General features: G+C 32.5%; 8 protein-coding genes across 16 annotated transcripts in view; 4 read left to right on the top strand and 4 right to left on the bottom strand.

Moving 5' to 3' along the window:
• Window positions 1–5876, bottom strand: part of LOC123899897 — a 19870-nt gene extending 13994 nt beyond the window's left edge. Inside the window, exons 1-11 of one of the 3 annotated variants that reach the window (XM_045951159.1) lie at window positions 5532–5876; window positions 4700–5084; window positions 4096–4212; window positions 3928–4007; window positions 3397–3543; window positions 3149–3297; window positions 2912–3042; window positions 2666–2788; window positions 2486–2559; window positions 319–921; window positions 88–199 (exon numbers count right to left, since the gene is read on the bottom strand). In XM_045951159.1, the coding sequence (XP_045807115.1) occupies window positions 88–199; window positions 319–921; window positions 2486–2559; window positions 2666–2788; window positions 2912–3042; window positions 3149–3297; window positions 3397–3543; window positions 3928–4007; window positions 4096–4212; window positions 4700–5084; window positions 5532–5680 (2070 nt within the window). In that variant the 5' untranslated portion in view covers window positions 5681–5876. The remainder of the gene's footprint in view (window positions 1–87; window positions 200–318; window positions 922–2485; window positions 2560–2665; window positions 2789–2911; window positions 3043–3148; window positions 3298–3396; window positions 3544–3927; window positions 4008–4095; window positions 4213–4699; window positions 5085–5531) is intronic. The other 2 variants (XM_045951160.1, XM_045951161.1) reach the window with 2 other exon arrangements.
• Window positions 5877–10740: 4864 nt separating this feature from the next.
• LOC123899896 lies at window positions 10741–20830 on the top strand. 3 transcript variants are annotated; one of them, XM_045951156.1, is made up of 14 exons: window positions 10741–11297; window positions 11834–12121; window positions 12445–12624; window positions 13192–13327; window positions 16205–16539; window positions 16749–16878; window positions 17209–17337; window positions 17457–17501; window positions 17909–17988; window positions 19232–19328; window positions 19443–19532; window positions 20071–20124; window positions 20281–20346; window positions 20428–20830. In XM_045951156.1, exons 1-14 carry the CDS (start codon window positions 10903–10905, stop codon window positions 20578–20580), a joined length of 2178 nt encoding a protein of 725 aa, XP_045807112.1. In that variant the 5' UTR covers window positions 10741–10902; the 3' UTR covers window positions 20581–20830. The 3 variants fall into 3 exon arrangements, with proteins under 3 accessions (XP_045807112.1, XP_045807113.1, XP_045807114.1); XM_045951158.1 differs by having other exon boundaries at window positions 11172–11303; XM_045951157.1 differs by lacking the exon at window positions 19443–19532 and having other exon boundaries at window positions 10742–11297.
• A 1847-nt stretch (window positions 20831–22677) lies between these two features.
• Window positions 22678–25069, top strand: LOC123899895 (50S ribosomal protein L22, chloroplastic-like). The gene is made up of 2 exons (XM_045951155.1): window positions 22678–22995; window positions 24461–25069. Exons 1-2 carry the CDS (start codon window positions 22770–22772, stop codon window positions 24847–24849), a joined length of 615 nt encoding a protein of 204 aa, XP_045807111.1. The 5' UTR covers window positions 22678–22769; the 3' UTR covers window positions 24850–25069.
• Window positions 25070–32139: 7070 nt separating this feature from the next.
• LOC123899894 (ABC transporter C family member 3-like) lies at window positions 32140–38152 on the bottom strand. Of its 2 annotated transcripts, XM_045951152.1 has the most exons (11): window positions 35671–38094; window positions 35444–35530; window positions 34724–35362; window positions 34447–34611; window positions 34224–34314; window positions 34020–34094; window positions 33692–33909; window positions 33156–33461; window positions 32983–33043; window positions 32635–32874; window positions 32140–32548 (listed from the first exon to the last, which is right to left on the bottom strand). In XM_045951152.1, the coding sequence occupies exons 1-11, from the start codon at window positions 38017–38019 to the stop codon at window positions 32430–32432; spliced, it is 4350 nt and encodes a 1449-aa protein (XP_045807108.1). In that variant the 5' UTR covers window positions 38020–38094; the 3' UTR covers window positions 32140–32429. The 2 variants fall into 2 exon arrangements, with proteins under 2 accessions (XP_045807108.1, XP_045807109.1); XM_045951153.1 differs by having other exon boundaries at window positions 34020–34314; window positions 35671–38152.
• Window positions 38153–42104: 3952 nt separating this feature from the next.
• LOC123896719 (sugar transport protein 13-like) lies at window positions 42105–51413 on the top strand. The gene is made up of 5 exons (XM_045947074.1): window positions 42105–42140; window positions 49121–49474; window positions 49606–49730; window positions 50197–50488; window positions 50620–51413. Exons 1-5 carry the CDS (start codon window positions 42105–42107, stop codon window positions 51343–51345), a joined length of 1533 nt encoding a protein of 510 aa, XP_045803030.1. The 3' UTR covers window positions 51346–51413.
• Window positions 51414–52033: 620 nt separating this feature from the next.
• Window positions 52034–54032, bottom strand: LOC123899893 (serpin-ZX-like). The gene is made up of 2 exons (XM_045951151.1): window positions 53185–54032; window positions 52034–52973 (listed from the first exon to the last, which is right to left on the bottom strand). Exons 1-2 carry the CDS (start codon window positions 53608–53610, stop codon window positions 52182–52184), a joined length of 1218 nt encoding a protein of 405 aa, XP_045807107.1. The 5' UTR covers window positions 53611–54032; the 3' UTR covers window positions 52034–52181.
• A 6233-nt stretch (window positions 54033–60265) lies between these two features.
• Window positions 60266–64865, top strand: LOC123899888 (protein STRUBBELIG-RECEPTOR FAMILY 2-like). The gene is made up of 11 exons (XM_045951142.1): window positions 60266–60344; window positions 60577–60673; window positions 60973–61044; window positions 61149–61223; window positions 61324–61395; window positions 61537–61608; window positions 61710–61784; window positions 61888–61959; window positions 62540–62605; window positions 62699–63036; window positions 63291–64865. Exons 1-11 carry the CDS (start codon window positions 60275–60277, stop codon window positions 64115–64117), a joined length of 1836 nt encoding a protein of 611 aa, XP_045807098.1. The 5' UTR covers window positions 60266–60274; the 3' UTR covers window positions 64118–64865.
• Window positions 64866–66216: 1351 nt separating this feature from the next.
• The window catches only part of LOC123899891 (DExH-box ATP-dependent RNA helicase DExH9-like), a 4754-nt gene continuing 676 nt past the window's right edge, over window positions 66217–70294 (bottom strand). The window contains exons 1-7 of one of the 4 annotated variants that reach the window (XR_006805759.1): window positions 69755–69876; window positions 69481–69681; window positions 68979–69197; window positions 68525–68863; window positions 68349–68453; window positions 67140–67297; window positions 66217–66627 (exon numbers count right to left, since the gene is read on the bottom strand). Coding sequence is in view for 3 of the 4 variants with exons in the window: in XM_045951148.1 (XP_045807104.1) it covers window positions 67298–67372; window positions 68349–68453; window positions 68525–68863; window positions 68979–69197; window positions 69481–69681; window positions 69755–69757 (942 nt within the window). In the remaining variant the exon portion in view is untranslated. Of the gene's footprint in view, window positions 66628–67136; window positions 67373–68348; window positions 68454–68524; window positions 68864–68978; window positions 69198–69480; window positions 69682–69754; window positions 69931–70294 lie in introns of those variants that run through there. The other 3 variants (XM_045951149.1, XM_045951148.1, XM_045951150.1) reach the window with 3 other exon arrangements.

The following is a 70294-nucleotide window of genomic DNA, read 5'->3' as shown; positions in this document are numbered from 1 at the left end:
AGAAAAAGAATAAGAACAAAATTCATCACATTTCAATGAGGGCAATAACATGGGATCTGTAAGTTCTATATAAATTGGGCATATTACATCATTTGGATCCAATAGCGAAAGGATCAAGCTTTGACTCATCACTGGTTCCCAAATCCATTGACTTCGAAGTTCTCCTTGTCTCATCTGAACTAGAAAATGTGTAGTGAACCTGAGGTGCAAATCCAAATTATTGAGTCAATATTAAAAACCTACTTCTAACTTAAAAGCACAAGGCCCTCGAACTTCAATATAGCATACAATCAATATGGAATCGAGCTGGTGTTCAACCTGTTAAATGTTCTTATTAAAGGAAAAGACATGGTCAACACTTCAACTGAGTTCTTTGATTTGTTTCCATCTCCACCATCATCAGATCCAGTTGGAACTTTCCACCCAAATGCAGATGATATTTCTGCAGCAAAAGATGAATGACAGGATCTGACTGGAAGCATCATTTCAGCACTGCTCTCAAGTTCTAACATCGGAAAACGGGATCGTGCCCAAAAAACGGCTTTGGAAAATGAAAGTGGAAGAATTGAGGGACTGGTATCAACTAAAACATCAACCCATAACATTGGAATGCACATCCACTCTCGGCACTCTTGAGAGGCTATTTCACTCTGCATAATGAATTCACTCCAAGAACTTCTACAATCCTGCTCATCACCATTTGGAATAGAAGGCAACCAAATATCATCATTTTCATCATCCAACTTAAGGATATCACATGACATGCTGCTATCAATGCTACTAGTTGTGCAGCAATTCAGTACTGAATATATTAAAGCAGTAGCATCTGATACTATGATTGTCTGTATAAGGTCAAAAGCAGGTTGCCTCAAAGAACTGTGAAGCGAGGAGTCTTTCAGAGATGAAACGAGTGAAGGTCCCCTGTCCAACATAAATGTTGAGAAATAATCAAGTAATGAACAGAAGAGTAATCCAAGAATATCATAAACATGTCACCATCCGATTAAGCTCATTCATATTATATATGAAGAAGCTGTTCTGTATAAGTTCTCAGACAGTTCGGTAGGTACACTAACATTATACAATTCACAATGAAGACAGTATCCTAGCTCATGCCTTCCTGCTGTGGAAATGGAAATGAAGCACCAAACAAGGCCTGTGCTTGTGCCTCAACTCATTAAAATTTAAAATCACTATTTGAGTTTTTCCTGACTTTTTGAGCAATAAGTAGAATGCAGTAACATGATTAGAGTGTACGACGTGTGTATCTCAGTCTCTGTTCTGTGAAGGTGTTTCTGCATGTGCAATAATTGTTACAGAGCTGATGCAGTCAGCTGTTAGAGTTATTTAGAGTCTGTTATAGAATGAGATGGTCGATTACAATTCTGTTAGATTAGATTAGAGCTAAGGTAACAGATATGATTACTCTGCTGATATTTTTTATCCATTTCCAAGTTTCGCTTAATTTTTCCCCATTTTCTCTGGAAAAGATTTCCTGCTATGGTATGGAGCTGTTTCTTGGGCCTGAACCATTGCTTTCTTTTTAGTATTTTTTTACCTTGCACAGGAAACAACTCTCTTGGTACCTATACTACATCAGCACCATTTACCTTCTCTCACTGTTTAGCTAAGATGAAAAAAATCCTTGTCTGGAAGCAACAGATTGAATCAGTAACTAAAGGATGCAAAGATTTGTTGTTAATCCAAAGTTTCCATTGTGCTTAGAATCAGAAGAAGATCGTGATTAGTGAACTAGACAGTTAGTGCAGAGTACCTTTGATGGGAAAAGCAGGATCAATAATGCTGGGAACTAGATTCAAAGGATAAGGCGGGCCTATAGGGATATTTACTATAGAGATTAAGAAACTCAAACAACTTTTTGCCTTCTCATTAAGTTTTAACGTACCTACAAAAGGATTATCTGTATATATGACAACTTACATTTTCAGTAACAAGTATCATTAAAAGGGTTGCATTGTGTCCTGGAAAATAGAATTTTCCTATCCAAAGCATGACTGCTTTCTAAGTTATTTGCCAGAACAATATGTAGCCACTATTTCTTATATTTGTCTTGCTTTCATACTTAGAAATGACAATGAGCAGGTGGGTAGCTCAACTGGTTTGAGCTAAGGGTGAAAGGAGTTAATGAGAAAAGGTCCAGGGTTCAACTCCTGTCGAAGGTGAAAAATACTGACACTAACAATTAATTATTAACTTTGGCCGTTTGAAACAAAAAGAGAGAGATGACAATGAGTAATAGATCCAACGGAAAATTGCAAAAGTTATCCACACAAACTCTATAGAGCCATTTACTTTCCTTTCCTCTAAAGTTCTATCCCTATAAAGTCAATTTCTTAGTCCCGAATTTCTATATTGTTAAACTGAAGATAGGTAAACTAACTTCTTTTTCAGTTAACAACAACTTCTTAGTTCCAGATTTTAAATTTAAACCCAGAGAGACAAGAGGGAGAATAGAACTACATACCACATATGTGCACACTCAAAAGGAGGGCACGGCGGGTTCATCTTGTAACCTCGGTGTACAATAAGAAGTGCTATCTGAAAATATAGCAACTAAGATAAGCCAAAACAACTTGCATTCATCAATCACTAAATCTACACAAGCTACGCAAAAGCCTCCACACAAAAATCTAAATGTAATAACCTGGCATGCCAATTTCCTTGTTAGAATGCTGAAGTTACTGCTCACTGGCACTTGATGGAGGAGAAAATAGAGAAAATGCCTACGTTGCTTTTCATGCTCCCCATCATGCAAAGCTTCAAGAGACTGGAACATTTGATCAGACATCCAAATAATGTCAACAACAGAACAAAAAAGGGTTGGAATAGAGAAGGGTTGGAATAGACCAGAGCAAGCAAACAAACAAACACCAGATCAATATGCACATGCCTGTAGAAAGGGTTGGAATAGACCAAAAATATCTTTGTGGATTTTCTCATTGCGAATATGGAAGCATTGACCAAGTAGAGTGTTGCGCATTACACTTGGAGACAGTGTAGAACTTAACCAAAGCTTACAGCCTTAAGCCAAGGCAAAAGAACAAAATAAAAAGTCAGCCAAACGAATGTATAATAAATTAAAGGGAAAAAAAACTAACTTTAGGAATTGGAAAAGGAAAATGTGTACCGAGCATTTCAAAAAGTATTCTCAAGCAAGTAACAGCATGTGAAAATTCAAGTGAATCGCCACTAATATGATTGAGTACAATATCAAGAAAAAAGGGATAATTTTCTAATATCCCTTCTTCAAAAGCTGGAGGATCCAAGAAGCCAAGTCTTCACAAAACATACGTCAGAATGTACCATATTAAATATTAGAAAAGAGGTGACTAGGCTGAATCTTGATACTATAAAAGAAAAAAACACACTTCTTACAGTGATTTGATACCAATCCATATGGACATGCGATCCAGTGGAGTTCTTGGTGCCGAAGTCTCCATAACCAATGGTAAAGCATCTGCCTCTAAACAGCCAATGAACTTCTTAAGCAGTGGTTGCAGAGGTTCCAAGTCTGCTGCTCTCCTAAGTGCGTGCACATACAATTATTAACAGTTACCAAAAAGATAGAAATGCTTAAAGTGTCTCGTAGGAGAAAAATATATCTGAATACAGTAACAAATAAAAGATAAGCAACAAGGTATATTTCCATGAATCTATCAATGGTAAATGGCAATAACGATATCCTAAGATGCATTGAAAAACTCTGGGTTAACCATTCACATCTTCGTAGCTATTTTGAGTCAAAAAACTTTGTTTTGAGATAAGATATTATTAAATACCTTTTATGGGATTTATACACAGAGAAAAAGCATTCATAAAACATAACTTCCACAGCGCATTATCAACTACTACATGAAATCGCAACTATTGTAGCTGAAGCTTTTACATGCAAAAAACAATGAGTACCTTACTCTTCCCATTGATCCTGCTAGACGGTATCCAACAGAACGAACGCTTCTCTTGCAAAAAAGTAATGCATACACTCCCTGGAAGAAAATAAGTTCAATGTGTAAAGAGAAATATAAAATAATGGATCTGCAGAAATACACAGCAAGGAAAAGAAACAAAAATTACCGGAAATTGTTGATGTCCAGACAAAGCCAGTTCGTGCTTATTATCAATAGCTTCAACAAACAACTCAAACTCAGTGAATAGAGGCTGATAATCTAAGAGAATTGGGAACATCAATACCTATTTCAAATTATGGAGGGAGAAAAATTAGTTTATAAACTCTGAACTTCAGATTAGAAAATTCATACACAAGAAAAATAAAATGAAATTAAGATATACATAAGAGCAGTTATTATAATAACATGAACAGAATAACTGTTTAACCACTGAATAAAAGCTTTAGATTCCTCACACAACCTTAGTGGCTTCATTCAATTTATAGTTCTCCTTGAACATCTCATTCCAGCCAGTTACAAAAACTTTAGTACAAAATAAGATTTGTAATAGTATATTAAGAAAAACAGAAAACGAATTTGGACGTATTAATAATAATAATAATAATAATAATAATACAATCAACATATTTCTAGTACTTATTCAGGAGCAACAAAAAAACTCTACTTATAAAGAGAAGCACTATCAGATTATGCAATTCCAATAATAAATAGATATAAATTAGTATATCAACAATACTAGTCTGACGGAAAGCATCAGAAAAACAACCTACCTCATACAAGACAATAACAACTTCGGCATTATCACGAGCAGAATCATATTTTTGCCCTGTTATTCTTGCATTGATATCACTCAGGTGTGATGTCACCCTCTCATGATCAAGCTTTTGCAAGATATCAAGAAGAGGACCGATAGAGCTAGACTCATACTCCGTATTATATGTGTCTTGGGCTTGATGATGCTGAGAAATGCACTGCAGGCAGTGCTTCATTTCATCAGAGATTCTCTTCCATAGCCGCCTAAGAGGTGAATCTTTGCGGTCGTCTTTGTAGTAATTGTAAAAAGTCTCTAAAAGAGGCCCCATTAATTCCCACATACCACACCAAATATGATTTTCACTAGGCAAGCAGATTAGAAAATTATATGCATCTGCAAACCTGACAATAATTAAAGGTGTTATGGAAACTGCCAAGGGTCAGGAGATACGAATCAGCAAGGAAACAACGTCAAGATAAAGACATAACTTGTTTATTTTTACAGAGAAGAAGAGAATAATACAATCCCAAGTCACAGCAATCACATATCCATGAAGCGTTACAATTCACATATTATTTGATTGATTGTTATTTAAATTCACCAGGTTTAATCTAGAGGGAGGGCCGATATGTATAGCTTAAGCTTAAACATGCTCACACTAAATTTATTTTTATTACAGCAACTAGACAAAAAATTACTACAATTCAAAAGAAATATATAATAATGTTGTAACATTGCAGCTCAATGATTATTATTAAAACAAATACTAGCGATTAGTTGGTTTTAAATTCGATTCGATTGTTCCCCGTGCTTATAAAAAGGATAAATAAATAAATAAATTAGATAACCATTGCTCTTTGTGGAGCTGGAGGCGACGGTGTATGGAGGGATCAACAACGTCATCATCGTCGGCGTTCCCTTCTTCTTCTTCTTCCTCGATGCCTCTCCAACGTTCCAGTAGTTCCCGTCTAGTAACAAGTTTGTTCGCCGTTGACATTGGTAGGGTTTTACACTTCAGATTATTATTATGAATGAATTGCTCCAATACTGTTGTGACTTTTGATTATTCACTCCAAGGCGAATGCGGAAATTAGGTTAGGCTTTTGATTATTCGCGCGCTTCATTTTTCCCTTTTCTTTGTTTGTCAAAAAAAAAAAAACTACTATTTTCTTTGTTTTTCTGAAAGGAAAATTACTACTATTTCGAGTCAAATAAATAAATAAATAAAAAATGGTGAGTTTATGTACCCAAAAAAATATAATAATAAATGGTGAATAAAAAATATCCAATAAAATTAGAACCGAAGAGTCTCAAACTCAGTTGGCAGATTTTATTTTATTTTGGCCAAGTTTTTTTTTTATAAGCAAAAATTGAATCATAAGGAGTATAAGGGGTACTCGACCCTTACAATTCTTATAGCGATTATTACATGCTAATAATGCATTTTAATGGATCCTTACACCAATCTGAAAAAACACAAGAAGACTTACTAGCTATTTTGCCCAAGTAATTTTGTGGATTGAATTTTTAGTCACTAGTTTATTTGGCTAAAATAAACTTAGATTTACTTTTGTCATCTACTTTATTTTTTGCGCGCCCTACAAAATTATCAAAATACACCCATGCGCTACTTAAATAGTGGATTACACATTTAAAATCTTAAAAATTTCATGGTAGGATGGTATTTTTTTCTCAAAAATCTATAATGTCCGCTGCTTAAAAGTAGCGGACGTTATAAAAATGTGGATTTTTCTTGTTAGGGGGTGTTTTTTCCTCAAATTTCACATTTTTATAACGTCAACTATTTAAGTCGAGGACTGTTAAAATCTTTAATTTTTATGTAGGGTGTTTTTTCATAAATTTCTCATTTTTATAACATTCGCTCCTTAAGTAACGAAAGGATAAAACTGGAAATTCGTAGGGCACGCAAGAAACCGGTAAGATGACAAAAATAAATCTCAAATAAAATATGAGCAAGAGATCAGCATGACTCATGCAAAGATAACATGCACAAATCGAGAAATAATCTAAATTTGTTAATCCATTTAACCTAGTTTAGGGCCCTGAGCATAGCATGTAGTATGTAGGAGTACAAAAAGAATTATATTCCTTATTATTGTATTATAAAAAAATATACTAACTTCAGTTTAACAAATTAAATAATAAAAGTTTTACGATTTTCTTTTTCTTCCATTTTTATTTTGTCAATGATCAATTTATGTTTAAAAAAACGATGTTGAGATCCTCTCATTTTTTATCATTTCCATTTCTTCCAATATCAAAATTTTTAAATGTTTTTGGGTGTACAAAATATATTTGGACCTACTTAATATCACATTTTTAAATTTATATTCCTAAAACTATATAATAATAAAGGAAATTAAAAGAATGAGAAATAGAGAACCTAACTCCTGTACAAAAAAAAAAAGAGATCCTAACTGCAATTTTGAGGTGATATTGTTCTGTATTTTTTGTAATTTATTTTTTTTCTTCCATTCTGGGAAGTTTAATATTATTATTTTTGCTAGATTTATATTTTTGAGCTATATGATGCTAATAGCGATCAATTTTTATTTGTGTATTATTATTTTTGTTATTCAATCGTATTATGTTAAACCATAAATAAATAATCATTGTTTTGTTTAATTTAAAAACTCTATTTTCTTACGTTTTATTCATGGTTTAAACAAATTACGGAAGGTACTACTACTAACAAATATTAATTTCAGACTTACTCCTGGAGTCAACGGATCCCTGCTCTTATTATTAAGCTATTAGGTTTGGTCTAGTGGTGAGGGATTTGTGTAGTATGTTATAAGTCATGGGTAGGGATGGCAGAAAAACTCAAACCCGATAGACCCACCCGAACTCAAACCCAAGTCAACGGGCGAAACCCGAGTTGACTGGGTTTGGGTTTGGGTGGCACCCGAATATATGGGTGTGGGTTTGGGTAGTATCAAACCCACACCCGAAACTCATTCACCCACCCGTTTATATATTAAATTAACTATTTACCCCTATGTATTTTGCTCCCTTTTGAGTTTTTGAATGTTGTACCGGTGCATGTTGTAGTGATGATAACATTTGATGAATTATTTAGTTAAAAAATAAAACTATTTTGAAATTTACAAACTATATTACCAAATTATGCTACATTTTGCGTTTTATCAAATATATTTCCGGTCGAGTTTGACCAGATAATCAATTATGCGTGTTCTTGTTATGGGTTTTGGGTTTGGGTGAAAAAACCCGAACCCAGCGGGTGCGGGTGTGGGTTTCATTTTCTCACCCCGAATAACATTTGGGTTTGGGTGGCACCCGAATATATGGGTGTGGGTTTGGGTAGTATCAAACCCGCACCCATGGGCACCCATTGCCATCCCTAGTCATGGGTTCGATTCCCAGCTCATTATAAACCAAAAAATAAATAAATTTTTTTTGATAAGCAATGTTAGTTGTTAGTATTACAATGTTAGTTTTTTTCTTCTTTGCCAGGACTTGAACTCTGGTCCTCCTGCTCTTTAACCCTTAGCTCAACTAGTTTAACCAGCTGAGCTACCCATCACACCCAAAAATTATTAATTATATATTATGTGTAATATTTTAATTTTACATGTTGGCTTATTATAACATTTTAATAGTGCGAACTGTGAAACTGTGAATATTGTTTAATTAATTTATTTATTGTTGATTTATATATAATTAAAAATAGTCCGACCTGGTTGAATTCGGATCCAACTAATTGAATCTTCAACTAATAAGCAAGGTAATTAATTTATTTATTATCTTGCATACAATCATTCATGAAACTATTCACAATCAGTTAACAATCATTTTAAAAAATGACAATCAGTTAACAATCATTTTAAAAAATGACCCTCTCAAAACCATTTGATATGGCTAGAAGAAAAACATGCTTCAAAGTGCTAGCTTCGCATTCAGAGTCTGTGACTTTGAAAGAAAAAATAATTTGTATGAGCTTGTACAAAGGAGCCCAAAGCTTATCACAAAAGCGAACTCTGATGCCAAACTTCTTCTCATTCGCAAATAAAACTCCGTCAATGTTGCTCTTCAACCAATCAACAATTGATTTCTCCTAAGTCATTGCGTGAGAAAACATATATGTTGAAACAAGAGAATTATGACACTAGTTGTAGTTGTGTAATAGTTCTGAAGCGATCGAGCACGTTGAAACCGGATTAACTAACTTATTCTCCAAAAAACAAGCGTTATGAGCGCGCCATATACTCCAAAGGATAGCAGCAAACAACAATTGTTATGCATATGCCATGGCAGGGGAAATAGAGAAAAATACTAGATGAAAAACTACCGCTTTGATGAAATTGATGCTCTAAATTATTCCAAAGATTAACCTTCATCCAACACGAAAATAGCATGTGCACAAATTGTAAATAAATGTAATTCATCTTTCGCTGCAACATTACAATGAGGACAAATAGTCTGACATTCAACACCACGCCTATGAAGGTTCACATGAGCTAGGAGCCAACGAAAATGCTTCAATATTGGAGGAAGAGACATATCCCAAATTTTACGCTAGTCACCATTTATCCAAAGAGAAATATCATGCTGCACAAGATTCAAACAAAAGTGATAAGCAGTTTTAACAGAATATTTACCGATTGGTGAAGTGGGATTTTGCATATATCCTCATCATCTTATGCGTTAAACATCATGTTTAGCAACTCATTGTTCCAAGAGTTTAGAGTAGGATAAAAAATTTGAGAGACACACAAGTTTGCATAGGTTGCAATAAGGGCGATGGATGGTCGCATATTAGCACGAGAATGAATCCATGGGTTAAACCATGCGTTTATATTACTTTGGTCGCCAATTTCTCTTTTATGGGCAAGAGAGAGCAAAGAGCTGGTGCTCTACATATTGAGGTGGGAACGGGCCAGGCCAGCCTATTTCTTTAAATAGAGCAGACCAAAATTTTTTTATAAGCATACTTAGCTAAAAAGGTCAGGCCGCAGCCCATTAAAAAAGCCTTTGAGGCCTATTAGGCCGGCCTATTTAACTTAATATGAATAATCACATTAATCTATTAACTTTCTAAGTAGTTTAAATTTATTAATCTACATTCGTTTTTAACATATATAAATGTATTATTATAAACTATAATTGAAATATGATGACATATATAGTCAAATTCTCTAAAATATCATGTTAAATATCAAAAGGAACATTGGTTTATTCGTTCATAAGTATATTTAAAAATAAATATAATTATTTATTTAAATATGATCATATGAAATAGGCTTTTAAACAGGCCAACAGGCCACATCAGGCTTTTAAATGACCAGGCTCAGGCCTAAAAATTAGGCCTATGATAGGCCACAAGCCAGGCTCAGGCCTTCGATTTTTTAATAGGCCAGACTCAGGCTTGGCAAAGCCTAGCTCGGCCTAACCTATTCCCACCTCTATCTACATACTCCTCCATGTATAGCTTGGATTATGCCAAATGTTGGCATCCAAAAAACCACTTATTGAAAAATATTTAACTTTGAGCACGCAGGTAACGAGAGAGGAAGAATTAGTGACGGGCTTCCATCTTTGTTTGCGTAACATGACTAAGTTGAAGCTTTCAACATCACGTAAATTTAGACTACCATTATCATTATAAATGCCATTCTATCTCACCTCAACCAATTAATACTTCGACCATCGACCATAATTTTTTTTTCTCACCAATTTAAGAAGATCTAGCTATCGGGGGTTTTGGTAACCCTTCGATAGTTCCATGGAAGCTTCATATCAGATGGAATACGTGTTTGAATTTTTGCATCACCTTCTTACACTCTCATATTTATGGAGAAAGAAATATTTGTGCCGAAAGTGGAGTTGTTTGGTGGGACACATTGTCTCTTTTTATTAGGGAGGATTTATTTTTCATGATAAATTTAGTAAAATAAAATAAGAAATATTTCTATGACTAAAAACTCTATTATTATTATTATTATTATTATTATTATTATTATTATTTTTTATAATAGACTAAAAACTCTATTTAAACCATAAATAAAGAATCATGGTTTTGTTTGATTTGGATAATTTTAGAAACACAAGAAATGAAGATACGGTTAGCATTTAGTGTTGTGGTTCTGATATGGTGGTGATGGCTGTTGTTCCTTCATCATCTTCGACTCCCAACCACATTTATTTATTTAATCATTCTAAATCTCATCGCATCGAGAGATGTCATCATATTCGTATTATTGTCCATTCTCAATTTGGCAGCCACAACAACATCACTCCCTCTCTTCCTCTTTCCCATACCACCAACGACAGCAGCAGCAGCAGCAGTTACTCTCTTGTTGTTCACTTTTCAGACAGAGGCTAATTCCTTGTTCAAGGCTTGAGGAAATATCTGTTGCTGAAGAAGAACATCATGAAAACACCAACAACCCATCCTCAAAGAAGAAGAAGAAGAAGAAGAAGAAGAAGAATGATGATGGAGAAGTGGGAATTTCTAAAATACAAGTCCCCAGGCAGAAACACATCCCTGTTTCCAAGTCCCAACTTCTAGATGCCATCCTCTCTAATATCATGCTTGATCAAGATGCTGCTCATCACTTTCGCCTTCTCACCTCGTAATCGTAACTATTACTATTACTTTCAATTTCAAATTCACACTTTTTTTTTTTATATTCATTTCAATTAAGATGCTGCCTCATCACTTTCTTATTCCAAAACATTATGGCTCTATTTCACAAAACATAGCGGCTCATAAACTAACTAGCCTATAGTGGATGCCGTTATAGCTTATAGCTTATGAGCTTGCTTATAGAAGAAGATGAGCTAGCTGATTGAATTTGTAGTGTTTCACTTATAATTTGAAGAAAAAAAAAAAGATAAGCTATAAGTTAGTACAAATAAACTACAAGCTAGTGAGTAAATAATGGTACCAAATAGGTATTTTTTCCCAATACGATCTTATAAGCTATAAGCCATAAGTTCAAAATTTGGCACTGCTAAACAGAGCCTGTATTTCACTTTGACTAATAGTTAATAAGGTTAGTTTTGTAAAAGTGTCGTATCTTTTGACAACATCATTGCATTTCTTAATCCGTGTGCAAAAACTTTAAACACTCATTTTGAAACGGAGGTATTATATTATAATGTACAGATGTTTGGATTCTATACTTCATGCTGAGCACAAAACCATCTTAGAGGAAATGCGTTCCGATTATCATCTCACCAATGAACTCCAAACTCACTATGAGGATGAGGACCCTCTTGTACCAGAGACACAAGTTGTGGCCAATGGCATTATTCAATCTGGGAACGGGAAGGTCTATCAGGATATCCCGCTTCAACCGGAAAAGTCTATGCTTTCCGACTATGCTCTCAACCTCGGGACTCTTTTGCGCTCTCTCGACAGAACTCCCAGCAACGATTATGATATGGTTTCCAGGTTTGTTTGTTCCAACAGAGACCATTCCGCTCCTTTCTAATTAATGTGCTTGTTTGAATTCAATTGTTGCTCTCTACTCTATAGATTAAAAAGAAAAACTGCGATTGTAGTTCTAGTCGATATAAGTCGTAAACGAATCAAAATTAGTATATCACAAAGTTGCAGGGGAGGGAAGTACAATTTGTTTAACAAATAAAGGCAGCGAGTGTTAGTTTGAAAAGTATAGAAGAACCAGTCTATTCAAGCATGTTCTTTTCTAATTTTGTATGCATGTATTTCCAAAATAATGCTTTGATTAACTCATTTTCCAATCTTATTGGCAGAGTTACCATTGCTACTCGTTTCCAACATGCTTTCATGCAACTTCTTTCCGATGCACAATTTGAAGAACTATCAGCTCGGGATCTAATGTTAACATCTGCATTGAATACAGACTACCTCCTTACCTTGCCAGTATATGTTGATTGGGAGAGAGCATATGAGTCTAATGCCATAATATTTAGGTAAGGTAATATACGTTTTTTCTGCATATTTGTTATTTATTCCTAAATTTTAAATTAAATTTCAAAAATTAATCTTAAGCTTTGAGAAGGCTTAAATGAAATATTATATGGCACACTAGGAATTTTTGAATGCTATAGTTTCAGTAAACAACTAGCTTATATTGTATTTCCCTTATTTCAGAAACAATGCTCATATTTCCTTCCCCTTGTTGGGTGTTTTGGATATTGTCAGTTAGCATTTATTTTTGCACTTTTTTTGTGGTTGTTGCATAGTTTCCCCCCTTTATCAATTCACCTATTTTTACCGTTAATTATAATGGGAATTCCTATGTTTGTTTGAAACTTTCTAGTGCTGTTTTATACTTTTATTTTGTTCTATTATATTTTTGTATTGTTATTTCTTAGTAGATTATTGACCCAATATACATATTTGTTCTAACTGGCGAGTTAAACTTCTGGTTTAGGTAACCTTCTAGATGAAAACATGGACATAAGTAATGCAGAATATATAACTTGGCATTTTCTTATGTTTATCTGAGAGTAGTGTATTATCCTTTTCTATTGTAGGCGGGGTTATGCAACTGAGAAGCAGAATGGCCTATTAATTGTTGAAAAACTGGATTACTTACAGTCCAAGCTTCTACAAACAATCTTCTTTGTTATATCAAAACCACTAGCAAAACTTGGCACCAGGATAAGCAAGGTTATTATTATTTTTTTTTTTTGTGGTAGTTTCGTCATTTATCTTTCTTGGTATCTGAGTAGAGACATAGAATCATCCCATTATTCTGGCATGTTAAAGAATATTATTTACATACATTGTTGTGTGTGAATATATTGTCAATCTAATATAGATATTTCATAAGATGCATCAATATTTCTTGAATGCTTCCACCGTCTTTGATCTTCTATAGATATTCAAATGATTAGATAAAGGTAAAGGTTATAACCGTTTTCAAGGTTAAGAAGATTATAACATGGACTATGGATTATATTATGAAGATCCCATGCTGACATTGTCTGTATATTTATTCATTCAATGGAATCAATTAATTTAGGTAGATAATCTTTCACCTTCTAATATTAGAATATGATACAGGCAGGGTTTGACATGTAGGATATGTAGGATCTTATAACAAGTGAGATCACCTATGCTTTGTCAAGTAGACTTACGTCACTGGAAATACTTCTATCCTTGTATCATATCTAGTGACTAGCAGTGTTATAAAATGAAAATTTGCATAAGATTGAATAATTGGGACTGATGAAGTTGTGTAATTTCAGATAACAGGAGGAGAGATAATAATAAGAACTTTGAGTATTATTGATAATAGCTTGATACTGACTTGTTATAAAAGGCTAAATACTAATCCCTATTCATAAGGATACATAAGACTCTGATAGAACTCCCACAATTATAAAAGTGGAATTGAGTATTTATTGATTTTCAAGAGAAAAGAGCATAAGCTCTACAATGGATAGAAGGTGAAAACCAGAGTCTGGGACTCCTAAACCAGAGAGATATTTTCTCCTAAACTGTAAGAACTAAGAACAATATTCTGGAATGAGCCTTCCCTAGACTCCCTCTCTCTCATATAATCACCTACAAGAATTTAGGATCTCCCTGTAACTAACTTCCAGATCATCTATATCCACCTCCAGCCCTTCAGGCAATTCAACTTCAACTGAGTAATCGCCAACAGCCTTCTTCAACTGTGAAATGTGGAACACGGGATGGATTCTTGCTGTTTCTGGCAGCTTCAGTTTGTATGATACAACACCCACTTTTTCCAGGATAGGAAAGGTCCAAAGAATCCAGGAGCCAATTTTTGGTTAATTTTCCTAACCGCCGTCTGTTGTCTAGTCTAGGTGGTTTCAACTTGATGGACACCCATTCACCTACTTTGAATGACAAGTCTGTGCACTTCAGATCAGTAAATTTCTTCATTTGTTCCTGAGCATCCAGCAAGTGTTGCTTCAGTTGTTTCAACGTCTCATCCCTGTCTAGCAACTCATTTGCTATTGCCTCTACTTTTATCTCCCCCTGTGAGAATCTCACCACCGAAGGTGGTTTCCTTCCGTAAGCTACTTCAAATGGTGTAAGTTCCCGTCATTCCATGGAATGTAGTGTTGTACCACAACTCTGCTCATGGTACCAATATGACCAATTCTTTGGTTGATCTGAAGCGAAAAACCGGTTAACCACCTCGGTCTGACCATCGGTCTCCAGGTGGTAAGACGAGCTTTTTTTTAAAGAGAAGTAAGACGAGCTTATTTTCAACTTAGTACCGTGTAAGCATACAATCTCGTTACCAAAGACTTCATCTATCTTTTTGGTGGTGTAAGGGTGCTTTAGAGGAATAAAATGACTGTATTTTGATAGGCTATCTACCACTACAAATAAAGCTTCATACCCCTTGGATTTAGGTAATCTAGTGATAAAATCCAAAGAGAGATCTCCCAAATCTGCTGCGGAACTGGTAAAGGCTGAAGCAGCCGCGCCATTGAAGCCGCTGTGTACTTCTGCCCAATACAAGTTCCCTGCTATTCTTCGGTAATTCCTGAGAAACTCCGAGTGGCCTCTTGCTGCTGATAAGTGGAATTCAGTCAAGAGTTCCGGTATGTGAAGTGATTGAGCAGACTAGGATCTCCCCATAACTATTTTCCACTATTTCCTCCTGACCCCACTTTGCCCCTCCTCGCGTACACCTTCCAAGTACTAGGCCTAGTCACATTATTGGGTCTGCACTCTCATAAGGCTCAAGGTTCCTATCAGACTCAATCATAAATCAAGAACAAATAATAATAACAATAAGTAATATAAAATCTAATCCTAAGAGATATTCTACAAGATACTTTAAAACCAAACCAGTTCCACGATTATGGAAAAATATGCTGTGAGAAGAAACTGATTTTCTTTTTACTATATTCTTTTATACAAGCTTCTCACATATAATATTCGACTATTTTGATGTTCGAAATTTATAACAGATTTTATAGGCATAGAATTTCGGAAATCTGGAAATATATTTGTAATTAAGCAACATCACTAGACAAATTTCAGAAATATTAGTAGATTTATCTGAATGATAATTAATCATCAATCACTTTTAAATTTGAAAATATGTGCACCGGGATTTCTTTAATCATAATTCTTTCTGATTATGCGCATAATCTATATATTATAGTCTACAGATTCCTCCATTAGTACTTTCATTCTTCATATATGATCCTGCAACTCTATGTTTTCTTGATAAAAGTTATTACATTGCCAAGGATGACTGGTCACTGGTACCTATTTTCTTTATGAGAACCATAAACAATTGTCACTTGTCTAGCATCTTGTTTTCTCGCTTGCACACAGAAAATAAGTCTTTTGATATGGTTTATCTCTAAATTGTGTTCAATTAATTTATCGGAGCTCTCAATCTTTCTATAAGACATTAATCTATCTATAAGGGCATAGAATACTCTAGTTTGGCACGATTTATGCATGATGTCATGACTGTCTATTTGTAAAAATAATCTTACAAATTTGAACTTATGTATCGGGTATAATATGTCATGTTCACTTCTGCAGCTTTATGAAAATTTCAGTCAGCTACATGAAGTGCACAATTGGACAGAAAGATTGAAGCTTTGGATAAAGGAACTGTCAGTATTTCAAAAGTCACAGGTCTATAATGACAATGATTTGGATGAGAAAATAGGTGTAAAGCAAGTACCAAATGCAGAACTCCCTATTTGGCTGGCAGCTCAGAGGGCAGTAGCCCGATATGAAGGGATTTTGTCACCTGTTGGTCCCCGTGAAAGGCTCTTGAGGAGATTGCTTTCTTGGGTTGGACTTATTCCCCCTACACCAGAAACACATTTTCAGGTCGAAAATGATGGTGAACCCCCTGAACCTTATCTAAGGTTCGCTCCACAAACAGCTCTTTTATTAATGTCTGTTATCTTAGCTCTACTAGAAGCTCCTTGAAATTGAAATAGATTGGATGCACCTGGAGTGATCATATATCTCCAAATTAAAAATGTGTTGATTTCATGTTTACGTTATTAGTATAGTGTAATTTGGTTGAAGCATCATCGTTTGTCATGACCAATTATTGAAATTCTCCATCCAGGCCTACTTTCTTATCAAGGATATCACTTAGTGATACATGGAGACCTGCAACAAGGAAATACTGTGGAAATAATCCTTGGAAAATGTTAAAAACTTCCATTTCCATACTTTTCTCACAATCAGTCCTGCAGGTATTAGTATTACCCATAATCTACAATTTCTGGTAGGGCTACAGAAATCTGTATTTAGGAGCATGCCTACATGGGATTCCCTTCCTTTTTCAGCATTTTGGCTAAAAGGTGGAAGATAGATACACATATATTATTCTTTATAAAAATATGATACTCTCCTAATTTTCTAATAATAATAATAATTTATAGAGGTTTTCAATTTTTTCAGACAAGGATTGAGTAAGTTCATACTTGCGTTAGCTGTAGGAGTTCTTTACTGGTATTGTTATTTCGAGGATTAATATAATTGTGCTGGAAAATTGATCCAAATCTTATTCGTTTGCAAAATAGGAACCAGCCTTTGAAGAATTAATTCTACTATATACGAAGGAAGTTGGTGAAACAAATGGTAAAGATAAAGCTGAGGTTCCATCATTGCAATTAAAGATATACGAGAGAATTCCTTTTCCCGATTTACCGGTAATTATTTTGCCTCTACATGGACTGTCAGATGTGAAAACTCTTGGTGTCTTTCCTGTTGTATCTTTATATTTTTTATATGTTTAAAATTCTTCAGTTGATATTCAATTTATTTGCAGGTAGTTTTTCCTCACAAAAAACTATCATTCCGCATCATAGACACTGTAAGAGACCTTCTAGATCTCTCGCTTCTTGTTTGTGGTTTTTTTATACTCTTTTGAAAGTTGTATGCTATGTCTATAAGTGTTTCTATATGTTTTATTCTGTATTTATGATAAATCATGATATAACTTAGCTTTTTCTCCTCTCTACTACTAAATATTTCCAGAGCAAAGCAATCATTTTTTAAAATCAGAACCTGGCCCAGTTTACAAGCCAATACATGTCTGGGTAATCCAGATATATAAGGATTTTATGAGCCTCCAGATATATATAATATAAGTATAGCATGCTTTCCTGTACTAATTTAATAAGAATGCAATGAGGAAATAATTTTAGAATATTGTTTGTAAAGGTACCTTTATTAATCCCTATTTGTTTAATGTTGTAACTTTTAACTGCAAACTTACAGGTGCGCTTGGATGTTGCCTCAATTTTGGGGCTCCTGGCATATTTTATAAACTACAAATTTGAGAATGTCTTATCTTCCCCGTATGTACATCTTAATTCCATATGATATTGATGATATTCCTAAACCGATGTTTCTGCATTTAAATGATATTTAATTAATACTGGAGCAATTTTAATTATGGTTCTAATTTCATCTTTGTTAGGCTCAATTATCTTTGATGCTAGAAAGGTATAGGTATTGCCTCTTCTTTTTTTTCACAATGTGGGTAGCTACCTTAATAATGGACCTTTTCCCTTTTCAAACAATTTTTCAGAATAATACTGTCAACTATCAAGTATGGTCCTATCAAAAAATAAAATAAAATCAAGCATGGTTTCTATAGGAAATGTATTGAGCAGAGCATAACCCGATGTTTGAATATCTACAAGGGGAGAGAAAGACACATAACGATATATTAGGAATATATTTTTTTAATATATGTTACCTTAGTAATAGGGTTTTATTTTGTTTCAAACCTTCTCTTATTCTTAGGGATTTTTATTTTGCTTTGTAATAGTTTATTTGTTCACTTATTTAATTAGAATTAGGACAACGGGGGTTAATATTATGTCTTTTGTAACACATCATTTACATTACATCGTAGGTCCATATTTCAATATAGACTAAGACTCTGTTTGGCAAAAATAGCTTTTGGCTGAGAAGCTACTGACTTCTGGCTTCTAGTTCCTGACTTCTGGCTCAGAAGCTACTTGAAATAGCTTCTGAAAAAGAAGCTATAAGTCAGCAAAATAAGCTAAAAGCTCTTTCTAAAAAGACCGTTACCAAACAGGTCTTTTAGCTTATAAGACAGAAGCTAAAAGCTAAAAGCTAGCTTCTATGCCTTGCCAAACAGACCCTAATTTTTTTCCCTTCAGAAATAGTTATTCTCTTCTTTCCTCCCTCTCTGCCTTAAAAACCCCTCTATTTTCAACATATAGCGTTAACTATCATCATTCTCCTATACTGTTTTATTTGCTATTTTAAATTAATTGTTCATTTATTGGATCTTCTTGCAATTTTATTTTAGCCCTAAAAACTACTGAAGAAATTGTTTGTATATTGATTATATGGCTTTAGATATTTGGATACTATGACATATATACATATACCAAATTAGATTATGGTACATATGAGCACATGTGCGTGCACCCACACACACATTTTTTCGATGGACTTAAAAGAAACACCTCATTTCTACCTTCCACCAATAACTTTCCTACTTACATCATTTGTGAAACTGTTGGAGCACTTGTTTACAATACTTTACTTTCATTTTTATGTCAGATCAGCTGTATTACTTGATGTAGTTGCTGTAAGCGCTCTAATAATATATGGGAGCCGCGTGGTTCTAGGTTACAAACAGACATGGGACCGGTATCAGGTAGATTAAGATGATATTTTCCTGTACTATTATTTATCCCAAAACAATATAGTTCTACCTTTTGCATTTTATGGAAATGAAACTATCTGAATTGTCAAAAATGTTATATTGTAGCTGTTAGTGAACAAGACACTTTATGAAAAGACCTTAGCAAGTGGCTTTGGCTCAGTGCATTTTCTTTTAGATGCTTCTGAACAGCAGCAAGTGAGAAACTTCCTCTCCTTATGTTTGCCATGCATCTATTTTTGTTTATCAATTTTAAGGTATAATGTTAGATCAGTGCGCGAAGGCCCAAGTCTTGGGTAGTCTGTGTTAGAAAGAAGAAAAATGTTTCTGATGACACTAATCTTCTGAATATGATGCAATATACGTATCTTGGCCATATCATATCTTGAATTTTAAAAATTTCACTTATACTCGTATTTGTGTCATATTGTATTTTTTTTATTGTTGACTAAAGTCATATTGTATTATGTATCCGTTCTTCTTATACAACATACTGCCCTTGTAAAAGTCTTCAATTTTACTAAATATCAACAACTATGAACTAGTTTATTGTGGTTTACGTTAAGAAATCAAATGTACAGAAGTCCCAGCCACAATAGTGGATAAGGTCATGCACAATATTTAAGTCGTAAAATTAATCTGGGCCTGATCTTGAAACATAGGTTCCAACCTCATTCTTATTACTATGCATTTTGACCTTTGTTAATTTCTTTCGCCCAAAATTTTACATGTGCAGTACAAGGAAGCTATTTTGGCTTATGCAGTCCTGCTCAACGCAGATAAGGGTCAGGTTTGTTGAATCTTCTCCCAACCGTGTTATGCTATTTTGAGTTCTGCTATGCATTTTCATGTAGTTTCTTTGTTAGGAATAATTGTTTGCAAATCCATCATATGTTATTTGATTCTCAATGATACATAAATCATGTGTAACATTCCTTACTTTCAGGTCACTTCTTGCCGAAGTGTAGGAGAGAAATGTGAGAGATTCATGTATGAAGTGTTTAAAGTGAAGGTGATGTATTGAGGGGATTCTGCTCTCTGAAGTTAATAATCTTTGCTTAATTTGCACTCTTATATGTTTTGAAATTTCCAGGTTGAAATGCCAATTGACAAGGCACTCAATACATTATTAAGGCTAAACCTAGCAACTGAAACTTGTATTGATGGAAGGCACGGGTTGCTGGCTATACCTTGTCGTCAGGCCTATGAGGCCCTTAAAGAACGATGGAATAGTTTGCTTTGTTAAACTGTAAAAAAAAAAAACTGTGTTCCGAAGTTTTTATTCAAGGGTAAAAATGGAATTTAGGGGGGAGGGGAGAAAAGATATGCAGGGGCGGGGGGATGAGAATTTTTCAATGTAAAATATGCACGTTTTACCAAATATAGGCACTATCCGGTAATTGTTCTGTATATATATGAGTCTGGGCACTATTCATATTTGATACTACACCTTGTGTTGATATATAAAACGAATAAATAGGGAATCCTGGTCAGAACTCCGACTATATTGCAATGTCACTACTAAATATTATCTTAGTTTTTTTTTTAACATTTTGGTCTTTATCTTTATTTTATAATAATTTGGTCATTTATCTTTATTTTTGTAATACTTTGGTCCTTATTTTATTTATTTATAAAAAATAAATGACCAAAGTGTTACAAATAAAAAAATATAAAAGACCAAACTATTACAAAAAAAAAAAAGACTAAAATGTTACAAATATAAAAAATAAAAGACCATAGTGTTAAAAAAAAGATAAAGACCAAAGTGTTAAAAAAAAAAAAGATAAAGTACATGTAGTAGTGTAATTTTGTCTAAATTATATGTTCATGGGACATTAATTACCCCTAAGAAAACAAACAAGTTCACTTCTCTAGTGTGAGATATGATTTGATGAGATTAAAATTCTTTCTAATTGGTGGGAACAATTTTTAGTGAGATATGATTTTGTATTAAGGCGTGAACTATTATTACAAAGTTCTTTCTTACGTCGCATTAGAACTTTGCCTATAGCTTAACATGCACTTAATAATAAACGAGCAAACAATTATTTCATTTTTTTAATTGGAGGTTGTCAGCAAATGACATTATTACATAATTGTTTTGCTTAAAAAGAAAAATAAAAAGTACATAAATGAAAAATGCAAAAAATAAAAGATAAAGATGGAAGGGAACGGCGAGAATATCTCAATCTACTGCCCGACCCTGATGAAGATCCACCAGCAGAAAAGAAACGAGACGGGGTCTCCTGCATGAGACTATCATAATATCAGTCTCTCCCTGGGAATGCCAATGTCTGGAGCATCTCAACATACTCCTGATCGGTGTGCGGTGAGTGTCGGCGCTGATAGGTCTCACAGAATCCTACCTCTCTGAATCCAAAAACTCGATCATCACAAATTTAATACAAGAAATAATTCGTTCTAACCACTTATTATTCACATCCAAGTGTTTTTGACATTGCATGATACCTTAAAAGTTTGAAATTTTTTTTTTTTTAACAAGCCAAAATAACAGTCTCATAAGTACAATGTGTACCGAGATAGACTATCAAAGTTTACAACAAGTCAAAAAGAAGAAACAGAAAGAAAATCATACAAGGCCCGAATAGAGTAAATGATTAGACCACCAGCTATGTAAGTTTGAAGCTAAAGTAACACTCGTCGACTTCAACCACATGTAAGAAAAAAAATTGATCTTATCCAACGTTTGAAATATGTTTTTAAGTAAATTTTTTTTTTTTTTTTTGACGATACAAAACAGACCTTGTTGAAATGTAATAGAAACAACCAATAGTTAGTTGGTTCAGTGGTGATTGGAGCTGAACTTGGTAGGGAGGACCGCGGTTCGATCCCCCGCAACTGCGATCTGGAGGGAGCTGGAACCACTTGATGCCAGAACTGACCCCAAACCAGATTCAACCGATGGTGAAAAAAATATTAATTAACTTAATAAATATAAATCAATCAATAATTAGCAGCGAGGAATTACAAAAAAAAGTAATTAGGACTAGTATGTTTCTAAATAAATAATTAATTGTTTTTTATAATATAAATAATTAATTAATTATTCAATTAAAAATTCAAAGAGAATAAAGGTGTATTTAAAAATAGTAGTAATATTATTATATCATCGACGAGAATTAATTTTCAAAACAGAAATGAATATTATTTTTTTGGTACATTAGCAAAGAAAAAGAAAATGAATATGGAGAATATAAAATGTTTTTAAATGAAAAAACATTTATTTATTTTTTTGACACAATTTCATTTATTTATTTATTTATTTATTTATTTATTTATTTATTTATTTATTTATTTATTTATCCACCCAATCTATCTATCTATCTATCTATCTTATCGCAAGTAGTTGAAGTGTGCCTGTTGCTGCTGCTGTGTTCATTGTTTCATTCATTCATTCATTCGAAATTCTGAATGGCTCTTTCTTTAGCCATTAATCTTCTTCCTCCTGTTCGCGATAACCTGCGACCCCAACAACCTCTTTCTCCTCAATTCCAATTCCGCCCCAACCCAGTCAAATTCCCGATACCCTCCACCCGAATTCGATGTTCCTCCTCCTCTTTCAATGACGTTACCCTCAAAACTACTACCGACAACAACAACACTTTCGCTTGTCGCTTTCACACTGCCCAGTTCGGAGGTGCTCTTTAACTCTCTTTCTTCTTCTTCTTCTTCTTCTTCTTATTATTATTATTAGTCTAGTCTAGTCCAGTCTATTGAATATTTGAATCAAACTTAGATTAAGAAATCTACATTAGATTAATTAATTCCCCTCACTGGATGATTGATGGGTATTTAGGCTCAACAAAATATTAAGTTGTGAACATAGTTAATAGTTATTATACCCAGAATTGTACTGTGAACGTGAAAACTCGATTCCCTTCTATAGCAAATTTTTTGAGGGGGGTGATACTTGAGCTTTTTCAAGGGTTATATAGGGAGAGATCAAATTACACCAGTGTAACATTTCAGTGATGCTACACAGCTCAATAAATACAAATTTCATCCACCATTGGATTGAAAGTTTATATAATACAGATCGATCATTCATGTTCAGTTTTAAAAAAGTCTTAAATCAACCACCAAGATTAATGATTTATGCATTTTTATTGAACGCCATTAATCTTAACAGATCTCCAAAACATATCACTCAAATTAAAACACGCGGTTCCTTATGTGAGAGTGAGAGCAAGATTAAAACAATTATCAAATGATTCAAGTGGTCCTTCTCTACTCTAGCTTTTGTTTTAATTTTTTAATTTTTTTTTTTAATGAAACCTTCTATCTAACATTGAATTTCCTTCATGGAAAATTATGCTCTTTTCACACGATCATAAATGCCTTCCACCACTAAGAGACAAACCTCACAACATACAAATTTGGATAGGAGCAACCAAATGAAATAAAAACAGAAGGTTCAAAGCAAGAACACGGGGCTTTGTGGAGATCTACGGGACTGACACAGAGATGCTCAAAGGAGGTGGTCGGTCAGTCTCGAACAAGAAGAGTACCTTGGATTTGGTTTCTTATTTGATTTTGGATGGGATCTGTAATTTTAGTTCTTAAAATTTTCAAGGTAATGATTGATTTGGTGGGTGAAATTTTGTGGGTTACTAGGGATTTGCAAGTTGCGAGCCACTACTGTGTGGAGTTTGCAGAATTTATGTATCAATTCGGCGAAAATTTCGTACAAGGGATTCAATTTTGGTGAAAAGAGGTAGAAGAAGAGAGAAGGTTTCGTTAAAAGAAATTAAAATAAAGCTAGATTAGAGAAGGACCATGGGAATCATTTGATAATTGTTTTAATCTTAGCCGCTTGTTTTAATCTAACGGTGGAAATTAGCTGCTCTCACTCTCACATAAGGACCCCCTTTCTCGCCAGATATGCTCCCTATATATATATATATATATATATATATATATATATATATATGTATGTATGTATGTCTCACACAAGGCATGCATGACATAATTCAATTACTCACATTTTTTTGCTTTTCAGTTTTCAGTATATAATATAAATATATCATCATGTATTTGGTGTTGATGTTAGAAGGATATGACAAAACAACTAACATACATTTGAATTTAATGCTGCACTGCAGTACAGGAAAGCAACAAATCATATGCAGAAGCGTATGCTGTAGGGAGACACATTCGTATGTCTGCTGACAAAGCTCGAAGAGTAATCGATCAGATTCGTGGACGTCCATACGAGGAAACACTTATGATATTGGAACTCATGCCTTATCGAGCCTGTGAACCCATTATAAAGATAGTGTTTTCTGCTGGAGCAAATGCAAGCAATAACTTAGGTCTAAGCAAATCAAGTTTAGTTATTAGTAAAGCAGAGGTCAACGAAGGGAAAACTTTGAAAAGAATAAGAGCACGAGCTCAAGGGCGGGCTAACCAAATTCTAAAGCGCACTTGTCATATTACTATCACAGTAAAAGGTTTACCTAGTGAGTCTGTTGTGGAAGTAAATCCCTCTTGATCCTATTTGAAAATCAAAAATATTTATCCCTATTGCGAATCTCCTCCAATCATTACATTTGATGGAAATTTCTGCATTTTGATATTATGTAGCTCAATTAATACTGTGACTTCTGCATGAGTGTTGAGAATCTTTTAAGTGTACCACTATGTAGAGCTATTTGAATATTCATGAAATGTTTTAGCATTGATATTTGAAATTAATTTACTTTAGTTAAAAATCTTGTTATGTGTGGAGGCTTTATGTTACGCAAGGTTTTGTTAGTGAATCCTGATATATCTTGTGCACATTTGTCTTTTCCCTTTTCTTTTTGTAAGTTTATTAAGACTAAGGAGGTTGCACATTTTGCTACACACAAAAACACACCCCATCGAAGCTTTGACATATTTAAAATATTGTTTTTGTCAGAAGTTGAGAAAACTGTTCCCAAAACCAATTTCCAGTCCTTACTGAATACTTCTATTCTTTTTTATTTTTTTTTGAAACAGAATACTTCAATTATTAAAAGCCTTCTCTTGTGAATGACATTTTCAAAAACCTTAGACTTGAATATTTACTTCTGCATCAGAAAACTCAAGTTTCAGATACAACCCAATTTCTTTTGAACTTTTTTGGCTTAATTATATTTTTGGTCCCTTATCTTTATTTTAGGTTTTAAGTTGGTCTCTTATCTTTTAAAAGTTTTAAATTGGTCCCTATGTTATTGAACTCAACATAAATCGGTTCTTTTCGTTAAATTTTGAGTTAATTTTTTTTAACTTTTTGTTAAATTTTGAGTTAATTTCTTCTAAAACTTTCACATAGTACCCTCCTAAATGGTCAGCGTACGCAAACTCATTAGCCATGTAGACGATTTAAATAAAAATTTGACTAAAAGGACCAAATTAAAACTTTTAAAAGATAAGAGACCAACTTAAAATCTAAAATAAAGATAATGGATCAAATATGCAATTAAGCTAACTTTTTTTAGACCCTTCTTTAAAACAATAAAACTCTTTGGAACGTGTGTGTTTTCTCTCATTATCATAATATATAACCCCCTTCCTTTTCTCACACCGAAACATTTGACAATCAATCAAATAATTCAACAAACACTTTTCTCTCAAAAACTCTAAATCTATGTTTACATGATTTCATAATTGTACCGGATTCTATTCTAAATCTTGCAATCCCTACTTTGTGACTTGGATTTTACCGATTTCGACCTTAAAATCCATTTACCCGTTACAATTGGTATCTAGAGCCTGAGAAACTCTTACATGAACACAAGTCTAAATTAATTATTTTTAGACACACAAACATAACTTAAAAAAATTAAAAGATAAAAGAATTGATTAATATAAAATGATGTGACTAAATTATTAATCTTTAATTTTTTTTTTTAAAGATGTATGTGTGCCCAAAATGTCATGTGTTGGGTATGTGCCCAAGAAAGAAAGACTTTCTCCTTTAGCCTTCCATTCAATGGCCGTTAAGCACAAATTAGTGAAAATTTTGAGTGTTAAGAAGCTGAAGAAAAGATGGAAAAGGGTATATGTTTCATATGTGATAAACCTTTTAGTTTGGAACATCAATTGCTTCATCATACAAATATTCAAATAACAATGATGGATACTGATGAAGATGAAGATTCGAAGGTTGAAAGGATTTTCCCAGATGCTACAACCACAACCCCAGTTCCAACATCGGTAGAACAACATGAGGAAGTTCATGGGATTGCTGAAGATTTACCTTGTGTTTCTATTTGTAACTCCCAAACCTCAAAATCAACCTCAACCTCCACAAACATCAACACGGAGATAGTGAAACCCACATCAAATCAAATCAAATCAAATATCTTTACAATTTGGATGTCCAAATTTGCTACTGTTGAATGAATACATGGTGCCACGTCGGCCGGGTGGGTTGGAATTAAATTTGGATGGAATTACATTTATTAGTTAGGCATGCATTAATAAATTAAAGGGTCACGTTAACATGTGTTTTAAGGGCATATGATAAAAAAGGAAATATAACATTTAATGATACAAAAGCTACCTACAAAAGTATTGTAATAAATTTTTACCATATTGATCTTTTTAACATGTGCTCTTAAGGACACAAGTTAACATTCCCCTAAATTAAAAACATTTCTAATAAATACAATGTCAGTATGCTTGTGGACATGTTTTGTTAATGATTGTATTTATTACTACATTTATCCTTAATTATAAGATTTTGTTTGACTACTGAATGTACGTCAATGCAAAAAAAAATTCACTAATATATTTATTTGTTTATTAGTAAAAAATTAAAAATTATAAAAACATATTCATCAAGACAAATCAAACAAAGTCTTACTTTACAGACTGTACACAAATTCTACACCCAAATTTTAAAATCCTTTGTCTACAAAAACCAAAGGATTGATTATGATTTTTACACATCAAAATTACAACATCCATATGTAATACTAGAATCAACTTTCTTAATATCCATAATTTTTTTGAATAAATTTTATATTTATGGATGGAACCTTCAACATCGTTATTATCTACTCCCTCCGTTCATTTTTATTTGTCATTTTATAAATAAAAAAATTGTTTCAAATTATTTTTCGTTTTTGATAATTTAAGGTTATATTTTGTTTATTATACTCTCCTTCCTAACTTTTTTTATTGACTATATTTTATATAATTTTTTTATTGTATCTATTTTTTTTACTAAACTTTTTCATATGATTTTTTTATTGTTTTTGTTTTGTTCCTATTTTTTTTGTTTCTTAGGGTATAATATATTCCAAAAAAAAAATTAGGCTATAATAGAAAGATCGATAAGGTGCAAAAATACATTTTCTTAATTTGGTGTTACTATTCTTATTACAGATGATAATATACAAATGTTGTATATCCTGAAGTATTTCAAAATTATTGAATAAAATAATAAATTATTTATTCTCTATAATTTTTTTTAAGAAATAAATTAGTCCATCCAAATTGGCACCAAATTTATAGAAACTCGGGGGTTAACATGGGGAGCTTTTATTTTAATGGTATTGTTAGTGGACTATTATACTCATATATGTAACAACACTCTGTGATGTACGCTTTTTATATGGACAATATCATTTTGCATTTCTCTAAATTCCCGTTTTGTTTTATACTACACTTAACTCTTGCAAATGTTAATAATTTATATAAGTTATATTAGTTTATTTAATATAAATTAAAAAAAAAAAGTATGATACTAACCGTGCTATAGCACGGTAAAAAAACTAGTTATTGGACAAACCAAAGCCAGCTAAAGAATCCTCACCATCAGTTGTGCAGCATGTGAATGAGGAAAGACTTATGTCACAAACACTTCCAGCAAAGGTGGATTTTCTAACTATGGAAACTTCACCTGGACTAAATTCAAAAGCGTGTGAATATGAATATGAATTGCAAAGGCTGTCCTGGTTTTGGGTAAGGCAATTGAGATTGGAAGATCCAAAATTGGATTGGGAAAAGCTTAAACGTGCCATATTTGAAAGGTTGTTCTTCAACACACTACCGAACAACAATTCTATTACCATGGAGACTCTGACATTACCGCCGCCAATGCCACCAGAACCACCCGATAGGGTGTCATTCCGGCGTCTTCACTCAATTTGTTTCTATTGGTTACCACCGCAAAGCAATTTTCGATGTTACAAACTTCACTCCAACTGTTTGATAATATGTCATTGTGCCACATAGATGCTTGGAGTGCCATCATCAACAGGTGCCTGAATAATGAGCAGGTTGTTGCTTTTGATTTGTTCAAAGACATGCATAGGATGCCTACTATCCCTGGTGATTTTGAAGACAAGCACATGCTTTGTGCCACTCGGTTACTGGAGATGCTTAATCTATATGCAAGTAATCATGAAAATTGTGCTGAAAGTGATCCTATAAAGAATTTTATAATTGAAGGAATTAAGGTTTTGAAAGAGGTTAAGTGGATTGGTCTTCCAAATTTTATGCCACAAGCTGCATTTCTCTCTTTACTCCAGAGAAAGCTTCAAGTGTCCAGTCAAAGATCATGTGAGAAACTGATTGCTAAACAGAAGAATTCAATCCAACATGCGATGGAGGCTGTTGAGTGTGGAAAAGCAAAGGTAACTCGACCATTACTAGATGGATTATGCACCAAGGTTCCAAAAGTGTTGGCACCTGAACCACAACTTGCTGACACTTGCAGTTATTGTAGTGATATTTTTTATGGTGGTTCTAGTTCTGTTTTCGCAAATATTCACTGTTATTTTGATGATAGTGCAGGGGTCAGAATATTTGATTTTGTTTCTAAAGCTGGTGGTAATGAATTTGCTTCATTGCTATCTTTCATGAAGCTCTATACATATCCAATTGACAATAGCTATGGGTTAGATATGATTTCTCATGCTATTAGAAATTTCGCCTTTGAATGTTCTGGTATGACAATTGATGATGCATTTAGGAGATTGTCACTTTTGGTGACTATGCATTTTGCTGCTGAAATTGAAGTTTTTGTTATAGTTCATGTCATAGGAATTAATCATTTTGTCCATAGGAGAATGAGAAAGTCAATTGGAAATGTCTGGTCATTTATTGTTAAAGAAACTTTCATTAAATTTGCTAAAAAAGAATGGATACTTTTTGCAAATTCAATTATCCTTACCTTGAAGCTATCAAAATTGTTGGCCATGTTCAGAACATATGGTACATATAGAGCAATTATTGTTATTACCCAAATATATAACATGATTAAGGAAGTTTCTATCACATTGGATGATTGGTTTAAAGCCTATGATGAAGATATCATCATTTTGCCATACCTCTTTATGAAGAATAAACACTCTCACTGCTACAGTTTGAAGGATATTGTATTTGCAAATATGTTAGGAGAGTCATGGTTAAAAGTACTTATTCTATACAATGAAGCTTTTGTTGAAAGAAGCACATTGGTTTTGCAGCATATTGTTACTATCAGAGAAGTAGTGATGCCATTTTCTGTTGAGATTATTTTGATCAACAAGTGCTTTACTCAAGTTTCTCAACAAGGAGCTCAATTGTGCTTTGTTTTTAAAGCTAAGCTCAACCAAACTTTGGAGGCTGCTACCTGCAATTTTCATATGGCAATTGAACTTCCAACATGTCCACATTTGGAGCTACTTGAATGCTCCTTTTTATGATAATTACCGTTATTCCTTGGAAGACCGTCATTGTTATTTTGATTAGGGTAAATAGTGTTATACCCCCTGCAAAATAGGCGAGTTTTGCGTTACCCCCTGCAAAATATTTTTTTGAGATTACCCCCTGCAATGTCAAGATTCTTTGCGTTACCCCCCTAGCTTAACAAGTGGGCATATGACATGGAAGAATCTTGACGTGGCATGACACGTGGAAATTAATTTATTTTTTATTTATTTTTAATTGCCAACTCATTAATTAATGTGGGTTTTTAATTAAAAAAATGAAAAAAAAAAACTTAAAAGTTGTTATATTTTTATGAACTTACTTAAAAGAAAGTTTTTTTTTTTTTGACTAAAAGTTGTTATTATATATAAAAAAAATTCTTATATATATATATATATATATATATATATATATATATATATATATATATATATATATATATATATATATATATATATATAATAACTAATAATAGTGTAACAAAAAAAAAACGAAGATGAAAAAAAACTAATAATAATAATAGTAACCAAAAAACTAATAATAATAATAATAATAACTAATAATAATAGAGTAACAAAAAAAAAATGCAATCACATAGTCAGCGATTGCAGTTTTTTTTTATTACTCTATTATTATTAGTTATTATTATTATTAGTTTTTTGGTTACTATTATTATTATTAGTTTTTTTTTCATCTTCGTTTTTTTTTTTGTTGGTTACTCTATTATTAGTTATTATATATATATATATAAGAATGTTTTTTTTTTATATATAATAACAACTTTTAGTCAAAAAAAAAAAACAAAACCTTCTTTTAAGTAAGTTCATAAAAATATAACAATTTTTAAGTTTTTTTTTCTTCATTTTTTTAATTAAAAACCCACATTAATTAATGAGTTGGCAATTAAAAATAAATTAAAAATAAATTAATTTCCACGTGTCATGCCACGTCAAGATTCTTCCGTGTCATATGCCCACTTGTTAAGCCAGGGGGGTAACGCAAAGAATCTTGACATTGCAGGGGGTAATCTCAAAAAAATATTTTGCAGGGGGTAACGCAAAACTCGTCTATTTTACAGGGGGTATAACACTATTTACCCTTTTGATTACTGTGCAGGTTTAATTGATGTTGTTATATGTACTTATAATATGAAGGTGAGAACTTATGGATATGTGCTGATGCTGGTTATCAATTATGCAAACATTTGGGTAGAAGCTAACTTGGATATTGTAAAAAGTTGGTTGATTCATGTCTATAATTCTCTTTCCTGGAAGCTTGGAAGAACACCTCCTTATGCTATTATCAGCTCCTTCACTAAGGGATCTAAGCTACTCCTCCAATGCAATGAAAGTATGACTATTTGGCATAGGAAGATGATCTACAGAGGACATGTTCTTGTTACTAAAATTATGCTCAAATGAAGGGATTTACCTCCTAAACATGGTACATAGAAATTTTCATCCTTGAGGACAAGGATGTTTGAAGGGGAGGGTATTGTTATAGGAATTATTAGTTTATTTTAAATAATAGTTTATTTTATGTCATTTTACTATTTTAGCCTTTATGGTGTTGTATTTAAGAAGCATTTGTGCTTCATTTGACAATCAATCAAATAATTCAATAAACACTTCTCTCTCAAAAACTCTAAATATATGTTTACATGATTTCATAATTGTACCGGATTCTATTCTAAATCTTGGAATCCCTACTCTTGTGACTTGGATTTTACCGGTTTCGACCCTAAAATCCATTTACCCGTTACATAATTGGACCGGTTTAGATAAATTATACATTTCTCAAAGTTTTTATAATTTTTACTAATAGAAAATTAAAGATATTAGTGATCAAAATTGTGCATTAGCATACATGTACATACAAATATAGTAAACAACTATGAGAAAACTAAGGAATGAATATACAAATATGGTTGACAAAAACCTTTCTAAATTTTGAAGATCTTTACCAATAAACTAAGTTGAAGTGTAGGAGTTTATTTCTACTTAAAGAGTTAAAATATATAGCAGTTAAATAATCATATTCAACTTTTTTTCCTTTATGAGTATGTGTGAAAAATTTAACTAAACGGGTTCTAAATATATAATCACTGCAAAGTCAATTTCTAAATACATAGGTTGAGCTTTATTCTTGAGGAAATTGAAGGTCTGTTACACCTATTGTGAAGCTAATTATTGCATTGATGCCTTAGCAACTATCATAACCATACCATCAATTAATGCATTTAAAGTAATTGGATTTAGTTTCATTCTGTAATTCTTCCCTATTGGATTTTTCTATCAAACATGCTTAATGGAAGAAGAATTACAAACCCTACTAATAAGATACTTCCCCCTTCTTCCCCCAAAATTTTCATCTTCAACAAGAAACTTTTATTTCGGACGGTACTGATCAACAAATTTCTCTAAATTTTGAGTTGGATCTCATGGTATACTCTGCAACAAGCTTAGCAAAAGATGATGACTTATCCTCGAGCAATGTGGTTGGGGAGTCATACTCCTCAATAAGTCCTTTAAACCAATACACAAGAAAAATCAGAAAGAAAAACAAAACAAGGAACTTATTTTAATAAAGAATAACGGTGTTTGTTCCTAACCTTGACTAAGAAGTAGAACCATATCACTGTCAAGAACAGAAGTTATTCGGTGTGCAATGGTAATGACAGTAGAGTCTGTGAAATGTTCCCTAAGAGTTTGTTGAATCAAATTATCTGTAGCTGTATCAACTGATGCAGTGGCTTCATCAAGCACCAAAATCTTGCTCTTCTTTAATAGAACCCTACCTAGGCAAACCAACTGCCTCTGACCCATGCTCCAATTCTCACCATTTTCACTAACTATAAAACCATCAACTTCCACATTAGCTAGCAATAGGTTTAAGAATCAAGAGTATAGAAATAAACACTATATACTCTATTTATGTTCAGCAAAACTAGAAGACAAACCTGAAGAGTCAAGCTTTCCTTTCTTTCTAACTTCATCTCCGAGTTGACACTTATCCAATGCCTATTTTAAATAATGAAAATCAATATTTAAAGAACAATTGCAAGTCTAAAATTTTGGTTAAAACAAGTGTCACTGTCATTGCATTTATTTCGACGAATAAAAAACAACAGACCTCCCATATTTGTTCATCAGTGTACTCTTCAAGGGGGTCCAAATTACTTCTCACCGTCCCCTCAAACATTGTTGGATCTTGCGGAATAATGCTTAGTCGAGACCTCAAATCATGCAGTCCGATTGAAGAGATGTTGATGCTGTCAATGATAACTTCCCCAGCAGTAGGTTCAATGAGTCGGAAAAGTGTTTGTATAAGAGTTGATTTGCCGCTACCTGTTCTACCAACAATGCCAGTTTTCAATCCTCCATGAAATGTGCATGTCAGGCCACGCAACACAAGCGGAAGATGAGCAGCATATCGTACCTTCATCACGGAACAAATAATTACAAATGTTGAATGGAGCATAAACATCTTATAAAAAAAAATTACACTATGGACCATGTTGTATCCAGAGCACAATTCATAAGCCAATTTTTAACCATTTAGGAAAAAGAACCTTAGCATGAATTTCAACAATCAATTGATTTCAAAATGAAAGAAAATAGAGAACCTTAACATATTAGGCATCAAAATGGTGAAAAAATTCCTGCTACCTGCAAGTTCCGTAGATCAACTTTGCCGTATGCAGGCCAAGAAGGATCTGGTCTATTTTCTTCTTCTAAAACAAGGGGAGGCTCACTAAGAATGGTTGTATATTGAAGGATCCTTTCTACCGATATAATATTGCTCTCCAAGTTACCAAGATTCCATATCGCCACAGATTGTACCATGTTTAAAGTTAGACCATAAGTAACAGCTAGACCAGCAATGCCTTAAAAAATCAGACAAATGACACAAAAGAGAAACAATTATGCACAACTACTCATGACACAAGCAGGGTAAATTTTGATTGATATATGATACCAAACTTGAATTACGTACTTGGATTTATGATTCCAGGTGGAATCGATATCAAGAATATCAAGGAAAAGGCAAATATGATGGAAGATAAAATATCTATGCGGAAAGATAACCACTCCATAGCAGCAGCGATGTTGAACATTGGTCGAAAAAACTCGTCAGACAATTTCATATTTGTTTCATGAAATCTTGACTGTTGATCAAAGCTTCTAATGGTTGAAGTACCTGAAATTGTTTCCTCAAAGTATTGAATCATCGGGGCTCTGCATATTCCAATTAAACGTGACAGTTCACGGGCTGATGGTAAATAATATTGCTGCAGATTACAAGTTCCAAAGTTCTTAAGCATCACCTTATAATGTTATAGAATGGAGTCAAATTTGCAACGGAAAAAAAATGGTATTTAATTTGTGATGTTAAAGCTTTGATGTTCCAAATAAAATAATACCTGATACCAAATGCTGACTGCCATCACGGGTACAAAGACAATGAAAACTTGCCATGCAACCTCAGATATCACTGCTATAGTTCCCAGAAGCGAGATCACAATAAAGGAAAATGAGCCAATTCGATAAGGAATGGTTGTATCCACTGAACTTTGGTCAGTAGAAGCCTGCAAGACAATAACGAGGAAGAAAACGATAAAAGACAAAGTAATCCATAGTTATAGTTATAGTTATTAAAAACAACTGACAAGATACAGAAAGAATCGCGGTATGACATACTCTATTAAGGATTCTTCCACTTGGAGTAGAATCGAAAAATGACATGGGGGCGCGAAAGATGCACAAGTGCATTTTATTGAAGAGTATAGTAGCTGTCTTATAACCAACTATAACAAGTAACAATTCTATAACAAGAGCGCATAAAGAACTTCCTATGGCCAAACCAACATAGACTTCAATAAGAGTCGTTTCTTCAACAGGTGGCTTCACATCTGCTGATATGGGAGTTTTCAACATAATCCAATAGTCGCTTCCAATTAGAAGAGTTTTGTAAAGAATCTGAGCTAATAATATGAATGGTACGAAAACTCCTCCATATGCAGTTGTGATATACTTCCAATAGACTGAAAACCCAACTTTACCTTTCTCCCTTTCTTCTTCTTTAACAAGTTGGCCTTTCGGTTCACCTTTATCATCTGCTTTACCATTTTTCACTTCTTTGTTTGCCTCTTCACGAATATCAGAGATATTTACTTCTTGTTCTAATGTACTTTTTTCATTAGATGTTTTTCCTCCATCAAATGATTCAAGTGTAGACAAAGCTTCTCTGTGTGCCCCAATAAGTTCCATAAAATCGGTTGCAATGTTAACAAGCTCGACATACTTTCCACTTTGAGTAATTTTTCCATCTTTCATGACCTACAAGGGCCGAAAAAAAAGTTAAGAGAAAATCCATCAATTTAAATTTATGACGATAGAATAACAATAAAAAATACTCACCAATATAAGGTCAGCAGCAGGTAAGAACTCCACTTGATGAGTAACATAAACAACTGTTTTTGAACTTAAAGCACCCAGCAAGCATTCCTGCCACATACTTAAGCAAATAATTTCACCGACTAATATAATTACACAAGTTTCATGCTGTTGAAAGTATCTGAATCGTGAATCGAGGAAATAGGCAGTTTATGTTGCACATAATTAACAAAACACATAAAATGAGTTACCTTAAAAAGGTGAGATCCTGTATGAGCATCCACAGCACTAAAAGGATCATCAAATAGATATATATCAGCATCTTGATAAAGAGCACGAGCAATTTGTATTCTTTGTTTCTGTCCACCACTCAAATTAATTCCTCGCTCGCCTATAACCGTCTGATCACCAAATGACAGGATTTCGAGATCTTTCTTCAGGGAACATGCGTCAAGTACCTTCTCATACCTTTCCCTAACCATGTGTTCACCAAACAATATATTATCCTCTATCTTGCCACTTTGAATCCATGGTGATTGAGCAACATAGGCCTTTTTCCCACAAACTTTAAGGATACCTGATATCTTTGGTACTTCTCCCAATACACATGAAAGTAAAGTAGACTTGCCCGATCCAACAGTACCGCAAACAGCAACCTTCATGCCATGAAAAACTTTGAGGTTTATGTTCTGCAAAGTTGGAGTAGGTGAAGATAAATCCCAAGAAAAATTCCCATCAACCATTTCAATTGAAGTATCAGAACTTCCTACAGGAAGCTTTTCGACAACATCAAACTGCAAGTCATCAAGACGAAGGAAGGACGTGATCCTATCAAGGGAAACTTTAGTTTGTGCTATCGCTGAAATTACATCCGGAAGATTATAAATAGGCCCAGTAAGAATCCCGAGTGTTGCAAGTGCTGACAGAATCTTCCCTGATTCAAGTGGGATCCCTATGAGCATACAAGTACCAAATGTAACCACACATACAAGCGTATCTGAACTCTCAAAGAAAAATGTAGCGATGGCTTTGGTAAAAAGAATTTTTTTTAACCAGCCTTGTTCGGCATTCCTGAGCTCAATTATTTTCGATAGAAACTTCATTTCCCATCCTTGTAGTTTGAGGATCCTCATGTTCCTTAAAGTTTCAGATGTGCTCTTCATTCTAGTATCCTTTGACTCCATCAACTTATTTTGAAACTTCTCTTGTAATGATCCAAATGGAATATTTGCCAACATAACAATGATGGTTGTAAAAAAAGCAGCGACTGAAGCAAGCCCAAGGTTTTTATACAAAATCAACAATGCCAATGTAACTTTCAAAGCTAATATCCACAACTCATGCATGTACCAACTGAAATTACTAACTCTTTCGACATCAACGGTAATGAAATTGATTATTTCTCCAGAAGTGTGACACTGCCTTGATTGACATGAAAGTGTTAAGGCTTTATCATATATCATAGTTACAAGCAGTGCTCGGATTCGAATTCCGAGTAGCTTCAACCTAAAGAACCAATGTCTTTTTGCGAAGCATTCTACGAGCTTTGAAAATATAAAAGCAGAAACCATAACATAGCCTTGATTCTCATATAGCCTTTTTCCATCAAGGTATTGAACAAAAGACTCAATAAGATAAGGACCAACATAAGAAGCACAAGTGTCTGCCAATGCAAGAAAAGCAGTGATAAGAATCTCTTTCCACCCTGAGATTATCAATGACTTAACCAACTTCATTGTTGTTAATCTATTGATTGCACCACAATCAGCTTCAACTTTGTCTCTGAAAGTTGGAAAAGCTCCAACCACACTATAACCACTATCTAGCTGAGGAACATCTTCAAGGTCAATGGTCTTCTTATTGCCAAATGCAATGAGTGGACCGACCCAAGTGAAGGTGAGAAGGCTTAGAATTGTAGCATTTGAAAAGGGAGTAACAGTGTCACTCCCTTTAGTCTCATTACCATTCAAAAGAGGTTCTTGAAGAGTTGTATCACCTTCTTCTTCAGTCTCATTTTTCACACAATATCCCACATAACAGAAGAACAAACCAACACAAAAGGATACCACAACAGAAACCATGCATTGAATCCTTAACTCAATATGATTTTCATACAAAACAACAATGTCGATCACAAAGCAATAACAAGAAACAAAGAGATAAAAAACACACCAAGCTCTAAAGAAGAATGAAAACGTTGTTCTTTTTCTTTGACCTGAACTGAAGAAAAAGGAGAATCCTTTATGTAAACATACAAAAACAACACACCAAGTAACTGTTTTGAGAGCTAAATCAAAAAGGGTAACAACATTTTCTTCTGACCAATAAAAGTAATTAAAGATAAACAAAAGAAAATTGAAAGAAGAAAAACCAATACAAGAAAACTTTGTCACTTTAAACCAAGTGTTGTTGGGTGTCTCCTTAAAATCATTATTGATCACAACACAAGTTGTAGTTTTTTTCCAAACCCATGAGACTAAAAGAGCCACAAGCAATAGTACATGAAGTATGCTAGATAACCCATGTAGGAAAATGGGTTTTAAAAGAAAATCAGTGTCAAGTTTCATGATCAGTGAGGTGGAAGACAAAACAAACAACATAGTTAAACCATGAAACAGAAGAAGAGGCAAAAACAATGATTTTTTCACGCAATTGATGTAGTAGATGAATATGTGATTGAATGGTTTTTAATAATTAATAATGTGAAATTATCAAGCAGAAATTTGTACTGAAACGTTATTATTACAGATTGTGGAATTATTGTATATCTAACCTATTTAATTCAGCATATTTTCTTTTTTGGTTACAATTCAGCATATTTTCAAGTCAATTCTACAAAATAATAAATTGAATTGTATATCAAAAACAAAATTCATATATGGCAACAAAACAGAAACGTAAATAAAAGATTGCATTTTGAATGTGTTCATGGCTCATCTATTATTATACTACTCTGTCCCAAAATATAAGGGAAAATTGGTCAAAGAAAGTTGATGTATTTGGTTAAAAATTTGGACTAGATACATCAACTTTAGTTGACCAATTTTCCCTTATATTTTGGGACGGAGGGAGTATTATTTAGGAGCTTTTGATAGAATTTCCTCTCCCCACAGCAATTTGACAATCAATGCAATTAATCATTTTTTTTTCGAGCAAGTGTTATTTTAGCAATAAATGTCTCATAATCAAATTAATTAAATAGTTGACCATTGTATATAGATAGACCAATAAAAAACGCATACATAAAAAAGGAATATCCCAATTAACCTTAAAATGTTTTATGTGTATTTAATGCTTTTTATTTCTCTTTTCCATTTTGACCGCATTAGACACATATTTTACGGTTATTTAGACATGATTAATGGTTAATTACATATACTTTTATTTCGTTTTTTTTTTTGTAAGGCTTTTATTTCGTTTTAAATATACCTATATTTTAAATAAAAAATAAAAAAAAAAACTATTAAAAACCTTTTCTTTACAATATAAAAATTAAAAAACATTTCCCTACAATATAAAAAAAAAACATTTCGAAAAATACTTATTTTAATTCGTTTTTTTATTTTATGCCAAAGATTAATAACAAAATTATTTTTAGTGGATTTTCTTTTTTTGTTGGTAATGGTACAATTGTTTTGACATTAAATTGATTTAAGCATATTTATTATAGAAATAGAAATAGGAAAATCAGCACACATTTAATATAAGAAAATATCATTAACTACACCAAATTGCACAAGACAATTACAACTTGCACATTATAATTTGATTGACACCCAATAAATATAATTATTTGTATTTACTAATTTTCCATTCTTGGCATTTTTCCATTTACATATAACATATATACATATATTGTCGTGTCCTAGGTTTCTAGCATCATTCTTATGCATTTTTTTTTTTATGCATTAAAATAATTTGGTTTTCTTATTATTATCTTCGCATTTAGTTTTCTTCTTATTTTGATCTTTGATTGAATTTTTTTTGCCTTCATGATATGCATCTGGATTCAACATGTCCGCCTATAAATGATCTAGCTCCATGAAAGGTATGTGCCATAAATCAAGATTTTGTATGATTGATTTTTTTAGTTTTTTTAATTGAATAAGAGTATAACTTTGTATGTTTGAATTTCCTCCTAGGTTGAATTGAGTTATAAATCGTGCATTACTCATCTGATTCATTTGAACTTGAATCTTTCTGTACATGTACAAGTTTGATGAATCACACAAACTCCTTCATAATGGCCCAAGACAAAAAAAAAAGAGCTACAAGTGAATATGACACTTATTATAGGCGTGCTCACAAATTTATCATTTTTGTTATAATTTTGTTATTTTGATATTTTTTGTTGGATGTAACCATTTGTAACCTTTCATATATTTGCAGTAGTTATGGGATGTTTATTGGTTAATTAAGACAAAGATGATTGCGGTTGAAGATGATAGATTAATAATATATTCTTTTTATTTTTTTTAAATTCAAATTGTATGATCGAATTGTAATAGATTCTTCAAAAAAATTGTAATAGTTCAACATCTTTTTGAGAGACTTGACTTTTAATTTATGTCTCTTAAAAACTCAAAATTAGAAAAATTATCTCGCACAATTAAATAATTGGAGACTATTAATGTGTACGATTAAATAATAAGAAATTATGTCCGCAATTAATGACTAATTTTTTGGGTCATTTGTTTTTTTTTACGGTAAAGTAAATTTTGGGTCTTTTGTTGATCCTTAGAGTATATGTTAAAGAATCCAAAAATCAAAATATTCGCTTAACTTTTGTGTTACATTAATTCCAAGGGGACAAGTTAGCATTTTCCTATTTTTTTTCATAGTTATTTTACTTGTGATATTATGAAGTTGATTTAACTTTTTATTGTTTGCTTTGGGGGCTTTATTTTAAGATATTTATACGGGATTTTATACTTTTACTCATATATTCATACATCAACCTATTTTTTGTATTTTTTATGGGGCATGTGTTCATTTATTTTTTGTTATTTATATATGACCTTCTTTTTTTTTGTTGTTGATTTATATGAAGACTATATATTTATATTCATATATTAAGACGGAAATCTATTTTTATTTTATAAATTATGGGAGATTGTTGTATTTATAATTTATATGGACAAATATTTTTGCATATGTATTATTTTGGGGCTATACTTATCTGACGGTTGAACTCTGAATTATCCGGGAATTCTTCCACGAGAACAAGAGGGTTAATACGAAAAAAATATATTACTATAAAGACTATATTTTTATTCATATATTAACACAAGACATATTTTTTTTTATAATTTATACGATGTTCTATATTTATTTTATTTGGAGGATATTAATGTGAAAATTAACTAATATAATATTCATATAATTTTTTTAGGGTATTTTTATTTCATATTTATTTTACTATGGATTTTATAAGATTAATTTAACTTTTTTTTTTGTTTGGGGGGCTTTTTTTAAAAAAATTTTTACACACGAGTCTATATTTTTACGTATATATTAATAGACATGATTTATTTTTTTGTAATTTATTTGGGGGGGCTTTTTTTGTGATTTACACGGGAACTATATTTATATATTAATACGGGATCCTATTTTATTTTATTTTTGACGAATACGGGATCCTACTTTTTTTATGTTATAATTTTTCATTTTTCATTCTTTTTATTTGAGAATTATGAAAATTTTAATATTAAAATGTTAATTTTTTCAGTCTCATTTTACCCGTGCTTGGCACGGGTCCGGTTACCTATTTTATTTTATTTTATTTTTCATTTTCCCTTACCTATTTTATTTTATTTTTGACGAATACGGGATCTGTTTTTTCTTTTAATTTATACTACAGTTTATATTTATACTCATAAGTCATATATTAATATGAAAGCCTACTTTTTTTTTTGTAATTTATACATGATTTATATTTCAACTCATACATCAATAAGGGGGTCTATGCAACTTATGCAATAATACGAATGACTTTTTTTTATAATAATTTATACTTGGATATATATTCTTACTCAAATAGTAATACGAAGACCTATTTATTTTATAATTTTTATATGGAATCTATATTTTTAGTGATATATTAATAGGGAGACTTTTTTTTTTTCAATGGATCCTACAATTCTGCTTAAATATTAATACGGGAATTGATTTTATTTTATTTTTTTTGTTATTTATAGTCTATATTAATACAAAAGTCTATATTAATACGGGAATTGATTTCTATTTTTTTTATTCATATCCACCTCAAAGCCTCTTCTATATATCTCATAGAGAAATTATTTTTCATCAATTTTATATTTCTTTCAGTGGGGAATAATAAAAGCAACAACTATGATACATTTTTAATTTGATAAAAAAAAATACGGACTAGATGAATCTTTCTTAAGAAAATCTATGGCACCACACATAAGTTTTTATCTTAATTAAATTGTTAGAGCAAAACTACATATATTGATCAAATAATATTTTTATTTTTTTTTCAAAAACATTTATCTTTTGCTAATTTTTTTTGGTACATATAGCTAATTTAATATATCATTTCATTTTCTAATAATTTATAATATTCAAACATCATAACCATGGATCAAATATGTTTTTGATCAATAGTGTCAATATATTATGATATAATTTTTAGTAAAAATAATAATACAAGTTGTGATTAAATATGTCATTGATAGAATCTAACCCAAATATTAGTAATGTAAGTAAAATAATTGTTTTAAATTTAATTTATGCTAACTTACATGTTGAAGAAAAAAAAAACCAATTTCAATATTGTGAGGTGTTTATTTTTCTACCAATTGAGTTTAAACCTATTTAAACAAATTTTTTAATTAACTAAATTTTACGGTTAATTTTTTTTATCATAGAGTGTCATTTTAACTTTAGTTTAATGGAAAATATATTATTTAAAAGTCAATAAATCTACTAACGCATTTTTATCCGTGCTTGGCACGGGTCTGGAAACTAGTTCAATATTACGATTTGAATTTTAGATTAATTGCTTAGGATTTCCTAGTAATTACACTTTGTAAAAGGGAAAATGCTAGTTTCAGCGAAGCGATTGTAGAGATTCAAACGACGCCGAGAATGGGGTTTGAGAGGTCCTGTTCTGTAACGTCTACCTGGCCTCTTCATCGATGATGAATCCATGGTTTCTGCTTCCATCATTGCGGCTTTCATGAGCACAAATATTGTGATGGATACATTTTAGATTAGATCTTAATGGAACATTGATGTTCACGGTTTCAAATTTTGCAATCAACTCCATAAGCAAGATAAGTTGTTTGATGAAATGCTTCAATGAGGGAGATAAAGCCTAGGGTTGTGTCTGTTTTGCTTGGTGGTTCTTGTGGGTGGGTTTAGGGTTTAGGGTTTGGGGTTTGGGGTTTAGGGTTTAGGGTTTGGGGTTTAGGGTTTGGGGTTTAGGGTTTAGGGTTTTATTTTTTTTACCGAGTTTTGAAAATACTCCAAAATTCGTAGTCTTACCCACGAAAACTATGAAAAAAAATCTATCGAAATGAATAAGTTGTTTTTAGCTCCTTTTTATTTGAAGAATCTTCTATCCAACACATATAGTGTGTCTTTGGATGCTTTTAGGCGATAATTCAATGACGTTTTATTTTTTTTACCGAGTTTTGAAAATACTCCAAAATTCGTAGTCTTACCCACGAAAACTATGAAAAAAAATCTATCGAAATGAATAAGTTGTTTTTAGGTCCTTTTTATTTGAAGAATCTTCTATCCAACACATATAGTGTGTCTTTGGATGCGTTTAGGCAATAATTCAATGACGTTTTTTTTTTTTTTTTACCGAGTTTTCAAAAAACATCAAAATTCATAGTCTATAACCCACGAAAACTGTAAAAAAAATATCGAAATGAATTAGTTGTTTTTTGATCCCTTTTTTTAAAGAATCTTCTATCCAACACATATATTATGCCATTGGATCCATTTGTGAGAGAATTCAATGACATTTTCTTTTTTTCCCCGAGTTTTTTAAAAGTCCCAAAATTCATAGTATATGACCTACGAAAACTGTAAAAAAAAACAATCGAAATGAATAAGTTGTTTTTCGATCTTTTTTGATTAAAGAATTTTCTATCCAACATATATAATATGTCTTTGGATCAATTTAGGCGAAAATTCAGTTACATTTTATTTTTTTTCCCCGAACTTTGAAAAACTCCAAAAATTCATAGTCTATAACCCACGAAAACTATAAAAAAAATCTATCGAAATGAATAAGTTGTTTTTAGGTCCTTTTTATTTGAAGAATCTTCTATCCAACACATATAGTGTGTCTTTGGATGCGTTTAGGCGATAATTCAATGACGTTTTATTTTTTTTACCGAGTTTTGAAAAAACTCCAAAATTCGTAGTCTTACCCACGAAAACTATGAAAAAAAATCTATCGAAATGAATAAGTTGTTTTTAGGTCCTTTTTATTTGAAGAATCTTCTATCCAACACATATAGTGTGTCTTTGGATGCGTTTAGGCGATAATTCAATGACGTTTATTTTTTTACCGAGTTTTCAAAAAACATCAAAATTCATAGTCTATAACCCACGAAAACTGTAAAGAAAATATCGAAATGAATAAGTTGTTTTTCGATCCCTTTTTTTAAAGAATCTTCTATCCAACACATATATTATGCCATTGGATTCATTTGTGAGAGAATTCAATGACATTTTATTTTTTTCCCCGAGTTTTTTAAAAGTCCCAAAATTCATAGTATATGACCTACGAAAACTGTAAAAAAAAACAATCGAAATGAATAAGTTGTTTTTCGATCTCTTTTGTTTAAAGAATCTTCTATCCAACATTTATAATATGTCTTTGGATCAATTTAGGCGAGAATTCAGTGACATTTTATTTTTTTTCCCCGAACTTTGAAAAAGTCCCAAAATTCGTAGTCTATAACCCACGAAAACTATAAAAAAAATCTATCGAAATGAATAAGTTGTTTTTAGGTCCTTTTCATTTGAAGAATATTCTATCCAACACATATAGTGTGTCTTTAGATGCGTTTAGGCGATAATTCAATGACGTTTTATTTTTTTTACCAAGTTTTCAAAAAATATCAAAATTCATAGTCTATAACCCACGAAAACTGTAAAAAAAATATCGAAATGAATAAGTTGTTTTTCGATCCCTTTTTTTAAAGAATCTTCTATCCAACACATATATTATGCCATTGGATCCATTTGTGAGAGAATTCAATGACATTTTCTTTTTTTCCCCGAGTTTTTTAAAAGTCCCAAAATTTATAGTATATGACCTACGAAAATTGTAAAAAAAACAATCGAAATGAATATGTTGTTTTTTGATCTCTTTTGTTTAAAGAATCTTCTATCCAACATTTATAATATGTCTTTGGATCAATTTAGGCGAGAATTCAGTGACATTTTATTTTTTTTCCCCGAACTTTGAAAAAGTCCCAAAATTCGTAGTCTATAACCCACGAAAACTATAAAAAAAATCTATCGAAATGAATAAGTTGTTTTTAGGTCCTTTTCATTTGAAGAATATTCTATCCAACACATATAGTGTGTCTTTAGATGCGTTTAGGCGATAATTCAATGACGTTTTATTTTTTTTACCAAGTTTTCAAAAAATATCAAAATTCATAGTCTATAACCCACGAAAACTGTAAAAAAAATATCGAAATGAATAAGTTGTTTTTCGATCCCTTTTTTTAAAGAATCTTCTATCCAACACATATATTATGCCATTGGATCCATTTGTGAGAGAATTCAATGACATTTTCTTTTTTTCCCCGAGTTTTTTAAAAGTCCCAAAATTTATAGTATATGACCTACGAAAATTGTAAAAAAAACAATCGAAATGAATATGTTGTTTTTTGATCTCTTTTGTTTAAAGAATCTTCTATCCAACATATATAATATGTCTTTGTATCAATTTAGGCGAGAATTCAGTGACATTTTATTTTTTTTCCCCGAACTTTGAAAAAGTCCCAAAATTCGTAGTCTATAACTCACGAAAACTATAAAAAAAATCTATCGAAATGAATAAGTTGTTTTTAGGTCCTTTTTATTTGAAGAATCTTCTATCCAACACATATAGTGTGTCTTTGGATGCGTTTAGGCGATAATTCAATGACGTTTTATTTTTTTTACCGAGTTTTGAAAAAACTCCAAAATTCGTAGTCTTACCCACGAAAACTATGAAAAAAAATCTATCGAAATGAATAAGTTGTTTTTAGGTCCTTTTTATATGAAGAATCTTCTATCCAACACATATAGTGTGTCTTTGGATGCGTTTAGGCAATAATTCAATGACGTTTTTTTTTTTACCGAGTTTTCAAAAAACATCAAAATTCATAGTCTATAACCCACGAAAACTGTAAAAAAAATATCGAAATGAATTAGTTGTTTTTCGATCCCTTTTTTTTTAAAGAATCTTCTATCCAACACATATATTATGCCATTGGATCCATTTGTGAGAGAATTCAATGACATTTTATTTTTTTCCCCGAGTTTTTTAAAAGTCCCAAAATTCATAGTACATGACCTACGAAAACTGTAAAAAAAAAACAATCGAAATGAATAAGTTGTTTTTCGATCTCTTTTGTTTAAAGAATCTTCTATCCAACATTTATAATATGTCTTTGGATCAATTTAGGCGAGAATTCAGTGACATTTTATTTTTTTTCCCCGAACTTTGAAAAAGTCCCAAAATTCGTAGTCTATAACCCACGAAAACTATAAAAAAAATCTATCGAAATGAATAAGTTGTTTTTAGGTCCTTTTCATTTGAAGAATATTCTATCCAACACATATAGTGTGTCTTTGGATGCGTTTAGGCGATAATTCAATGACGTTTTATTTTTTTTACCAAGTTTTCAAAAAATATCAAAATTCATAGTCTATAACCCACGAAAACTGTAAAAAAAATATCGAAATGAATAAGTTGTTTTTCGATCCCTTTTTTTAAAGAATCTTCTATCCAACACATATATTATGCCATTGGATCCATTTGTGAGAGAATTCAATGACATTTTCTTTTTTTCCCCGAGTTTTTTAAAAGTCCCAAAATTTATAGTATATGACCTACGAAAATTGTAAAAAAAACAATCGAAATGAATATGTTGTTTTTTGATCTCTTTTGTTTAAAGAATCTTCTATCCAACATATATAATATGTATTTGTATCAATTTAGGCGAGAATTCAGTGACATTTTATTTTTTTTCCCCGAACTTTGAAAAAGTCCCAAAATTCGTAGTCTATAACTCACGAAAACTATAAAAAAAATCTATCGAAATGAATAAGTTGTTTTTAGGTCCTTTTTATTTGAAGAATCTTCTATCCAACACATATAGTGTGTCTTTGGATGCGTTTAGGCGATAATTCAATGACGTTTTATTTTTTTTACCGAGTTTTGAAAAAACTCCAAAATTCGTAGTCTTACCCACGAAAACTATGAAAAAAAATCTATCGAAATGAATAAGTTGTTTTTAGGTCCTTTTTATATGAAGAATCTTCTATCCAACACATATAGTGTGTCTTTGGATGCGTTTAGGCGATAATTCATTGACATTTTTTTTTTACCGAGTTTTCAAAAAACATCAAAATTCATAGTCTATAACCCACGAAAACTGTAAAAAAAATATCAAAATGAATAAGTTGTTTTTCGATCCCTTTTTTTAAAGAATCTTCTATCCAACACATATATTATGCCATTGGATCCATTTGTGAGAGAATTCAATGACATTTTCTTTTTTTCCCCGAGTTTTTGAAAAGTCCCAAAATTCATAGTATATGACCTACGAAAACTGTAAAAAAAAATAATCGAAATGAATGAGTTGTTTTTCGATCTCTTTTGTTTAAAGAATCTTCTATCCAACATATATAATATTTCTTTGGATCAATTTAGGCGAGAATTCAGTGACATTTTATTTTTTTTCCCCGAACTTTGAAAAAGTCCCAAAATTCATAGTCTATAACCCACGAAAACTATAAAAAAAATCTATTGAAATGAATAAGTTGTTTTTAGGTCCTTTTTATTTGAAGAATCTTCTATCCAACACATATAGTGTGCCTTTAGATGCGTTTAGACGATAATTCAATGACGTTTTATTTTTTTTACCGAGTTTTGAAAAAACTCCAAAATTCGTAGTCTAACCCACGAAAACTATGAAAAAAAATCTATCGAAATGAATAAGTTGTTTTTAGGTCCTTTTTATTTGAAGAATCTTCTATCCAACACATATAGTTTGTCTTTGGATGCGTTTAGGCGATAATTCAATGACGTTTTTTTTTACCGAGTTTTCAAAAAACATCAAAATTCATAGTCTATAACCCACGAAAACTGTAAAAAAAATATCGAAATGAATAAGTTGTTTTTCGATCCCATTTTTTAAATAATCTTCTATTCAACACATATATTATGCCATTGGATCAATTTGTGAGAGAATTCAATGACATTTTATTTTTTTTCTAGAATTTTGATAAAGTCCCAAAATTCATAGTATATAACCTACGAAAACTGTAAAAAAAAAACCATCGAAATGAATAAGTTGTTTTTCGATCTCTGTTGTTTAAAGAATCTTCTATCAAACATATATAATATGTCTTTGGATCAATTTAGGCGAGAATTCAGTGACATTTTATATTTTTCCCCGAATTTTGAAAATGTCCCAAAATTCGTAACCCACGAAAACTATAAAAAAAATCTATCGAAATGAATAAGTTGTTTTTAGGTCCTTTTTATTTGAAGAATATTCTATCCAACACATATAGTGTGTCTTTGGATGCGTTTAGGCGATAATTCAATGACGTTTTATTTTTTTTACCGAGTTTTCAAAAAATATCAAAATTCATAGTCTATAACCCACGAAAACTGTAAAGAAAATATCGAAATGAATAAGTTGTTTTTCGATCCCTTTTTTTAAAGAATCTTCTATCCAACACATATATTATGCCATTGGATTCATTTGTGAGAGAATTCAATGACATTTTATTTTTTTCCCCGAGTTTTTTAAAAGTCCCAAAATTCATAGTATATGACCTACGAAAACTGTAAAAAAAAAACAATCGAAATGAATAAGTTGTTTTTCGATCTCTTTTGTTTAAAGAATCTTCTATCCAACATTTATAATATGTCTTTGGATCAATTTAGGCGAGAATTCAGTGACATTTTATTTTTTTTCCCCGAACTTTGAAAAAGTCCCAAAATTCGTAGTCTATAACCCGTAACGGTACTTTCTATGATGCTTTCTTTTTTAAAAAAAAAAAACCCGTAACGGTACTTTCGAAATTTCAACCGCATATTCTATCAAGTTCAAATGGCATTCTCCCTCACTAAACCAAAATCAATTTTGTTTTGGTATACTAATTAAGTGGAGAGGCACTAATTAAGTGGAGAGGCCTATCAGCTTCTCATGAGTTTCGAAATTCAACTCATTTAAAAAAATTATTAAAAAGTAAATTATCTTAGCAAACAATAATATTTTGTATATATTGTTTTAACATATCAATGAAATATTAATTTTATCCTAACAATTATATTATTATGTTGCTTTTTTAAATAGAATATTTTTATAAAAAATTTCATATATTTTTATAAAATTAATATAATGAACTACATCTTTTTTAATCATATAATTGATGACCTCATTTCCATTTTTGGCTCAAAATTAAAATACAATGATTCTATAGAGTAAAAAAAAGTGTATTGTGGTGACAGGTGGTGTGACAGCTATGCCACCATTCTTGAAGAAGTTCTTCCCAGCAGTATATAGAAAGACGGTGTTAGAGAAAGGATTAGACAGTAATTACTGCAAATATGACAATCAAGGATTGCAGTTATTTACGTCTTCCTTATATCTAGCCGGTTTAACTGCCACTTTCTTTGCATCCTATACCACTCGAGTTTTGGGGAGAAGACTCACGATGTTGATTGCTGGCTTTTTCTTCATTGCTGGAGTTATCTTTAATGCTGCTGCTCAAAATCTTGCCATGCTCATTGTTGGAAGAATCTTACTTGGTTGTGGTGTTGGCTTTGCTAATCAGGTAGCTAGGCCTAGGTGTTAAAATATGTTGGACACAAATATAAAATGTGTAACGAAGAATTCCACAAGTGTTAGTTAATTTTAAATTTGTTCAATATGTGACTAAATGTTTTTTGTTTAATTTGATTATAGGCTGTGCCGGTGTTTCTTTCCGAAATCGCTCCTTCAAGAATACGTGGAGCTTTGAATATACTTTTCCAACTTAATGTCACTATTGGCATTTTGTTTGCTAACCTTGTCAATTATGGAACCAACAAGTAAGTTTTGTTTGTTAATATGAAATTAAAACAATTAAGATGATTGATGAATAATAAATCACAAGTCATAATCAGAAGAGTGGTAATCCCAACAGTAGTAGTTAGCAAATTGAATTAATGGATATGATAGTATGTATGTACAACAAAATTTTGGTCAAATGGTTTAAAAGTCTAACACATGCTTGTTTATTTGAAGTGTGTTTCTCCGCTAACAACACGACAAGTCAGCTTGGATTTTAAAGTAAACACTAACTTCATAGAAACATGGATTTGTCCTATGCAACTTTTAATCAGTGACTACGGCCCTTGAAACTAATAATTGTTTTATTTAAAATGTTAAAAAAATGTATTGACAATTATTTGGTGAAGAAATTATTTTGAGAAGAAATAAATGAGTTTTTAATGTATAGTTGAGAGTTCAGACACTTGTTGAGTAACAATTTTTTGATGCTGTGACCAAATGCAGAATCAAAGGTGGATGGGGTTGGAGGCTATCTCTAGGGTTGGCTGGCATCCCAGCACTTCTACTAACACTTGGTGCCATCTTAGTTGTGGACACTCCTAATAGTCTCATAGAACGTGGTCGAATGGATGAAGGAAAAGCCGTACTCAAAAAGATTCGTGGCACTGAAAATGTTGAACCAGAGTTCTTGGAGCTTGTTGAGGCAAGTCGTATAGCTAAAGAGGTTAAGCGCCCTTTTAGAAACCTTCTCAAACGCAAAAACCGTCCCCAACTTGTGATTTCGGTCGCATTGCAAGTACTAGCATATTCTAATATTTATTAATAATGACTATTTTAAAAGTAATGAATGATTTCAATATTTCTACCACATCGAAAAATAAATTGTTTGTCTAATTGTTGATTCATTTTTGTTGTGTTAAAAAATAGATATTCCAACAATTCACAGGCATCAATGCGATCATGTTTTATGCGCCAGTGTTATTCAACACATTGGGATTCAAGAACGATGCTTCGCTCTATTCCGCTGTGATAACAGGAGCTGTGAATGTCCTCTCCACAATTGTATCTATCTACTCGGTGGACAAAGTTGGTCGTCGTGTGTTGTTATTGGAAGCCGGTGTACAAATGTTCTTGTCTCAAGTTGTAATAGCTATCATTTTGGGGTTCAAGGTCACGGATCATTCAGATAATCTTTCAAAAGGTTACGCAATTTTCGTAGTTATCATGGTTTGCACTTACGTGTCTGCTTTTGCTTGGTCTATAGGTCCTCTTGGATGGCTTATTCCAAGTGAGACATTTCCATTGGAGACTCGGTCGGCCGGACAAAGTGTCACCGTTTGTGTCAATTTGCTCTTCACCTTTGTCATTGCACAAGCTTTTCTATCCATGTTATGTCATTTCAAGTTTGGCATCTTTTTGTTCTTCTCTGGTTGGGTTTTGATGATGTCAATCTTTGTGTTTTTCTTGGTGCCCGAGACAAAGAACATACCAATTGAAGAGATGACTGAGAGAGTATGGAAGCAACATTGGTTTTGGAAGAGGTTTATTGAAGATGATCATGATAATGAGAAAATAGAAAATGCTGATAATCCTGAGAGAAAAAATAATAATGGATGCAGATATTGTTGGAAGTGTTTGAGTTCCATCAATTGAAATTTGAATATTGATCTCTCGAGAACATAAAATGAATATTAAGTTGTCATTGTAATCAAAAATTAGCTATCCTGTTTTGGAAGCTGTATATAAAATAATAAAATTATGTCTTTAGAAAGATTAATATGGACCAATTTACAACACAAGGCCATAATGTTTTGGTTTGGTTATGTTCTTTACTGCATTTTGTTTCGATCATATAAAAAATGCACCGAAGATGTATATAAATGCATTATATTATGATTAAGCGACCAATTTATGATTAAGTGAAACAAGGGTTCTTAATTGACACGAATATAATTGAGTAAGGGATCTTTGGAATCTTCGGTAGATTTTCAATAAATCAATTACCGTTAATAGGTATTAAGTGACATTAGTTCGAGTTTAACTAAGGAGTAAGGAGGGGAAATCGAAATTAAAAGTATGATTTAGTAAATATAAAAACTTATTTTACATATATAAGATAAATTCAATGTTAACGATGTGTATCTGCATTTTATGACTACTTTTAAACTTTTTACCCCTTCTATTTTCACATTTATTGAAATTTTGATATCAAATCATGCAAATTTTTTTCATAAAAATTGTGACTTTTACATTTAAAAAAATCAATTTTTAGTCTTAAGTGATATTTTATCATTAAGTTCATTCTCACGAGTTTAATAAAATAGAGGGACCAAAAGAAAAATTAAACTAATAATAATAGAATAATATATTTTTTGACAAAATAATAAATTAGTATTAAACGAAAATTAAAAAATGTAGGCCTCTGCTAGCTCCGTCCCTAACCTTTCTAAATGAGATTGAGTTCCACCAATATGCAAGCTAGAAAGATGCTATTTGCTAATCGTAGGTTCATTTGCACCATCAAGAGGATTGAGAACCTGACCAATAAAGAGAATTGTTCCGCTGAAATCTTCTCTAATTAAGAAGAGGAAAGGGTGGTCAGCTACAAAGTCTGTAGGGGTGGCACAACGTTTACCTCTTGCTGCCCGCATAATTGTGTTTGCTGAAGCTATGGTGCCTTTTTCATTTACCTCAATGAAAGCATTGTGATATATGCTTTCCACGCCCAAAGGAGGGTTCATTCCCTCTACCACTTTTGTGAGAACGAAAGGTGAAATCATTCCCAACTCGTGCAGAACATTAGAAGCTTCAAATGAAAAAGAAATCTTGAATTTTGGAATAGTAAATCGACGTACTTCCACTTTCCGCTGAGGGAACTTGTCTTTCAAAAAATCAGATTCTGAAGCTAGCTTTTCAATTAATGCCAAAAGTCCATCTTTTGCATTCGGAAGGAAAATGTACATGGAGAACCGAAGAGTTTCATCCCTGCCTTGTTTATAAGAAAGACGTAGTACTTTGAAACCATCAAAAATACCAATAAAGTGCTCCCTCTGCTTGCTAAGCATGAAGGGAGCAATGACTTTGGTGCCATTTAAGAGGTGAAAACCAGCCGGAACTGATATAGGCATAAACATGTGTTCCCATACACCGTTGAAGCACAATGCATTTGCAAAGACAAGTTCGGTTGAATTGCTTACCATACTAGGATGAAGAAGCTTTGTGATAAGGCCATTTGTCTCTTTCTCAACCCACAAATTAACGTCACGACATGCTTGACCACCCTTCAAAAAACATCAAAATCAAAATCAAAATGAATAGTTTTCTTGAGAAACATTTCCATAATGTTTGGTTGGAGGAATTAAAACCAGGTCTCTCCAAAATAAGAACAACAGACGGGTAAAAGAGTAGCTACAAAACAAACAAAAACACCGCATAAGCGGAATTCCCTTTAAGATGTATGTATAATATGAAAGTGAAAGTGATAGTACGTACCTTAGTCTTAAAATCAACTGAAGCCAAAGTGGTGTTGTAATGAGTGGCCACAAGTTGTTTAAAAGAATGAGAGAGGGGAATTGATTCATCAGCCCACATTCCATTGATAAAACACATACGATCGTCAGAGAACAGAGCAACGAGTTGAGAGAAGAATGCAATTAGATTGTCAATGGAGTCAAATTGAAGGAAGGAAAGAAGTTGGTCGAGAGAATGGCCTTCTGATCCAGCTGCCACGACGCTAAGAACAACAAAGAGAGACAAGGGAGAAAAGACAAGGTTCTTTTGCTGAAAATCTTGTTTTAAGAGTAAATGCTTTGTGATGGTGAGTGCAACATCTTCTTGGCACCTTACTGATTTTTTGAGATCCATTGTAGTTGTTCTGATTCTTGAATGAGAGGGGATAGCCGGAGAAGGTCCTGACATTTTGGAAGTATTAAAATGGACCCTTAATAAAAATTTCAATTTTTTAAGAGAACATCATCTATTTAAATTACAAATACAATCAACAACTTCAAAAATAGTTATTTATAGTGTAACTAACATAAATAAAAGGTTATATTCTAATTAATCAATATCATCTAAATACTTTTTAGATGCTTAAAAAAGTCGCATTTTTTGAAGTAATAAATAACCAACAATAAGTTAGATGTGTTTGGTAAGCCCCATAAGTTAGCCTCTTTTTTTTTATAAGCCCCAGAAGTTAGCGTCGGGCTTATAGCATTTTTTGAGATGCTATTTCAAAATAGCCTACAAGCTTATAGGTTTATTTATGATTTTTTGAAAATTATAATAAACGGCCTATTTCAAATAGCCTCTTAATTTTATATTTTATTCCATATTTACCTGTATTATATCTATGTATGATTTTTTAAAAATTATAATAAAAAGCCACTTCTATTCAAAAAAATAATAATAACTACCCACTTGTCATTTTGCAGTTACAAAAGCTAAATTCACCAAACACAGAAAATATGGTTGTGATTGCTCGACAGCATAAAACTATTTTATAGTAGAGCATATCATTTTTCCTCCAAATAAAATTAAGAGAATATAGGATATAATTCTAGAAATATCATTAAAATCTTTTACCGTAAAAAAAACAACAAAATCCTTATTTAGTTTGAATCATCAACAACAACAACATCATCAACAACAACGTCCTTATTCCTGTTCAGTGTTCCAACAACAATAACAACAAATTGGACAATAAATAATGAATAAAAGAAGAAGAAATTACCAATTAGAAAAGGAAAAAATTGAACAATTAACCTAGAATTTTGATTTTCTCTTTTATTCCCTTTAGTTTCGGAGAGAGAGAGAGAGGAGACGGTGGCTGTGGTTGTCACTGGAGGAGCGGCGGCGCGGTGGCTGGGTTTGGGTGGATGGGAAGGTTAGGGGTTTTTTTTTTATTACGGCAAGGTTAGGGTTTGACGAAGGGGAGATGATGAAAACTTTGGTGAAGAAGATCTGAATAGCGCACGCTTTTTTAGATTATTTATAGGCTGCCTCATAATACACACACCTAATTTAAACTTCAATTTTAAAAAAATAATAAATATTTCAAATTCAGAGCAAATCTTATGGACTTGTTTGGTAGGAGTCAATAAAAATTAATGCATATAATTATATAATTAGACCCGCAAAAATGCTAAAATTGTTAGGCCGGACGCCGTGACCCGGGTTCGAACCCGGAATTTCACAATTATTTGTGAGTTTAATTTTAGTGGATTATCACTTCTTCCGAGACCAAAAAAAATAAAAAATATTAGTCCATGCGTTGGTACGGGCTCAGTGTTTTAAAAACCAGACCAAATCGGCCGGTTGGACCGGTCAAACCGTGAACCGGATGGGTCTCCGGTCTGGTTTAAATGTTGGACCGGACATGTAGTTAAACCGGAATGAACCACTAAAAACCAGAAAAACCGCTGAACCGACGGTTTTCCGAAACCGGCGGTTTGATTGCGTGTGTTTTGTTTTTTTTCCAAATGCAGGGACTAAAACTCAGATGACCCGTAAGTACAGGGACCTTTTGCATATTTAAGCCTAATAATAATAATAAATAATTCAAATTCAGAGCAAATCTTATGGACTTGTTTGGTAGGAGAGAAAGAGAAAGAAAAAAAAAACACGAAAATTAATGCATGTAGTTGAAATTAGTCCAAGTGTAGGTAGAGATGACAGGAAAATTCAAACTCGACAGGCCCACCCGAACTCAAACTCAAGTCAATGGGCGAAACTCGAGTTAACTGAGTTTGAGTTTGGATGACACCCGAAACTATGGGCGTGGGTTTGGAAACACTCAAACTCACACCCGAAATCCATGCACCCATTCAAATATATGTGAAATTATCTAATTAAATCTATGTATATATATTATGTTGAACTTTGATATTTTGTATTGTATTTTGTCATTTGCAAATTATGTTAAACTATGTTATTTTGTCATTTGTTTGTATTTGTACTTTGTCATTTTATCAAAAATAATTCGGGCCGAGTTTTGGTAGGTAATTAATTAATTATGCGTGTTTTAACTATGGGTTTTTGGTTTGGGTGGAAAAGCCCGAACTCAATTGGCGTGAGCGTGAGTTTTGATTTGCCACCCAAATAACCTTTGTGTTTGGGTGTTTATTTTTGACGTGGATTGCAAAACCTTCACTCATGGGCACCCATTGTCATCCCTAAGTGCATGCGTTGGTACGGGCCTAGGCTGGGCAATGGTCACCACCGAAAAAATTTAAAATTACTTTAATATCCTTGGTATTAAAATTGTTACACCAATTGTCGACCATAGATTTTAATTATATCTTTCGGCTATAATTTAATAAGTTAATCTATCATGTGCCATTCGGGTAAACCCACCAGACAAATGCAACTTTACCTCTTCCTAGAAACTTAGACCATCTCCAATGGTGGATCTTATACTATTAAGAATCAGTTCTTAATAAGATCTATCATTAGAGCAGTACACTTTTGAATTCTTAATAGGAACCGATTCTTAAATAAGAATTTTCTCTCTTCTCTGGGGCCCATCTTAGTTTTCATTAAAATATATTTTTTTACGGGACCCGCTTACTTTTAGATATTATTAATAATTAAATAATTAATTAATATAGTAGTATAGGAGTACTTCAAACATAAATTTGTTGCAAAAAAAAATTAATACCAAACCAAAGGGCGTTGATGCTTGGCTAGTATTAATTCATATTAATTCATACAATACCAACATACACCATATACACCATATATTGCATAACATGATTATGGAAGATGAACGACACACGTACGCTGGTCATTTAATTAATTATTCTTATGATCAACATCTCAACAATGATGTTTCAACAAGTGACACACATAATGGTTCTCATTCAAATCTCGCACCATACCTTCAAAGAATAGCACAAATTTAAGATAGACGAACTCATCTTCAACTTCAACATGATCTTATCGAGCATATTTGACAATGTTTTGGGCATGACGATCAACAAAATTAGTTATTTTTAAAATTATGTAATGTTATTTTAAATTATTTTTTAATTATGTAATTTTTAAATTTGGCAATATTATTTTAAATTAATTTTCGAATTTTAATTATTATTTTGAATTATAAAAAAATAGTACATATTAATTTTGTAATTTTATAATCCAATTAATTTAATAGTATAAAATATGAATTATTAAATAATAAATTATTGATTAGTAAAAAAAAAAAATTATTGTGATGGAGTTATTGACGGGACCCATTTAGAACTTTTGAAGAGGTGCTGGGTTGGAGGGATTTAGTGCTTATTAAGAACTATTATTGAAAATGTGAACACTCCGGTACACATATTATGTGGACGTGTACCGGTACACCGCTAAGTTGTATAATTTTAATTTGTCCACGTGTAATGATAGTTTAACATGTCATTTCAAACTTTATTTAAATATAAGTTTTGTAAATTACTCTTTTAATTTACAAAAATTTCAAAATGACACCATAGGAATGATTGTAATTTTTAAATCTTGAAATAATGTTTCAGTAATTTGTTAAAAATTCAAAACTCTTTCTTTTTTTTTTTATAAGCCACTCTTTCTTCTGAAACTTTATTTCTCTCTCTCGTGCAGAGACAATTCTCTTCTCTGGTCTTCATTTTCCTAATTCCGGCGGCGCCGCCTCTCTCCACGGCGTCGTTTTTCTTTCACTCCGAAAAATTGATTTTTAGGATTTTCTTCTCTTCTCTGTTGTTTAATCTTCTATTTTTAGGGTTTAATTGGGAAATTGGTCTTCTCTCTTGTTAAAGGGGTACTTTGTAAAGGGGTGCTGTTTTCACGCAGAACCACTGTCGTGTTGCCGCTGTGAGTTCTCATTGCCATATGCTTCTTTCTCGCGTATATCCATTCACGCCGCACGGACCTTTAAGTAAGTATTCAAAACCTTGTTTTTCCTCTTCACAGTCCGCAATATCATTATTTTTCGTCAAGCATAATTTTTTGTTTTATTACTTTCTGTTAAACTAATAAATATGTTTAAGTCCAGTTTTTTTATTACGCAGTGGCAGCAACTGACCTTATCAACAGAGGAGGGTGAAGCATGGGCACTATTGCAAGCAATGAATGAAGCTAAGAGTAGAGGTCTTGAAAGGGTTCAGTTTGAAAGTGACTCTCAAGTGTTGGTTGATGCTATTCGTACCAAACGACGTGGCAATTCAGAGTTTCTTTCGATCGTTAATGAAATTATCCTTGTTATGTTATCATGTGTGAACTTTGAAGTTAAGTTTATTAGGAGACAAGTGAATTCGGTTGCTCACACATTAGCTAGGGCGGCCAATTCGTGGACTGGTTTCCGTAGATTTGAGATTATTCCTTCATGTATTGAACTTTTGATATTTAATGAAATGCAGTAAGTTTGTTTGGTTCAAAAAAAAAAGTCCAGTTTTTTTAGTTTAATTTTGGAACAAATCTTCCATATTTGCTTCAGTTGAGATTATCATTAATATTATGTGAAGGATACATGTGCAAATATTAAAAAATAGTGTTTAAAATAAAAAAACTTAATAAAGAAATAAAATTTGTATTAAATGCTTGCCATAATTCCACATAATACGTGTACCAGTACACGTCCACATAATACGTGTACCGAAGAATTCACCTAATTTCAATCAATCTCCTAAGTTGATTTTGATGTGACATTAAATGAATGTTTCGTCACGACTTTTATAAAATACAAAAAATCATGAATCCTTTCAAATTTTAAAAATTCATAAAATCTTTCAAAATAAAAATTGAAAAATCATCATTATAATAAAAGATATTTGCCATAATTCCATCAAAATCCAAATTGAAAAATCATGATTATTATAAAATATATTTTAAAGAATCTTAAAAGCAAGGACAATCTTATAAAATGTCAATCTAATACACCTCATAAGTCTCAAAGCCCATTACATTAACCCTAAATATAAAGCATAACTATGCAAATACATGATATATCAAAGAATGAATATCAAAAGAAGAGAGAGAATTTGAAGAGAGAGAGAGAGAGATTGAAGAGAATATCACTTTTTCTCTTGTTTGGTTGTGATGAGAAAGAGGGGAGAGAGTTAAAATACATGGGACCCACTAATTTTAGAGTCTTCTCTCTTATGAGGAGAAACAAACAGGCGAGAGAATAAAAAACAGTTACTGTGTTCCAATTTTGTCCTTGACTCCTTGTATTCATCTATTGCCAAAAACGTGAATAGTAACGTTGTTGTGTTGGTGATAAATTAATGACTAAATTATATTAAAATAAAATACAAGGTTATTTTTGTCTTTTTAAAAATCAACCACACTTTTCTCTCTCTTCTATTTATTTGTATTTTCTCTTATTCCAATCGATGCATCAAATCTACTATATTTCTCACCTATTTCTCTCTTCTCAGACTCTCTCTCACCAATTTCTCTCTTTTCACTTTCTTCTCACAACCAAACACACCTCATGACTTCATCTCTACTTCATTTTTTTTTAATCTTTAAACCTTAGTATTTCCAAAAGTCGTGAAACTTTAGTGAAAGAAACTTTCCAATGTATTATTTTGGATATAAAACTGTGTGTAATATGTACCGTCTGATCATAAATGAACGGCTCAAATTTACTACAGCAGGAAACTATGTCAAAAAATCGGATTTGGGTTGTGTGCAGTCGGGAAACAATGACTGCAGTGCAGTCGGCCCATTAATCACCTTCAAATTTAGATCGGATGATCTAGAATATAAGCTTTTTATAAACAACTAAAATTAGTCATAAAATCTGATTTCAATCGGACGGTCCATATGCACTGACTGCATGCAGTCCAACTGCACCGAATCCAAATCCCAAAAAATCCTTTTCGTTGAATTGTGACTTGTGAATTCTATATACAAAAGTTTTTGTTTTGTTTTGTTTTGTTTTGTTTATAGTAGTCACCAAAAAAGCAAGTGTACATTCTTGCATCACAGCCTTTGGATATTTTAAATATTAAATCAAAGGCTAAAAGTATTGTACCATTGGTGGAGAAGTCTAGTTGGACCATTCTAAAAGACACATTAGCATATAGTTAGTAACTAACTAGCGCATTATTCCTCCCTCCACTGCTCAAATTGAATTTTGAAGTTTGCGCTCTCACTCTCTCCTTCATTCTATCTTGTTTGCTTTTAACCTTCCAAGATCTTTCCAAACGTGTACCACAAGTTTGAATTTGCATTTGCGATTCCCAACCTTTATCGCAGAATCATCAAGTAACACTCTTTTCGTTGATTGCTAGAAAATTGATCTATGTAGTGTTCTTGATATGGAATTTGTTTGACGAAGGTAATTGATCTCAGAATACACTCGATCTCAGAATCATAATTCATTTCAATCGCTACTTCGCCAAGGAAGAACTAAGTTCATTGAATTTGATTTTGATATTCTTCGCTTACATTTTTTCCCCCTTCTTTTCTAATCATAATCTTGAATTCCAGTTAATAATATATAGTATTTCATATTTGCATTTTGAATTAAGAGTTGTGATTACTCTGGTTATAGGTTAGGGTTCCTAATTTTATTTATTTTTCCTTTTTTGAATTTTGGTTTCAGTCATTTGCAGATATGGCGTCTGGTTACATTGCACGTTTCATCTTCTTCGTGATTTTGATTTCTTTGGCAGATTCCTCACATGGTATGTTCCTTTGAACTGATTTTAATTTCTTCTATAATGTTCCTAAAACAAGGTTGTAATTAATTTCTTTTTCATACATGGAATTAATTACAACCTTGTTTTAGGAACTAATCCTTTGGCAGATTCCTCCCATGGAATTAATTTCTTCTATACATGATTTTCTTAGAATCCACCGTTCAATTTGAATTAGTTCCTAAAACAAGGTTGTAATTAATTTCTTTTTAATTAGCAGTGAAGGACCTACACAAGACCTTGAACTACTCACCGGTGCTCCAAGGATGGAAAGGAGTTGGAGGCTTGCTCCACAATCTACAAAACTTGCAACATCTGTAAGTTTGATTATTGTGTGGAAGGAATGGAACTTTTCATAATCAGATTTACTTCTGTAAGTTTCATGCATGAATCAATGTATGCACTCTACATAGGTAGTAATGGAAGGAAAATTTCGTGCACTGAACTTCTATTTTCTTACTCCTGAGATATTGTGATTTTATTCAGTGTTTTGGTACAAGTTACATACACTAATTTTGCCACTATGTGTCATTTACGTAGTTATACATATAAATACAACGATTTCTGGTTTACTGTAACATATATGTGATTTACTTAGTTATTCTGGTTTATTTAGTGATGTCTGCTCTAACAACATAGTGGGTGTGATACCAATACCATTCCGTCTGCCTCCCAATGCCACACATATGTAAGGCTATTGTTCTGCTTGTTATATATATTACTTAATGAGCCGATTCTATGTGTGCTTGTGTCTTGAGCAGTTGGTTTTTCTGATGACTCAATTTTATTCAGGAACATGGCTTGCTGCATCTATTTGTGCAAAAATATCCGTCAGTCATTATCAACAACGAAGAAACTAAGGCATCTGTGAGTCAAATACTTTTGATTTTAGTACATTCTCATTTTTTTAGTATGATATAGTGATTCCTCTAAAATGGCTGTGAAATAATCCCTTCTTCTCTTGCAGGAATTTAAGTCACACTTTCTTATTTGGACCCATTGGCAATGTGTTCACTGGCTTAGATAACCTGGAAGAAATGTTTGTTTTCTATGAAACTTTAGCATCTCTGCATGCATTTAATAATTGACTAAGATGAAGCCACTATGCTGTTTTAAGTTTTTCTGGTTTACTGTAACATATGTTATTTACTTAGTTATACATTCTTGTTTATTTAATTAGTGATGTCAGCTCTCACAACATAGTGGGTGTGATACCAATACCATACAGTCTGCTTCCCAATTCCACTCATATGTAAGCCTAGTGTTCTGTTTGTTATATTACTTCATGAGTCATTCTATGAGTGCTTGTGTCTTGAGCAATGGGTTTTTTCTGACGACTCAATTTTATTCCAGGAACATGGCTTGCTGCATCTATTTGAGCAAAAATATCTCCCATTCTTTATCAACAACGAAGAAACTAAGGCATCTGTGAGTCAAATACTTTTGATTTTAGTACATTTTCATTTTTGTTAGTATGAGATAGTGATTCATCTCTAAAGTGGCTGTGAAATTATCGCTTCTTCTCTTGTAGGAATTTAAGCCACAATTTCTTGTTTGGACTCGTTGGCAATGTGTTCACTGGCTTAGATAACCTGGAAAAAATGTATGTTTTCGACTGAAACTTTAGCCTCTCTGCATGCATTTAATAACTGACTAAGATGAAGCCAATTTAAAACTCACCAATTTTAATAATTGACAAAGGCAAAAGTAGTATGGACTAAGTAATAATAGAAACTATACTAGAAATAAAAATAAGCCAAAAGCTAGATAGCTTTGAGTGTTGCTTAAGAATTCCTTGAACAACTATGTGTATATGTACTTGCAAGGGTTACCTGTGAAATATATTTTTTGATCATGTAAAGCATGTTACTTCCATAAGACTAGTAAAGTCTATTTTGTATTCATGCTGAAGGGGAAGTAGCTGGAGAATAAAACACCCAAGTGCATTACATTAGCCTTAGTTTATAGCACAGTTTCTTTTATGCTTGAACTAATGGCAGCTAGCATTGGAGTCTTATAAGACCTACCTTAATTGACATCAATTTGTTACTTTTGCTTAGCCCCAGCTAATAATCAAGCTTTACCTTAACTAAATATCTTGCACTCAGGTGCTATATGTAATAGTTGTAGGATTTTTATTTCAGTTTTTGCTCAGACATTTACTAATTTTTCTATTTTATCAGGAACATTCAACAGAATCTGTTTAGTGGTATTCTTCCAGAAAATGTCCAGACCATACCAAACTTATGGTTAGTGATAATAAGTATTACCAGTTTGATCACCTGCAATTTCTTTCTTAGATATGATATATATAATGAACATTCATACTCTACTTGATATAGGATTGGAGGGAGTAAGTTATATCCATTGGGTGACTCTCCTCTCTGGGAATTTCCTTTTGAATATGTTATAGTTGAGCACAGTAGCAGTTGCCCACACACAACTCAGGCAAATGCCAATGAAAACTTTGTGAGAAAACATGAGAAGATCCCCATGGGTCGTGGAGGAATAGCTTTTATGGTTGACGGAGGAACATTATTGGCAAAAGGATTCACCTTATTATTGGAAACAGGATTCGCCTTCTTCATTCTAATTCATTTTAATAAATTGCTGTTGAGGCTGAGGAGCTTTGGAAGCAGTCATATTACACTGGTGTCTCATCCTGTTTATGCAGCCGAAGGTAATTCATTTTATATGCTGATTCAATGATAAAATAAATGACCATGCACTTAGACATCTTATCTTTACAACTCTGCTAAGACTTTAGGAGGGTGCTTGGTAGGAGTACAAATTTAGCTATGCGCCTAAGTATATATCCTGCTAATATACATTTTACATAGTCGTCTCACCTGCATGTCTTCTTTTAGTCCATTTCTATCCTGCTAAGATACATTTCACATAGTCGTCTCACCTGCATGTATTATGCTATTACAGATGATCAAGTTAGAATGTATTTGAACAAGAGATCAAGCCATACAAAGTTACTCATGCTAAAGGCTATGCAGCAAGGTCGTCGTAAAAAACGAAAGACAACCAAGGCAGAAAGTAGTGGAGGAAGAAGTGCTGAAAACACACCAGCTGTGCCAAGAAAAAAGGCAGTTTTAATTGGGGTGATGTATTACAAGTTTGGAGAAGATAGACTGTTGCATACCTTAGATGAAGTCGAAGGGATGAAAACAATTTTAATGGAAAACTTCAATTTCATAGACCAAGATATCACGATACTGTGTGACACCAACAAGTATACGCATCCAACAAAAGTGGCAATTCAAAGACAACTAACATTGTTAGTTGAAGAAGCTAATGCACAAGATATACTTTTTGTGTATATAGCGGGACATTCCATTGAGTTTGAAGTTGATAAATTTGGAATTTGGACTTCCGATTCTAAATTTATAACGGATCATTTTTTGTCTACAAAATTCATGCCGAAAGTGCCGCTGGAAGCGACACTAACAGTGATGATCAACACTTGCTTTGCCGGGAATTTTATGAAAGGTGCAATACAAAGCGTAAACGTGGTAGTCTTTCCACTTAGTGAATCTCATGAAGTCACCTTCGATGGACATATATATTATGAAGTTCTCAGTGGAATACTCGAAGGAGAAACTTCAACCAACATCAAGGTTTATAGACAACTTAAGAAGGCTGTGTGTGCTTTAGTTATAATGGGATATGATGGTCTTCCAGTCTACTGCCCAGAAGACCTTCCATTCTACTGCCCACAAGACAAGAAACATGCTAAGTTCCTACGATGGTAGCAAAAGGTGTGGAAAGAGAACATATGGCATATTGATATCTTCAAAGTAGAGAATGTCCTAACCATTGATATCTTACTATACCATACTATTTTTGTCTAATAGTAGTGTGTCTACAGGGAGTAATGAGGAGCTTTGTTTGAACTTCATTACTTGGGGTGGGTACTGAGTAGGGAGCAAGATACAACTCACTGACATTCTACTTCAATAATCACTGTTTCGGCCTTTAATTTCTTGTATTATGATTCATTTTGAACTGTATTCTATCAACTGTTCACATGAGATTCAACTTTGCAAACTGGAACATTGACAAACTTTTTGTCATTATCTTTTCAATGGAACATATGAGAGATAAGGGAGGTTCAATGAAAAACTTAAACTGTTTGTCATTATCTGTGTTGCAGGTTTGTGGTCATGGAGAATTTCAGAATTGGATCTGTTTTTGAGCTCATTGTTCTGTATGATTGGAATTTCTTCAATTTCTTTGTTGTTGAGAAATAAAGCCATAAAAAATTGGTTTTTAGGGTTTCTGTTTGGTGTTGTTTTGATGATGAGTTTGAAATTGGGAAAAGAGGATGTGAAATTTTGGGTTGAGAAGTTAAGGACTTGTTCTCCTGTTGCACAAATTGTAATGGGGAATAGGAATAGAAAATGGAGAATATCAAAATGAGAGATTATGGTGTATTGTTTTTTTCACACTGTTGTTTGATTCAATGATTCAATTCAAATACCAAAAGATTATTTTGTGTAATTGTTGATTCTTTTCTGAATGATGATTGAAAATGGATGCTACAATGCTCATTTATGTGCTGCTAACTACTGGTCTCAAAATTGAACTGAACTGGTGCGTCTCTCGTTAACAAAATGCAAAACCTATGAAGTATGGATACTTCTATGATTAGGCATGTCGGTGTCTAACACTTAGACACTTGTATGGCACTCCTACAACACATGTCGGACAAGTGTCCAAAAAAATTCTTAAGCATTTGTTTGGATGTGCAGTTCGTTTGTGAAAACGATGGTAATGGAGAAGCTTGATTTTGTAGCTTCTTAGAAATCACGGTAACAAGGAGGGGCGGGCGCGGGTTTGTTGATGTAGAGGCATTGCATATTCATGAAATGATGATGACAAAGGTTTTTCATCCTTAGTTCCTTGCTATTGTTGTTACATTTTTTCAATTGAAGATAGTAAAGGCAAAAATTATTGTCTAGCAATTTTTAGTACATGAAGTTGACATAGGTAAGTGGGCGATATTGTAGTAAACTGGTTGGTGGTTACAATTCAATACAGTATATGTTTAAACAGAATGTGAGAACTTGTAGAAGAGAAAAACTAGGGTTTGAACCTTATCGAGAGAAGGAATTTTGATGATTTCTTTAACAATTGCACCACCACGATAAACTTAGGGTGATTTTTTACGAGAGAAATAAAGTTGACACGCCATTAATAACATGTGACGTAAATGATAGATATTTGAGTTCTATTAATCATTTCTAAATATCATTTTTGCCTACTAATCAATAACATTGATTAGTTAATATGTTTTACCTCAACCGATAAATATCGTGTATTGTTTATGAATTTCAATGGTTTGCATATCAAAAATAACATCGACTGAGGCACACAAAAGAAAAATTAAATTTCGAAAGTGGCGAGAGGTTTTTTCAAAATGGTTCTGCTTAATAGTTAATGTCGTTCAAATACATTTATAATTAAGTTGAGAAAGATTAAAATGTGTTGGATTCGGAGAGAGGAGAAGTGTCTTCGAATCAACCCATGAACCCATGTTTCGAGAGAGAGGTGATGTGTTGGATTCAAATGCACGTCCTTCAAATGGGTTGATTCGAAGACCATCCTTATCTTTCTTATGTTGGGAGACCATCCTTAAGTAGGTTTCAACTAATGAAAGTTCCTAAACCTTTTATCAAAAGTGTATATGTAACTGAAACCATTTGACAAGAGTAATGGTTTCAGTGTATAACTTACTGAAACCATTATTCTTGATAAATGGTTTTAGTGTACAAATCCATCATAGACTAATAATATTCAAAACTAAGGTTATAATATTGAAAATAATAAGTCTGAAAACCAAAATCAAGAGTGGTACACAAAAGAAAAATAAATTTTCTTCATACTTTAATTTCCCTTTCTCTAACATCCATGCTTTTGTTATGGTATACAATTTAATTTAAAGAAAAATGGCACTCATTCTGTACAATTTAATTTAAATAAAAATGACACTCCTCCTTAGGAATATTCATTTTGTGTCTCAATCTCTGCTCAGGTTCAGTACCTTTCTTCAGCTTTTTATCCTTTACATTTTCATCATCATCCAAACTTCCTTCCCCCTCAGTTTTGTTATGTTGCTTCTTTTCTTTTCATTTCCTTTTGCCTCTTCCATTTCCCCCCTCAGTTGTCTAAAACTACGCGATGATGAAGCTTTTGAGTCATCCGACTGTGATAGTCCAAGGCTGAAGGTTGATAGAAAATCTACCACCTTAGATTTTTCAATCTGCATCAATGAAAATCATTCCCACATCAAAAAAACCAAAAATATAACAAATGAAAATGAAACACAATGAAATCCCACAAGTCAAATAAATTTCAATCAATAAGATAATCAATACTGCACAACAAAAAATCCAACCCATGGCAGAACAACACTACTCAGAGAACACATTCACTATACATTGATTTATGTCATTCCATATAAACAAAGCTAAAGGGAAAAACTATTAACCATGTAGCACAGTAAAACTGAAACACAATATGAGAAACAACATAATGCTACAGACAAAAGTATGTTGCAATGCTAAACTATTTAAGAAACAACATAATGAAACCATTTAACAAGACTAATGTTTTCATGAAGTTATTGAAATCATTTAGTACATCCAATGAAACCACTAGTGTTGTTAAATGGCTTCAATAATTAACCCATTAACAGTTTCTTAGTTTGAAAATTATACACAATTGTATACTTATAAAAAACAGACACAAGGTAAAGTAGAGAGCATCACTAACCTAATCAATTCCAACCGGAATATGATATTGCAACTCCCCTAAGGCTGTATATATACTTGATAACAATACATCAACAGATGATTCTAGTGACACTAGCTCCATCGGTTTCTCTCCAGCATAAATTCCGAGTACATAGTTACGATGGTTCTTGCAAGCTCCTAATAATATGTGCCACAAACACAGACCATGATCAACCGTTGCAGATTCAATGAACTCTTGCAAAACTTGTAAAACTGTGATGGCAGCACACAATCATTAAAACTCTCGTTCAACTTGAAAAAGAACACAAAACATAGCAGAAAAAAGCAAAATGTAGTACTGAATTATGTTACAATACATGCTTAGCACAATTATAGATACCACAATTATGCTACCTTTAAACAAAAAATAATTTAGCCCAAATGTAGTATTGAAATGTGAATTAGACATAGTGTGATTGGTACAACATCACTATACCACAACAATTCCAAGTTCAATCCTATATAATCCTAACTGTGGAATTTAGCATTATGTTATAACTGAAACCATAAGTATGGTTTTATGGTTTTGATAGTCTTCCATGTGAAACCAAACTACTTGCCTAATGGTTTCAGGCAAAACATAATGCTAAACTCCAGAATTAATACAAGCTTGTAGCATATCAGAATCAAAATCAAAATGGTTTAGCATATCAGAATCAAAATCAAAGTAGAATATCAGAATAATGTGAAACCAAAATACTTGCCTAATGGTTTCAGGCAAAACATAATGCTAAATCAAAATCAATTCTTATTCATTTTCAAAGAATATGCTACAAGCTTATCTAGAGCAAAGAATCCATTCATTTTCAAATCATGTACAAGCTAGAATCAATACAAGCTAAATTCATTTTCCCCCTCAAAACACCTATTTTCCCCCTCAAAATATACAGTGGGATTTTGACATAGAGAAACAAATGCTTAACTTAAATCCACAAAGCAAACAAAGCTTATGCAGCAAAGAACAGGTCAAGCTCCAAATAAGGCAAACCAAATAAATCTAAAATCTACTAGTCCTACGGAATCCTTGTTTTCTTAAATTATAGAGTGTGATAGAATTGACGGGAGAAAATTGAATCCGGTTTAAGAGATGAGTGTTATTTTTAAACTAAGAAGAACTACGCTAAAAATCAGACATATGAGGCATGGTAAATATACCCAGAGAGATAGACACTAAAGTTAATTAACTTGCCTGAGGCAACTTCTTATCATCATCTGAAAGCATATCCATAGCACACCAAAATATTTTTTCTATGTTGTCCTTCTCTATATCCCCATTAAGATCCATTTTTGCCATCTGCAGATACCATAGACAACATCAGAGACATAGTATCACACATGGAAGAATGAACATCAATTAGAACTTACCTGCATTGCAAGAAACTCACACTCCCTCTTGCTAAAGCTGAACAGTATCACGGGATCGTATTGACGTTGGATGATCATTTTCACCATCTTGAATATGTCACTTTCTTCAGCAGCCTTGCCCAGCACCAAACCTTTTTGCCACTTGGCATTTTCATTTTTCCTATCACCATCAGCAGCAGGAACAAGAGCATTCAAAGCTTTCTGAAAGCTGTCTTCGCGAAATTTTCCCTTTTCATCTACAACCAAGTACATACCCTCACTTCCGGAAGGAAAAATATAATGTTGAAGGGGAGTTGGCCGGTAATCCGTATAAACAATATGACAAGGCTGTTGGTGCACCTACAATCAACCCAAATCATAAGACCATCATCAATACATCCCTTTATTCACAAAAAAGAACCAAAAATATGTCGATCAATAGAGATTCAATGGAATCAAGTTGAGATTAAATAACCTTTGCCACCCAATCAGCAAATTCCTTGGCATTGGGGACAGTGGCAGAGAGGAAGACAAAACGGGCATTCTTTGGCGACATAACAATGCTCTCTTCCCAAACCACACCCCTTTCGCGATCACGCATATAATGCACCTCATCAAAAATTATCCAAGCCACCTCCCTGGTGACCTCAGACCCTTTGTATTGCATACTACGCCAAATTTCTGTAGTCATGACCTAAAATAAATAAATTACGCAACAAAAAAAACCAATAAATTTTGTTACTTTGGATTAAATTATTTGTTTTATTCCAATAAAACCGCTAATGATTTATTGTTTTCTCTGCAAGAAACCGTTCATGGTATTATTATAAACATAATTAAGCATTGATCATAAAAGTTTTTATCTATAAGCTATTTTTATAACAAAAGAAGTCAAATTGTTTTCATGAAAGCTATAAGGTGTTTTCTTCTACAAAAACAACATTTACAAAAGGAAGAAAGTATATATAAAAATGTACCAAGCAAGAAGCATTGGGATCAATGGTAACGTCACCAGTCATCAAACCAACATCAGAAAACTCTTCTTTAAATTCTCTATACTTTTGATTACTAAGTGCCTTAATAGGTGAAGTGTAGATAACACATTGTCCATTTCGAAGCGACATAGCAATTGCATATAACGCCACAACAGTTTTCCCAGCAGATGTATGTGCAGACACCTATAAACAAAAATCATGATATTTAAACCTTAATCAATTAAATTAAACATAAAAGGGTGTTTATTTTAATTACCATAACAGATTCAGAGTTTTCAAGACAAGTAATAGCCCAAATGTAGTACTGAAATGTGAATTAGACATAGTGAGATTGGTACAATATCACTATACCACAACAATTCCAAGTTCAATCCTATATAATCCTAACTGTGGAATTTAGCATTATGTTATAACCTAAACCATAAGTATGGTTTTATGGTTTTGATAGTCTTCCATGTGAAACCAAACTACTTGCCTAATGGTTTCAGGCAAAACATAATGCTAAACTCTAGAATTAATACAAGCTTGTAGCATATCAGAATCAAAATCAAAATGGTTTAGCATATCAGAATCAAAATCAAAGTAGAATATCAGAATAATGTGAAACCAAAATACTTGCCTAATGGTTTCAGGCAAAACATAATGCTAAATCAAAATTCATTCTTATTCATTTTCAAAGAATATGCTACAAGCTTATCTAGAGCAAAGAATCCATTCATTTTCAAATCATGTACAAGCTAGAATCAGTACAAGCTAAATTCATTTTCCCCCTCAAAACACCTAAAAACAGAGAAAC

The sequence above is a fragment of the Trifolium pratense genome, linkage group LG7 (assembly GCF_020283565.1).
Source record: "Trifolium pratense cultivar HEN17-A07 linkage group LG7, ARS_RC_1.1, whole genome shotgun sequence".
NCBI classification, from domain to species: Eukaryota; Viridiplantae; Streptophyta; class Magnoliopsida; order Fabales; family Fabaceae; genus Trifolium; species Trifolium pratense.
This window is presented reverse-complemented; position numbering and strand designations above follow the sequence as displayed.

Bases quoted from the DNA above. Each gene is read 5' to 3' on its own strand.
- LOC123899896 (XM_045951156.1), top strand. From the start codon at position 10,903: ATGTCATCATATTCGTATTATTGTCCATTCTCAATTTGGCAGCCACAA. The intron at 16,540-16,748 runs GTTCGCTCCACA...TTCTCCATCCAG, and splicing joins CCCCCTGAACCTTATCTAAG to GCCTACTTTCTTATCAAGGA. The intron at 19,329-19,442 runs GTAGATTAAGAT...GTTATATTGTAG, and splicing joins AGACATGGGACCGGTATCAG to CTGTTAGTGAACAAGACACT.
- LOC123899895 (XM_045951155.1), top strand. From the start codon at position 22,770: ATGGCTCTTTCTTTAGCCATTAATCTTCTTCCTCCTGTTCGCGATAAC. The intron at 22,996-24,460 runs GTGCTCTTTAAC...GCTGCACTGCAG, and splicing joins TCACACTGCCCAGTTCGGAG to TACAGGAAAGCAACAAATCA.
- LOC123899894 (XM_045951153.1), bottom strand. From the start codon at position 38,019: ATGTTGTTTGTTTTGTCTTCCACCTCACTGATCATGAAACTTGACACT. The intron at 35,363-35,443 runs GTGAGTATTTTT...CGGCCCTTGTAG, and splicing joins CTGCTGCTGACCTTATATTG to GTCATGAAAGATGGAAAAAT. The intron at 33,044-33,155 runs GTCTGTTGTTTT...TATTTAAAATAG, and splicing joins CTGATGAACAAATATGGGAG to GCATTGGATAAGTGTCAACT.
- LOC123896719 (XM_045947074.1), top strand. From the start codon at position 42,105: ATGTCATTGATAGAATCTAACCCAAATATTAGTAAT. The intron at 42,141-49,120 runs GTAAGTAAAATA...ATGATTCTATAG, and splicing joins CTAACCCAAATATTAGTAAT to AGTAAAAAAAAGTGTATTGT. The intron at 49,475-49,605 runs GTAGCTAGGCCT...ATTTGATTATAG, and splicing joins GTGTTGGCTTTGCTAATCAG to GCTGTGCCGGTGTTTCTTTC.
- LOC123899893 (XM_045951151.1), bottom strand. From the start codon at position 53,610: ATGTCAGGACCTTCTCCGGCTATCCCCTCTCATTCAAGAATCAGAACA. The intron at 52,974-53,184 runs GTACGTACTATC...TGTTTTTTGAAG, and splicing joins CAGTTGATTTTAAGACTAAG to GGTGGTCAAGCATGTCGTGA.
- LOC123899888 (XM_045951142.1), top strand. From the start codon at position 60,275: ATGGCGTCTGGTTACATTGCACGTTTCATCTTCTTCGTGATTTTGATT. The intron at 61,045-61,148 runs GTAAGGCTATTG...AATTTTATTCAG, and splicing joins CCTCCCAATGCCACACATAT to GAACATGGCTTGCTGCATCT. The intron at 61,960-62,539 runs GTATGTTTTCGA...CTATTTTATCAG, and splicing joins TTAGATAACCTGGAAAAAAT to GAACATTCAACAGAATCTGT.